Here is a 70,883-nt window from a genome sequence, read left to right as displayed (position 1 = left end):
CAACTACGTGAAAGGACACTGTAGAGAGGTTGGTGCTGGTCTCTTCTCACAGGTAATTAGTGACAGAACGAGAGGGAATGGCTTCAAGCTCCAACAGGGTAGGTTTAGATTGAACATTAGGAAAGAATTTTTCACCGAAAGAGTGATAGGGCATTGGAACAGGCTGCCCAGGGAGGGGGTGGAGTCACCATCCCTGGCTGTGTTTAAGGGCCGTTTAGATGCAGTGCTAAGGGACATGGTGTAGGGGAGGACTTTGTAGAGTAGGGTAGATGATGATCCCAAGGGTCTCTTCCAACCTAGACGATTCTATGATTCTATGATTCTAATTCTGCTTAACAATTATGAACTGGGTTCCAGGCTCATGAAGCCAGCATTTCCCAAGAGCTCCTGTACACCTGAGCTCCCAGGGGAGACCAGCCTGATGCTGCCCATGTCTGCCAAATGCCCAGCTTTCCTGGGCAGGAACCACAGCTGAGAGGAGGCACCTGCTGTTCTCAGCAGGGAGAGGCATGCCAAAAATGATTTTTGTTATCAGAGGTGGAGGGGAGATGAGTCACCCACTCTGCTGACTGAGAAGGGAGCCTGACCGACACCTACCGCTTCCTGACGTGTCTCTCACACTAAATGGGGCTGCAGCCAAGGGAAGCTCCATTTTCACCTGCTGGGGTTGAGGGCAGACTCAGGTGTGGCCTGAGTTTACAGGATTTAGGCCAACATGCTTGGATTACACAAAACCTTTAAAGCTCACTGCAAACTCAGCTGTGTTTTAAAGCCAAGGCCGCCTCAAATAAACCTTTATTAGTCTTGCTTTCCTAGAAAAACGTACCTCCGTATATTTACTTTTTAGGAGAGCAGAGTTCAGCCATTTCAATGGAAATAAAACCTAATGCAGCATTTCACCCATTCTCTCTAATGCTTTTTCTGTGTGGATTATATTAATAATTGTGGAGTATATTAATATTGCCTTTTGGCCCCAAGACGGACTCCCTGTGAGTGACACGGGGAAGTGGCTGCATCTCCAAGACATCTGTCACAAGCTTCTGCACAGAAGCTGGTGCCCATTTCCTGCTGCTTTGGCTCTGCTGGGCCAAAGGAGGAGCCTGGACCTGCAGAAAAGCAGCCTGTCTCCTTCAAGAGCTCTGCTGGTTACTACTGTCCTATTGTGACTGGCCTGAAGCACAGATGACCCCCCCGCTGGGCTGCCAGTACACCTGGCCTCACCACATAAGTGGTCACCTCTCCTAAAACTGCATTTCCTTGACTCGGAGAGGTCTGACAGTTTTTCCTCTCCCAATCTGAGCTGTTGGGCAGCAACACTGTTCACAATGGTGAGGAAGAGGGTGCAAAGACCGCAGTCTGCAGGAGACCTCTGCAGACCCTGAGTCTCCAACACAAGGTGACCCTTTGGGACGTGACTTGTTACTGCAGCCAAAGTCATCTCGGTAGGAAGTGAGTGAAAACCTGGTGGTTTCCAGATCTCTCCTGGAAAACCATGAAGATTTTTTTTCCTCCTTTCTAGCAATCCCCTTGGCTACCTTAGAAATATTCCCTGGGAGGTCATGGTCTCACTCTACTGTGCCAACTCTGAGTTCAGGGGGTATGCTGGGACCTCAGGGATGCCCACCTACCCATGCAGGCTCACATTATTTCATATAACTCACGACAATTTCATTAGAATGACCCAGAGGTGACAGAAATGGGTGAAATGCTGCCGAGTTGGCAGCATCCTCCGAGTAGGAGCATATTGCTTTGTGCCAGTGGTGAAAATGATGGCTGAAGACCAGAGGGTTCAGAAGAATAAAGCACCTGCAACTGAAAATTCATCTGTGTCTGTGCATATTTTGAGGTTGGCTCAGAACGAGGTGAACAATTAACTCTAGCAAATATATAATATTTGCTTCAGATAACTATGGTATGGGTGGTTTGTTGTTTTGATACTCATTTTTAAAAGCTGAAGACACTAGAAAAACAGAAAAAAAAGGGTTGAAATAGGCTACAATTTTTACTATACAGCACTTCTCCTGGCTAATCTAGAGAGAAGAAGCTATCACTCTAACTTTAACAGGTATAAAATCTGGATTTTTGTAAGATCAATTAGCTACTCCCATTCTTAGGGGCTCTTTGTAGTCAGTTATGTAGCTGGCAGGCTACATGTGGTAAATAGAAGAAAAAGAGAACTGAGAGCATTAAAATAAGATTGTTTTCAGGAACGATGATGTCAAAAGAGTGGGTAAGGCCATAAATACTTCTGGAAAAGCCAAAAAGAATATCCCAGTCCTACTCAGGCCCTGATGGTGGCCTGATGGTGGCATGACGGTGGCTCCTGGAGGAGTGGGTGCCACTCACAGAGCCCCTAGCTCAGCAGGTCCAACCAAGCCACATTAGCATGTGTTTTGCAGCAGGATTTTCTTCCTCATACCCCTCACCTCCCGTCCTGTACTGCAGCACTGCTGCCCCGCTCCCTCTGGCCGTGGTGACGGAGCACCGGTAGGTGCCGGCGTCGGAGAGCTGCACGTCCCTCAGCTCCAGGGAAGCATTGCCACCAATCACCTGGTCCACGAACACCGCCGTGCGGCCCTGAAACGACGCGTCTTGCTCTTGCAGGTGGTCTTTCCCACCTTTAAACTCGTGCACCAGCCCGGCTACTCCTGCCTTGGCCCACCGGATCTCTATGCTGCCCATCCAGATGTCAGGCTCAAAAGTGCAGCCTAGAACACCGCGCTGGCCGATGTTCCCCGAAGACGTCAGTGCTGTCACACTGATGGAGCGTTTTCCTGCAAGGAGAAAGCAAGACAGCATGAGAAAAGCGAGGCAGCAAGTGCAGAAAAAGGCCAGACTCGTGGCTTTCACGCAGCAACCCTGAGGCTGAACGGGCACTGGTACATCCCAAGGGTGGCAGCAGCAGCTACCAGGGCAGAAGTCAACTCCCATGGCTTATATACCAAGACAAAGTGCAGGAGTATTTCTTCAGCAGGCAGTGTGCTTCAAAAAGTAGCCCCTCTTATTTATTTGAGAAGAATTCGCATGGTGTTTTCTTTCTTTCTCATATGTATCAGGGATTTTTCTCTTTACAGCTGCCAGAACAGCATGACTTTTGTGTCTTTTCTTAGCCAGAACGCCCTTATGCAATATAAATGCGATTGCAAAGCGTAATGCTGGCAAGGAAATAAGAGGCTGCTCTTCACCCTTACTGGAATCCAAACTGTTTTCTTTTGTTTAAAGTCAGCATTTCCCTTCCCTGGGGACACAGATCACTTCTTAAGTTGAATTCTAACCAGTTAGCTTCTTCTCAGAGCCAGGTCCTCTTTCCCCTGCTGCTCTTCCCTAATTTGTCCTCACTTAGCACGCCCTGAGGAGGCTGCATTTTGGCCAACACCAAGGCAACACATTTTTGTTGTCTCCGAGGGTGCAGGAGAATGTGCCCCATCCTGGCAGATGCTGCCTGACTTCGCAATAAATACCATCGTCTCCTCCCAGCTGGGAGAAGGAGCACAGTATGTGCAGGACTTTCTGTATCTGTAGGTTTAGGGCTCCAAACCCAAGGAAATTTCAGCCAACACAGCAGCACGGGCTGTGCTACGCTTATCTATCCCTTGCCTCAGCCAGCTTTCCATGGAGCAACAAATGGAGTTGAATATTCCAGTTGCTAACATGCCAGATAACTAAAACCCAACCAATCAAACAAAAACCCTCTTAATTTCTGCTGTCAAAGCATAGGCCAGGAAGACATTTCCTGGGGCAGAAAGGAGGTGTCCCACAGCACTGGGGCTCATGCGTGCACAGCCGCTGCTGCAGCTCGGGGCGGTTCCGCTGACAAGTTTTTGCAGAAATTTAGAGCCAACACAGATTTCCTCACTCGGCTCTGAGTGCCAAGTGCTGGTGTCTCCTAGCCCACTCTGACCACACATGTGTGCATGCGTGCGTGTGTGTACATCTCTGCATTATTTAAAACCTACAAGAGTTCACAGTCTCCGAGGAGAGCACAGCTCCTTGTGGTTTAATACCTTGTCGAGAAAGGCCAGGACTGAAGTCACCTGCGCGGTTTTAATTCAGCCATCTGGTACGTAAGGTTTATAAAGTGAGCCTTCCCTAAAAGGTTGTAGGTGGCACTTCCACACAAGATCACACCTCAGCCCATGCACAGGATGGAGACGCGGAGGCAGCAGCAGGGCCAGAAGTTCATGGCCCTGCTGATAACAGGGAGAAATCTGAGCAGTCACATACCTGAGACACCAAACCCGATGATCAGGGCAATCACCACAGCCAGGATGATGATGACTGTAGTCATGCTATTTGGGGAAAAAAGAAAGGACAACATTTACCACACAGCCCACCTCCTTTCACACCCCACGCCTCTGCATGTCTGCAGAGCTTGCCGGCAGGAAGGAGATCAAGGCAGGCAAGCCACAAGCAAGGTGGACCAGTGAAGTCCATGAGCACAGTAGTGATGAGGTAAATGCTTGTCATCAGAGGTGGGAGACCATGGGGTGGGAGGAGACCCAGATTTTGTCTTTGGGAGGAGGCAGTGGGTCCCAGTGGAGGATATTCCTCTGCATCTCCCAGTGCATAAGCGAGCCGGCCAGTCCCTGCTGGCACTTCTGAGGGACCAGTTGCCCAGGGAGGTGAGCAGAGCACTGAGACAGGCCACTAACCCCAGGAGACACCCAGTATGATCCAGGGAGCAGGCAGGAGGGGGCTGGAAACAGGGACAGGTTTGTGAGCTGGTCAGATTTGGGATCCTCATGCACAGATTTTTAAGGGGCCGTTGAATGCGAGACTGAGGAGGAAAGGACTACTTGCCAAGCCACACAGGCAGAACAGCCCCGGCAGGGGAGGTGACAAGGCATCATGGCACGGAGCAGCACAGGTCAAGCCTTGGCAAACACAACCCTTCTCTGGCACAGCCCCAGCTTGGACAGACCCTTAAGTGTGGCCAGATGCAAGCTCCCACCACAGCCAGTGGAGCTGTCACACGTGGCCCTGGGCACATTTTCATGGGGACTGGGGGGTTATGATAGTGACCTCAGCTCCCCACCAGGGCTAGCCATGAAGCAGCTCCTCACAGAATCCCACAGGTACATCCCAGGGCAAGCAGCTCATGCTCATGCCCAAGAGCCTCAGCCCTGCTCAGTATTGTCAGAGAAGCCCAGAGAGCTGCAGGAGGTCCTCACAGAGGACTTGACCCCATTCCCGAGCCTGGGCACTGTAGGGAGCTGCACTGTAGGAGGCATGGGCACCAACAGTGGCCACTCCACACCAGCATTCAGGGGGCTTGTTTTACCCCATCGTACAAAGAAACTCCTGAACTGCTGCTTCCCACCTGGTCCCCAGGCAGGACCCCGCTGTGAGATGTCACAGCCCTCCTGTCCACACAAAACCAGCTCTCCACTTCAGCAGCGTTTGCTGTTGTTCAGCACACGCTCTCCCAACACACTGGGCAGCCTCCCACCCAAGAGCCCATCCGTGTCCCTACAACTGCAAAATCCTCCCACCACCAAAGTGTGCCCGCAGCAGTTACTGGCACTGTCACGCCTCAGTCACCACAGACCCCTGTGATACGGAGCATTAGGGAATTGCACCATGTGAACAAGGCCCTCCTGCAGGGAGCAGCAGGGAAGGGAGAAAGGGAAGATGGGTTGAAAGAGGGGATGGGAGATGTTGCAGAATGCTTGCTTGCCCTCCCATCATCTTCCTTCCATCCTCCTCCAGTGGTAATTTGTCTGAGGAAGCCCTGTCTGCACACGCCAGCATGCTCAGGAGAAGGGATCAGAACTGTGTATTTCACCACGAGTATATAAGAAGTTCATATAAAGGTTCATATGAGGCCATATATATGTTCACATCCATGCCAAGCCCTCCCTGCCTAGATGCCCTCAGAGTTGGGAGGTGTCATGTGTTTGGCTTCCTCCCTGTTCTCACCAGCTTTCACTCACGACCAGGGTGGACAGTGGTTCTCTGCCTGCCCCCTCCTGCTGCCCTGCAGCTGCAGTCACAGCTGATTCTGTCGGGGAGGAAAGTGGCAGATATCCTCCAGCCACAGGCATGGGGCAACCGGGGACCCAACCACCACCTCCCCTGGGGACCTGTGGGATGGGGACTTTGTTCTTGACTCATGTGGATCCTGCAGCATGACACCTCCCAGCAGAGGCTTGTCAAGTCCTATGGGGCTCAACCTATGGGTCTCGCCTAGGCTCACCGTGGGACAACTCCGTGTTTTCCTATTCCAGGGCAGACACTGAGCCTCTTGCAGATGCTGAATAGTATCTGCTTCCTTGAGGAGCTGCACTGATTTCTACAGAGCTGATCCCAGAGCGAGATAGTTGCTACAAACTCGGCCAAGGTTGCCATGATCAAACTCAGCTCTCACGCCTGGGAAGCATGGGCTTAGACCCACAGCACATATGCCTGGAGCCAAGTGTCATCCACAGTCTCACAGTGGCTGTGACTCACCCTCATGCCTCTAGATTAAAATCCTTCTTCCCAAGAGTGGGCAGGGGAGAAATTACTGGGAACCGAGGGATGCTGCCTGCAGATTACAGAGGATTTCATTGATAAATGCCAGAGGGAGGACGGCAGGGGACAAGCAGCCAGGATGCCCTCCTGTGCAGTCCCTGAAAACTTCAGGTGCAACCTTGAAAGGACCATCTGGCCTGAACACCACCTCTGCCCTAGCAGTGTGCCAGCCAAAACCATCCTCAGTTTGCCCACACAGAAACACAAATCAGCACAAACGGGCCAGCACCAACGCTTTTGTCCCCTGCTGGTGCCACCTTCCCCCCTAGCTGCAGAGCCTCCCTAGCTTTGCATCCAGAGAAGTGCTTCCCACCCCTGGTCCAAGGCAACAAGAGGGCTGATGGAAAAAGCCGCTCATTTGTTATAGGGGGGATGGCAATTTTGAGTACACGGCTGCCACTGCCCACTTGAACACCCCTTGCCAAGGACAAGGGGAAATCAAACCCTTTGGAGTTTCCTCCACAGAAACTGTGATATCCAAGGGCCTTAAAAATATCTGCCTGCAACTCCCCATGCACATTGGGTCAACCCAGAGCACAGGCAAACAAGAAGCAGCTGGCAACCCAGCCGCACGCTGATGGTAGCTGTGTTTCGCAACAGCCCAGTCCAGCAGTTCAAGTGAAAAGCAATTTTCTGTGCAGCAGCACCCCTTGTACTTCCAGCGTTGCAGAAGCACGACAACAGACTGACACAGCTGGGGCTGCACAAGTCAGAGCCCTCACACCGCCCACGGTTCCTGGTGACACTTTGGCAGCCTGTGGGATCACAGACTCACAGAATCTTCTAGGTTGGAAGGGACCTTAAAGATCATTTTGTCCAACCGTCAACCTAACTGACAAAAATAGACATCCACACAACAAACAAGGAGCATCATCACTAAACCATACCTCCCAGCACTACATCAACCCGTCTTTTGAACACCTCCAGGGATGGTGCCTCAACCACCTCCCTGGGCAGCCCATTCCAATGGCTGATAACCCTTTCAGTGAAAAAATTTTTCCTAATATCCAGCTTGAACCTCCCCTGGTGCAACTTGAGGCCATTTCCTCTTGTCCTGTCGCCTGTGACTTGAGAAAAGAGACCGACCCCCATCTCTCTACACCTTCCTTTCAGGTAGTTGTAGAGAGCAATAAGGTCTCCCCTCAGCCTCCTCTTCTCCAGGCTGAACAACCCCAGCTCCCTCAGCCTCTCCTCATAAGACTTACTCTCCAGACCCCTCACCATCTTTGTTGCCCTTCTCTGGACCCGCTCCAGCACCTCAATGTCTTTTTTGTAGTAGGGGGCCCAAAACTGGACACAGTACTCGAGGTGGGGCCTCACCAGTGCCGAGTACAGGGGGACAATCACCTCTCGGGCCCTACTCGCCACGCTGTTCCTGATACAGGCCAGGATGCCGCTCCGTGCATCTTATCCTCTTTTCTGTGGTCCTGTTCCTCATCAGCCAAATGGGGCTTTGCCTGCAAGTCTGGGCAGCCTGAATGCTGCTGAGCACAGCCTGGGGACAGAGAGAGGCTCACAGCCCCGCTGTGACAGACGGCAGAGGCTTCATCCTCCTGATCTCTGGCTCCAGGCAGAGTAAGCCTTCTCTCAGTAATGGGCTTAGGGGTGTGAGGATCAAAAAACTTGGAAGATTAAGAGGCTGAAGGTCCCCTGCCTTTCTCCTTATATCAAAGCTTACTGCAGAAATAGCAGGGCAAGGGTAACCCAAAAGGAAGGGTTTTCCATTCCAAAAATAAGTTAATAATTGCAGAGCTCCACTTTTCTCAGCACTTCTGTTTAATTCTTTGAGCTGTTCTGGTTTTAGTTTTGTTTTTGGTGGTTTTTTTTGGTTGGTTGGTTGTTTTTTTTCCTGAAATAACCAGAAATCTCCCACTGCTTCTCTGAAGCTTCCTGGAAAATTCAGCCCTCCCTCTGGGCTATTTTTGCATTTCAAAATTGCCCTGAAGGGGCCAGTGGCCTTGAAGAAGCCTCCTGCTTCCAGTAACCTGCTGCTGTCTGGCTGCATGCAGCACCCGGGGCAAGCAGAGGTGCTGGCAGAGCTGGAGGATGGTTCCCAGAGCAGCAAGGGGTAGGTGTTCATTTTTCCACACCCATCAGTTATTGCATTTCCCTGACAAAAGCCAGCCGGGCTACCTCTTGAGAATAACAGAGCTAGTTATTACATGAATTCCAGATGCATGGGAATACGATGCCCAGTGGATATTTAAACTGTGATTTCACTGTTGTCAGTGAAAAGGTACAGATAATATTACTGTTTAGCACTTCATTGATGCCCCATGTGAGAAAGCTGGAGTACAGCTCATGCAAAAGAGGTCTCTTTTGTTCACATGTGAACTGTCCTTCTCCCCACTGCTGTTCAGCTCAGGTGGGACAGATACTCAAAACAGCCAAAACCTTTTTGACAGAATAAGTGCAAACAGGGATGTCTCACACACCTCACCAGAGCCTCTGCCTCTATCCAGCCTGGAAGAGCTCATGCCTGGGATGAAGAGACACAGCTTGTTGGTGGTTCAAGCAGTCAGGTTTAGATGCAAGCCCAGTCCACGTTCATCACAGGCTGAAGCAAGTTTACCAACTAATTTAGCAATCTGGTATTAACCAGAAATAACCACAAGTTATTTTCAACTAATCAGGAGATAAAGATATGAGATAAATATTTTATTGCCTTCCTCGTGATACTTCTTTTTCTGACTGCAGTTCACCTTGAGTAGGTTAGTAGCTCCAAAGGAAAGCAGCTCATTGAAATGAGAGAAACAAACCAGCTTGTACATCTTCCCAGCTCTTACTTCTGGCCCACACAGCAAGGAAACCTGCCTTAGGACAGCTTCTGCCTTACACCCAGGATCTAGCCATCAATACACTGACCTACAACAGCATTCAAACCTCAGGTGTCATATTCCAGCCATTCAGAGTTTCTAGGACACAAATCTCCATCCTGGCTGCAGTTGATGACCTGCACATGGGTGTCTGACAGCTACTTGGCCTTACTGATTGTATAAAAGAAGCTGTACTGGTGAGTGCAGTATCACAGTCAAGCTGCAAAGAACTGGTCTCTTGAAAGCTCCTGGCAGCAAGGTGATACAGCTGAGGAGTCTGGAAAATGCAGTTCCCTCCCTCCTCTCTCCCAAAGCAGATGTAGATAATACCATACCTCCAAAAAATGACCTGGCCTTGGGATGCCATGGTCACAGCACCTATGAAGACAAGCCAAACACCAAGCGCCTGAAGGTCCCACACTGTTCAGCACAGCCCCTCTCCTTCGCATGATACGTTCTCCCAGGCTGTTCTGCTTAAATAACTGAACTCAGCCAAGGAGTGGTGAACCCAAGCAGTGAACTCTCAGGAATGAGGAAGCAGTGGGCATCTCAGCTCCCTGCACAAGGCCAGTCAAAAGCAGGGAGTCCTGGTTAGTCACTGGGGCAACAGGAGAGACCTCCTACACCACCCATTAAAGAAACACATCTGATCTGAAACAAAAAAACCCACCACAGCTCATGGTTGGGTAGCCAGCTAATCCTTAGGTCAGCGTGTAGCAGCCTCCCATGTAGATCCACAGCTCACCCATCACTAGGTGGGTTGTATTATATCCAGGGCTAGCTTGGGTATCCTTGCTAAAATCTCCAGCCTTCCTGTTGGAACTGACAGGGAAGCCCCATCTGCAGGGACCCTTCTCAGCCCTGTGTGCTGTGCTAAGAGGCTCCTCCAGGCTCAGCAGCGCTGTCAGGGCCACACGGGTTCAGCAGCAGCCTCTTTTCCTACTGCTGTTTTCTTCCTCTGAACTCCTCCAGACCAAAACACTTCTACTCCCCAAGGCCAGCTCCTGCTCCTCTCAGATCTGCCATTATGGTGGACATCAGAGCATGTGAAGAAAGTAGCTGGCACAGACCCTACAAGCCTTTCCCTTTGTGCTTGGTTTCACTCAAGACTGGGGGCAGGATGTGTAGCTCTTGGGCACAAGAGGTTAAGAAGGGCAGAGAGATTGTGAAAGAACAGAAAAGGGAAAGCAGCTTGCACCATGTTCGGTTTCCCGAAGGGGAACCTGTGTACCCTGTTACCTATGTCTGGACTACATTCCAGGGAAGACGGGGAATTTTTGACAGTCCATAGCCATCTCCAGCAAGTTTGGAGGATCAGAGGGAGTGAACAGCTTTCCCAAGCAGAGCTGAGCATGACCAGAGGAACTGGAAACAGTCCAGCACCTAAGAAAAAACAAATTACTTTCTCTGCAACAAACAGAGGTTCAAATCAAGACCAATCAATACCGCTCAGTGATGATCAAACTAGCTGCAAAGGCTGAGTAGGGTTCAGGAGGGCTTACAGTGCCCCGAGGGGCACAGTGGCCTTCTAACTGCATGTGCAAGATTTCAGAAGTGTGTGCTTAGTCTTTTGGACCACAGTTCAACTCCAAAAGAGCCTGTTCACCTCTACGAGGGATGAATATACCCATGTGTGTTGCATGACACATAACAGACTTTTCTAGACAGCAGAGAGAGGGCTGGAATAGGCCGTGGCTCTTTTACAGGCACCAAAGTCAGCAAACTGTATTCCAAGGCACTTAGCACCCAGGACTCACCACTTCCAGCCTCCTCATGCCAAGATGAAGTTACATGTCACAGTCTGTGTTGAACCACCACCTTCCACTGATGAGAGCACAGATCTGAACCTCCACTAAGCCTAGTCACCTGTTACAAAGCAAAGTAAAATTAGAAAGCAAATGGTTTCCTGCAGGGTCAGGGAGCTGAATTGGTTCCCCTTTAAGTCAGAGGAGTGTCACACCCAGCGATGCTTCTGGTGGGGCAGGACTGACTGCACGGCCTGCAGCGAGGACAGAGGAGCCAGGGTGGGACATTGGCCTTTCAAGAGTGACTAGTCATTGGGTTTTCCCAGCTGTTCATGTGCTACTTCAATGCGAGTGCTGGACTGTGAAGCTAATTGCTCTCCAGACAGAGGAGACACCTGAACACCCTGTGCAAGCTCCGTGGCAGAGGTGTGAACAGGACCTACTCCTAACGCTCCAGTCTCGGCTGTTACTGAAAGCATGTCCTTCATCCTCTGGCCTCTGAATGAAACTGAGGAGTGGAAATCTCACACCTGAGAATCACTGCTGCTCTTTGGTTATCGCAATAGTTTAAACTTATGAAGTAAACTTTATACAGTTTTCACTTCCTTTTTGCTTTAGCATGGAATAGACCTTTTCAGTCTGAAAAAAAAAATGAAATCTGGCCTGTTTTGTAGTCTTCCACTCGTTACTAAACCTGTTGTAATTTAGCATAGCATTACTAGAAGCTAAGAATAGCTCCAGGCCACAGTGGCCTGGTGGGAAATGCACATTAAGAAATATCCTGTTGCCCTCAGTGACACTTGATTTACGGCTGCCTTTGGTGCAGTGCACAAACGAGGTGTCCCCTTTCAACAGCAGTTAACTGCAGGTCATAGCTGCAGCACACCTCACCACACAGCCAGGTTACTTCCATGCTGGAACAACAAATCTGTTTCTCAGGCACGAGCAGCCCCAGTAGGACCATGGCAAGTCCCACTCACCAGGGCAACACCACATTAATAACCAAGCAGCTCTCATGCTGGAGCCTACCCCTCTCCATATGTTTATGCAGTAAAAAACAAGAGGTACTCAGAATACTTCCCAAGAAAATTAAGGATCTGTGACCACATGGTCTGCCCAGCTCTTACCACTTTTGAATCTATTACCAAAATCCAACCAAATGTGACAGCAGAATCTGGTCTGTGAAAGCTGGTGAGCACTTGGGGAAGAGACACATCAGCTGTCTTCACTTGAGAGGAAGGTGACAGTAGGCATGAAACATTAGCAGATTTGCTGAGCCCACCAGCCAGTGCCCTACAGCTGGCTCTTGCCTGCATGAGGGAATAGTGAAGGCAGGAAGGACTGAAGGTGGGTCAAAGCCAAAGAAGATGTTCAGTGGTCTGAGGGAGGCACAGGCACAAGAACTAGACTGCAGTCACTCCACTCTTCATGATAAAACTTGTTTCTTTCTTCACAAATAATAATTCTGTCAGAAGAGTTCCCTTGCTTACGGGAAGTTCATGCTTTATTTCAATGTCACTGGAACACTGGAGGAGCTATCAGCGAAGGAAGAGAACCAGAAGAAGATGGGAGTTGTGGCAAGCTGACAAGCAGACAAGTTTGACAGAGCACTCAAGAGAGGTGAAGGCAGCCAGCAGATTGAAAAAGATGAAAGCTATCCTTGGGATTTGACAACAAATATTGGACGTCTTTCCAGCCTTTTGATCCCACACCTGTAACAATGGTGTCAAGAGGTGCTTGAGAAGCACCAAAAATGGGAACACTAGTGGTCTGGAAAGAGGAGAGCTTGTCACTGCCTTATCAGCTCTACCTGTCCTCAGCCTTGCCCACCTTTGAAGGGAAGCTGGAAGCAGCAGCACTCAGAACAAGGCCTCATCTCTCAAAACAGGGCGGTGGTGAGCCACCCTTGGCTGGAAATAAACAAAGTCCTCTACACAGTCTGTGAGACACTGCCAGGATCTGTCTTGACATGGCAGTCTAGATGGTCAGTGCACCTTTGTGAACCACCTCCTGCCATGAGAAGGCCAAGAAGCCCTGTTGAGCAAGCTTCTGCACTGCTCCTGGGATCTTCTGGGGACAAACTAGATGCTCAAACATGGAGCTACAAGTGCAGCTGTGTCACCAGTGTGGTTTGCCTCATCTGAGATGGGGGAGATACCCTAGCATGATAACTGACTCTAGAGGCACCCTACATAGAGTCTTCCTTCCAGGTCTTCCACAGTCTCTTGATCTTGCTGTGTTTTTCACAGCTACACTCTTTTCCTTATCTTGGGAGTAAGCCCTCTTTCTCTTACCTCCCAAAGCCTCTCCTCATGTTCATCCCCATTTTATATTTTTTTTCAAACTTTGGAGACAGGCAATTTTATCAACAAGAGCTTTTCTCCTGGGAAAAATAGCAATATTTACTGGTGTAGCTCTGTCAGCACTGCATGTACGCCTGTCTTGAAAAGACCTTTGTTATCTGAAGGACCACCTGGTCAGAAATAACATCATGTAGCCTAGTAGACTAACTACACCTCCTAATCCACCACCTGCCTAAGGCGGATTACCAACAGAGCTCTGGAAGCCATTCCTAGGAATGGCTGTCGGTATCCAATGTGAGATTCCAGCAGATCAGTAAGATGTATTCATTTGGCAAAGCATTCTGAGTAAGGAACACTGAGGTCAAAATCTACTTGCAAATAATGGGAGGACACTCACACCTATCCCCCACAAAGTGACTAAGGTCATTAAATGTCTTTTCTGCACATGATTCTTCAAGCTACCCTAATGCACAGCCCTCTTTGTCCAAATTCAGAGTGGTAGCCAGGCAATATTTTATAATCCCTGGGACTGACTGAACCTTCAAGTCTAATAAAAAGAAAAAAGTCAATACAAGGGCCTGACCCTGGCAGATTAGTACCCCATGCTGTCCGAAAATTGCTCTTCCTGGTGTCAAACGTAGAGCTTAGCCCAAGCTGACTGCAGTTCCCTGAAGGGTTTATATGTTCGCTGGTGTAATTCTCACAAACAGCTTCTTGGAAAATGTCAGCGACAGGGTGTGTAAGGGATGCCTAATACAAAGAGAAAACACATTCCTCTGTCTGAGAGGACTAAGATGTTTTTAGACAGAAATTATGTGCCTAGAAGGTAGCGCCGTCCTTATGAGTTCCCTCTGCAATAGAGCATGGAATCTCTAAGAAAAACAACGCATACATTGGGGTTGGGGGGCAAGAAATAGACACAGAAAATGAGGCATTTTGTTTTACATTGAATTCTGTGCTGATCACCAACTCTGAACATAGTAAGGACATGAATGAGTTACTTTTTCTTCCATTAAAGGTTAAGTCAAATTATCAGACTCTGAAATTTCAGCGTCAGCAACTTGGAGACTTAAATTGCCTAACTTGGAGATGTAAACTGCCTTAACCTTCTCTGGTTTGTTTGACAGCCCTTTCTGGATGATTAATGGAAAGCCATAAACAGCATTTGCATAAGGATATCTATCTCCTTTGCTGGGAAGAAGTTCCAAAACTGGCTTTGTAAGAGGAACAAACAACAAATGAGAGTCTTCTAGGTTCAAGCAAGCAAACTGACAGCACAGGTTTCTACTATTTACAAGCCAGCTATCATTAGCCAGAAAGAAAGAACCAGTCCTTACTGTTGACACTGGAGCAGCATTCCTCTCCCCAAGTGACCAACAATCAGACCTTTGTCCCCAGCTCCCCAGGCAGTACTGGGAGCCCCTAGCAACACACCTGCCAGCAAGGTTGTCCCCAGGGCAGTAGAGTTCCCAGTCTCAATGACACAAATGTGTTTTGTTCAGGAAGGTACCCAGGGTGTCTGCTGCACCCAGGCAAGTGGCAGGCAGCAAGTGGCAGGTTAGCAGTTGCCCTTCCAAGAAAGTGCCTCTTACTCCTCACCACAGATGTCATTTCCCCAGCTATGGGGTGGCAGCACACGTACAAGAACAGGATATACATCCCTCCTCCCGTATGGAAAATGGGACAAGCTCTCCTTCTAAAAATAAAGCCTTGCCACGACTGCACAAGCCAAATCCAGGAGTTTTGCTGTATTCTGTCTCCTCCTGCTGCTCTTGCCTAGCTGCCCCAGTTCAGGACAGACACCTGCAAACTTACACCTATGGCTCCTACCGATGCTCAAACTGTTCCCAAATCTTCCCTCGGTGAGCTGGGTGCTCTCCTGGCTCCCGGATCACCCCCAGCGGCACTATGTCCCAAACCATCTCCATGGAGAACACACAGACTGGGTGAATGACATTCTAATTCCTGTTCCCGTCAGCGTCATAGTTTTTCCTTGGATTTCCTTCAGATACATTACTAATCCCCATTGCTCCTACTTTGCAGGAAGGGCATAATGAGACTGCAGCTTACTTGGAGAAAATATAAGAGTTGCAAACACAATAGCAGCTCCCAGGAGTGTGACTGTGCTATATACACCACATATGTAACAGGGAGGCAGAAGCCATATTCAGGCTGCCAAGCCTTTCCAAGGCACGAACACAAATGCTTTGGAATGTGCCCCAGTGAGCAGCTTTGGCCTCTTCAAGAAGGACAGCAGAGACTGTCAATCTTGCAGAAGGAGACACATCTTGACCTTCCTGTGAGGTAACTGCTCAGACTGAGTTTCCCCGTAGAGTCTGACCCCAAGGGGCCTCAAGTCCTTGCAAGTGTAGGCACCAGTACGATTCCTAGAGTTTGCTCCTGTTCAGGCACAAAACAACTTTGCGTACACAGCCCCGGGTGGAATATAAGGCACAATTTTATTTTCCCTCATTCCTCCTTCTCAGTTTGCACCCTTCACGATATTGGCAGTGAGGTTCTGCAGTGATAGCGAGGATCCTCATGGTTTGTGCTCATGCAGCAACCAGCAGCAGTGCCCTGGGCTTGCAGGGGCTCACCTGGCTGCTCAGAGGGCAACTGTCCTGAGCAAACTCCTCTGTGAGGTGTCGCTGGGTGGCCCTCCCAAACACTCTGAGCTCTCCTTCACTTGTCCACAGCATGACCAGTGGGGGCAGCCAGGATGACCTTTGTGTCCGTGGCCACAGCCTTGGTACCCACCTGCAAGAGAAGAGGCAACCAAAAGTAGGCCAGAAAATCCCAGTGTGTCAGAGACTTTCAAAGAGTGCTTCAGCCCCAGGATTTCTCAAAGATGTGGAGTCGTGTGCTGATGAGACCACAGCACATTCAACCTCAAAATTACCTCGGCTCCTTAAAGAAAGGAGAACAACAGAAGGGGACCTCCCTATTCCAATTGCTGGGGAAAGCTGAAGATTTCCATCCCCTTGTCTGTTGAATAATGCAAGACACAAGCCTGCAGAACACTGCACCAGCCATTGGTGGCTATGGCCAGAGCTAGATACAGATCAAGCACAGAAAAAGGTAGAGGCTGGTTCTATACTCAAATGTTGAAAACACACAATGACACACGCAGGTCACAGACAGGGAAGCTGGTTGGGATTAAACAAATTAGAGTGTTGAACTCTCACCCTAAATGAAGTGTGAGGCTTTTCCACAGAACAGCATTGGGCACCGTGTGACACAGTTTGGAAGCTCCCAAGCTGCCAAAATGGGAAGAGGAACAGCATAGCCACAGTGCTGCTTAGCCTCACTGAGAAATGTGGGGAAAGCTGAGCACTCACCTGGCATGGTACCCCCACAGGCACAGTGAGCAGCTTTCTGCCCTCCACTTGAGCAGAAGGTGCAGCAGTGAAACACGCCTCGGTGCTCACGGAACTTGTTTTTCACCATCAAAGTGAATGGAGAGCCCTGCAGAGGACAAGCAAGCAGAAAGGCTGCTGCAGCGGATGCTATCAGATGTTGTGGTTGTGTTTTCAAAAACCAGCCAGGTGATCCTGTCAGATCACTAAGCCCAGTCCCAAACTGCTAAGCAGTAGAGGAAATCCTTAGAAAGATTTGAAGCAAACACTTAGAAAAGCAGGTAAAGAAGAAGCAGTGCAAAAGAAACAAGAAATGTTACCTTTACATGCTGCCCTTTCACATAGACGCAGACAGCATACAAGCCTGGCTCCTCAGGGCTGTAGGAAATATGGTAGGTCCCATCACCATTATCACACACTGTTGGCTTGACTGCACTATGAACAGAGAGACGTCCAAAAAGAGGTCAGTGACTGGCAGAAAATTGCTCTACCCTCATTGTCTGCCCTAGATTTGTGGTCGGTTCCTTATCCTCAGCTTTGTTCAGCAGCTGCAGGTCTCAAGCGAGCTTAACAGGACGCATGAGCAATGCTCAAGCATCGAGTAGCTTCCACACACACATGCTACTGGGAGCTGCAATAACCATACAAAGCAAGTCACACAAAGCTAGCTGCACTGCAAGGATCTGTAACTACCCTGAGCACTGAAAGAGCAGAAGATGACAGACAGTGCACTTGCAGGTCAAATCACCCCATCAGATAACAGCCCTCAGAAATGTGGTAAATTCACAGCTTCAGCGAGCAGTTACCTCCAGAAGAAACCATGAATAAGAGAGGACATAAACGGAGCAGGTTTGAATCACTTCAACCACTGTCCCAAAAACATTGATCCCAACTCTTCAATGCTTTGAGGAGTTCTAGGTCCCTGCTGGTGAACTTTCCCTTTCCAAAATGAAGCTCTCTGGGTTTCACAAGGAATCTTGGTAGACATAGTGCCAGGGAGAAAGCATCAGCTAGTTACTGATTCTCTGTTTCAGCAAGGTGGAAAGAGCTTTCCAGAGACAATTATCAGGCAGCTGTGTGTAGAGAAAGGTTTTCTTCCTCATCCCCACTAATTAGTCTCTCATGTCCCAAAACATGACAGTTTATAATCTTCCAGATTTGCAGGCTGTATTCCCCACCCCCCACCATTTCACATCAATACAGCTGCCTACACCATTTCCTGCCATGAATCGTGAGGTGATGCTTCAGCTGCTGTGCCTTAACCCAAAGCCAGACAGCTTTCACCACCAGATGTAGCAACTGCATACACACAAACCCAAGAAATTTGAGTTAACGTGGCCACAGCGACCTCTACCCCACCACACAAAATCCACACAATCCTCATGTGCACACCTTCCTACATTGTATGGGCATCTAAGGAATAAGGTACACTGGAGCAATGTTCTTGAACAAGGATGCTCTATTGATAAACATCTGTGCAGCCAGCACTGTTTCTGTACACCGTGTCAGCACTTCCCTATGGCACGGAGTTTTAGCGTCCTGTTCCTTTTTTCATCAAGTCATCCCACCAATAGTGCATCCTTGAAAGAGTTACACCAGGATCTTGCTCCAGCTGCACTGTATGTACTACAAAACTGGACAGATGTTTTTCTTAAGAACTGACCCCCAGTTGGTTCTGCATTTGTGCCTGACTGCTTTATAGTAACAAGCGTGGCCTGGAAACAAAGTACTTTTTTCTGTTGGGTCGTTTTCATTGTGGAAACACTTCAGAGTCCAAGTGCAATCTTCCTGCTTCTGCTAGAAAACCTCTGAACATGTTAAAGCACTCAACACTTGCAACTACAGGAGAAAGCACAATGAAGTCCTGACACAGATTCTTTCTCCAGAACATACACTAGGCACTTCCATCAGCTGTGAGAGGCTCCTGGGCTTGGTGAATGGTCTGTTGGACTTGGGACAGTCATTCTGGGTTTGTTAAGTTTTACGTTCATTAGGTATTAACAAAAGCAGGAGCCCCGAGTGTCTACTGGCAGGGGTTGGAAGCAACAGTTCACTCTGACAATGCCTAACACCCACCGAGAGTTGAATCCTTTAAGAAGTCCCAAATCACTGAAAGATTCAATAAAAATCTGAGCCAACACTGTTAAGATCCACACAGCCAAATAAAACCAGCAAGAAGCACTGCTATACTGGTGGGAAGACGTGCCTTTTCCCCTACAGATTCTGACCCACATGCTGAAGCACATCCTCCCACCGGCCCAACCAAAGAGGAAGCCAGGATAAGGGAGGCAGAAAGGCAAACCCACTGACTGGGAAGCCCTCGGATAAAATACCCACCAGTCCCTCTTGTCCTTGTGGGTGATGGTGACCTGCACAGTCTCCCCTCCTCGCCCCATCTGCTCCCCCGTGGTGTCACTGCACAGCAGGGTAAAGCCAGTCAGCTGGTTCTGACGGGTACTGTGGAGATCTGCAAGGCAGAGAAACAGGACCAGAAAGGATTCACACCATCACAACTGCCAACTCCCACCCACTTTGCAGTGTTGCAGTCCCCACCAGAGCACAGTCAAGACTTTGCTGCTGGGACGTACAGCTCCTTCCACTCACAGGGAAAAGTAAATATATATGACCAGGGATCAAGAAAGAGTGAACAGCCATAAATGCTGAGCGATGTTGGGCAGGCTTAGCCTGAAGGTCTGTATGGATCAGGGTGGTCTTCCTGCCTGCCCCTGTGAGCCTAGCTGGCATCTTCCCAGAAAGCCTCAAGGTGTACCATGCAACCAGGAGGGAGGAAGACCAGCCCCGCTGTGCAGTGTGGACCCCCAGAGACCTCAGCACATCCAGTTTGGCATGGAAGGGATCGAACAACCCCTGGGTCTGTCTCATCTGCCCTGTGCAGGCCATTACTGACCAGAGCTGCCTGTGCTCTGCAGGCAGGTCTGAACATTATCTGTTTGCTGGCCCTGCTCCAAGTCCTTAGTAAGCAAATATCCATGAAACCATTCATGCGAGTTATTCCCATGGCAATCTCAGCAGAAGCTGTAAGGGGAATGAACCTACTCGCTCAGCCAAAGAGGGGATCTGCCTGGGCCCATGCTGTGGAACACCTGGGGCAACTGGAAGAGCATCACATCCTGCCATTGCATGTGCCATTCCCATCCTCTGACCAAGCTATACTCTTTGGCCTAAGGCTCGCTCTCCTCACACCTCAGCCCCGTGCTGAGGTCAGTGATGTTGCAGAGGGCAGCTCCAGTAGGCTCTGTACATCTGGATGGGGATAGCTCTCTGGCTAGGCCCTGCCCAGCACAGCTGCCATAGGCACTCAGCAAGAAATGCAACCTGTGGCAGGGCTCTACCTCTGCCCCTAGTCAATGCCTGGGCAGCAGGGAGCCAACAGTGGCTTAAGCCGCACACCACGTGGGTGCGGAGAATGGAGAGGTGACTTCAGGGAGCAGTTATTGTACAGCACCCCATTACCTTCCCCAAGCAGGGTACATCTGGCTGGATCAACCACTTTATTGAGAATGGTCCCAAACAGTTCATAGCCACGACACTGCCCTGCCCTCTCCTGGGGAAAGAACTGGATCCTGTCCTCCACGCTGGGATGGGTGTTGTAAGCAACGCTGTTCAGCTTTGCCAGCCGGCTGGCTACCACCCCTTTGGTGATAAGGATCTCCAGGTCTGAGCCACTTGTCAGCAAACGTTCCGTGAAGTCCACTCCTGTTCTCATGTCCAGCAGCAGCTGCTGCAGCTGGGCCTTCCGCAAGTGGAGCAGGTTTTCCTTCTGCACCTTCAAGTCCTCCAGCTGCTTCAGCAGCCGGTCCCGGTGTTCTTCAATCGCTTTCACGTACCCGCTGGCAAACAGACAGATCTCTGCGGCCACAGCCTCCATGCGACCGCGGACAGCACTACCCACCTCATCAATCTGGTTCAGCACACCCTCGAGGGTGCCCATGCGCTGCTGGGTGCTCTTCAGCAGCTCCCGCAGGGCATCCCCATGCCTGTGGATGACGTTGCCAATGAAGTCGTAGGGGTGCTGCCGGTGCCCATCTACAACGCAATCTCGGCACACGGGCTGGTCACACTGCTCACAGAACAGCCTCAGCCTCTCTGCGGGATGGGAAGGGCAGAAGCAAGGCTTCTCGGCCTGGCTGCAATCCTTGCTGTTCTCCAGCTCTGTCACGGCATGAGAGGCCGTCTTCTTCTGCCTCCTAGAAGGGAGCAACCACACGTCACTTCATGCGCGTTGGATATAAAACGTAAACATCCCAGACCCCTGGTGAATGCCAGTCTGTACAGACTGCAAAGTCACAGTGTGCACCGCTCCCTCCTGTCTGCACTGAAGTTCACTCTGCACGAAGGGACTTGTGGTCTCCTGAGGACAATGCTCCATGTAAAAAGAGGACAGAATCTGCAAGCAGCTCATTAGAGGCTGCTCTCAGGCTCCCTGCGTGCTGTCAACACTATTTTCAGACACAAGAATTGTGTAGTCCACCATGTCCACACACAGACCAGGGAACGGGCTGCCAGGATGCTACTGCCAGCAGCCCCTTCACAGAGCCTGACAGAAGTGGGATAGTTGCAATTACCCCCAGAGCCCACTGTGACAAAGGCAGCAGGAGGGCAGGGAGCCCTGCAAAGTGACAGCAGGCAGGAGGTGTCTCAAAACACAATTGCTCACAGTCACCTCTGGAGAGGAATGGGAGGTGCCGAGCTTCTCAGCCATCAGCCCAATGATTTTCAGCAGCTTTAAATTCGCTGAGAAAAATGAGCTCTAATATCGCTAAGGGTAAAATCTAGTTCAGGCCACTTCCAGAAGACAGTCTGTGGTAAAACATTTAATATTCTGAAAGTCAAACTCCATTTCCTCTGGCCAGGTTAGGTCCTTCTCAGAGGAGACCAAGAACAGGACACAAAGAACCTGTTATGATCCAGACAGCCACCATGTCACAGGGCAGCACTAGAATCTTTCCATTTTATGCTATTTTGGACACTGGGAGCTCGTTATTGAGCAGGATGTAAAAGCCTTTTCTACTTCCTTGCCTCCTGCACTAATGACTTCTGGCAGTTGCGATGGGAGCTCCAGGCCATAAGCAAAGATATACTCTGAGGACCAAGCTCTATAGAGTTGCTCTGGCAACGTAAAGCAACCTCATCACAGGACAGGACATGGCCCTTACACTACTCTTTTTGCTTCCCATTAATCTCCCTTAGATCCAGCACATTTTCAAATCCTTCCACCATTATTTGCACAACACCCTTCAGATTCACGCTTCCCTGATTTCCACCTAAGACCTCTATCACTTATTCCAAAGAGCATAACAGTGGCACTCAGATCCATAGAAATTTTCCCTACACACCAGGAAAAAACTTCAAAATGGTTTTCCTTGGCCCTTGTTCTGATCTGCCATCAACTAAATCAGGTGCAAGTCTGCAGACATTAGTGGGGTAAAAAAATTATATCAGTAAATAAGGTAGGAAGCAGGTTCATCAGGGCAAGTTTTCTACTGCTTTATACCTTCCACAGCTATTTCTGTCAGTGCAGTGGGCTGCTACTAAAGGTCTCAGTTTATCACTCTTCAGCAGCTTGTACAGGGTATGAGGCATTAGCTAATCAGAATGGTATGCTGAAAATTACAGCCCCGAGCGGAAAGGTAACTAAGAATCTAAGCGATTTTACCACTGGCACCAGTATCTGCAGGGGGGCAGGGCAGTGAGGAATATGCCTCAGTTTTTTCTGGGGAAAGAATTTGCTAATCAAATGGAAAGAAGCAGCAAATGTGGAAAGAATAGGCTGAGCTGATTAACCCAGGCTAAGAGGCTTCCCTGACTATTGCTGAGTGTTTTTCTGACCCTGTCTGCCACTTCCTTTCTTGAGAAGGCCATTCAGACTTCCTATCACTACTGTCATGGTGCTGCCTGTCCTTTGCCCTGCTCACTGGCCACTGTGGCCAGCTCCTCTTCAGCTCCCACCTCTGCTGCAGTCACCTCTTCCTCCTGCCTTACTGACATGACCCTCTCTCTGAAGTACACAGCTCTCTTCTGCTGTTAAGTCTTCAGTTTTCGTGTATTCCAACATAACTAAACCCTGCAACATCAGGTACACTGCAAAGCAATAGGGCTACTGCTGCAGGCTCCCAGCCTCACAGAAATGCTGAAAGTACACACAAGATAGATGGACACAACAGGCAGGCACATGTGTCAATAATCAGGAAGTAGCAACCATACAGGCAGGCTAGTGTCAGAACTTCCACTTATTCCCACTTCACCTAAAGGTGCCTTTGCACATATGCACAATAAATGTTTCTAGAGATCGACAGAGGCAGATCAGCAGCTTATCTTCCCTGTGTTCCCTTGGGAGACGTGCCTTCTCCAAAGCGGGACAGCACAACGCTCAAGGCTCTTGTCCTGTTAATACTCTGTCTGCATCCATGTCTGCTGGAGTGCTCAAGTGATGCTAAACCAAGGTGCCAACCAGCAAGTGGGCACCACCACAGGCAAAGGGTGGCCTGATTTTGGACTTAATGAGAGAGTTCTTCATCTGAACAGAGCTGCCTGACCTACTGCTAGCAGCTTGCTGGTCCCCACCTGAGCACAGAACATCTGCCAGGGAGGCTAAAAGCCCACTAGGGACTGAAAAAACTAGAAGACATGTGGGTTGACCACTTTGGCTAGCTTTGCGGGAGTCCCTGCCTACTGCACCCACCCACTCATAGAATCACAGAATATTCATGGTTGGAAGGGACCTTTGAGATCATCAAGCCCAACCACAAAATGAACAAACAAACAACAAACACGAACACACACACCACACCCATCCACAGACAGACACAAACCAACAATCTCAGGCACTAGAGCATGCCCTGAAGAGCCATGTCTACACGTTTCTTAAATACCTCCAGGGATGGCAACTCCACCACCTCCCTGGGCAGGCTGTTCCAGTGCCTGACCACTTTCTCAGTAAAGTAATTCTTCCAAATATCTAATCTAAACCTCCCCTGCCACAACTTCAGACCATCTCCTCTGGTACTGTCATTATTCACTTGGGAGAAGAGGCCAACACCTGCCTCTCTACACCCTCCTTTCAGGGACTTGTAGAGGGCAATGAGGTCTCCCCTCAGCCTCCTCTCCTCCAAACTAAACATGCCCAGTTCCCTCAGCCTCTCCTCATAGGACTTGTTCTCCAGACCCCTCACCAGCTTGGTGGCTCTCCTCTGGACACCCTCCAGCAGCTCAATGTAGCGAGGGGCCCAGAACTGAACACAGGACTCGAGGAGAGGCCCCCGAGAGGGGAAGGCCGCCCCCACACACCCCGTGGCGAGGTAGCCCCGTCCAGGCCGGACCCCCTAGCCGCCCCCTCACCTGTGGGCCTGGCAGCAGAAGAGGCAGAGGTCGGCCTCGCAGGTCAGGCACCGCCTCACGGCCGCCCCGTCGGCGCAGAGGTCGCACCCCGCCGCCGCCCCGCCGCGGCTCAGCGCCAGGTAGTCGGGGGTGAGCTGGCCGACGCCGCCGGGCGGTAGGGCCACCTCAGCGTCGCACACCGGACAGAGGACGCTCCGTGAGGCGGCGGCGGTAACGGCGGCCCGGCCCGGTTCCCCCAGCGGTCCCAGCCGGCGCAGGCAACGCGCGCACAGCGAGTGCAGGCAGGGCAACAGCCGCGGCGAGAGGCAGGGCTGAGCGCACACCAGGCAGCGCGGCCCGGACGACATACCGGCGGCCGCAGGACGGGCCCCGCTCGGCGACGAGGCTCCGACGAGCATCCCCCGCCCCGCCCGTTAACGGCCCGCCGCGCGCCGCCCCCTCGCGCCGCCCCCTCACCGGCTGCCCCGTTGCTAGGGGCGACGGGCGGGCCGTTGGAGTGAGGGGGATTGGGTGTCGTACCCGAAGCGGCGCTGCCCGCCCCTGTGTGAGGGGCGACGGGGGCGATGGCGGCCGGGGGACCCCGCAGAAGGGGCTCCTCCTCCGGGACGGGACGGGAAAAGGGGAGCCAAGGCCACGCTTTGTCCCCGTCCTCCCCGCCGAGGCACTGAGGAGCCTCTCCCGCCGCTTGCCCGCCCGTGGCCACCTCCGATCATCTGGGGAATGACCCCCTTCCCCGCCCCGCCGCGGGAAGGTTTGTGTTTGCAGTCCTTCCAGCCTCGAAACTTCACCTCCCGGAGGCCTCTGGCTGGCCTTCACACTCGGCCTTCGCGGACCCTTTGCCGGCGTGCCACGGTTGCCTTCAGGTGTTCATAGTTTTCCTCCTGATCATCAGTGATCTCGCTGAGAGGCCGAGGAGCAGTATACGTGGAATCACAGAATTCTCAGAGCTGGAAGGGACCTCTGGAGATCATCTGGTCCAACTCCCCTGCTAAAGCAGGGTTGCCCAGAGCACATCACTCAGGACTGCATCCAGGCGGATCTTGAAGATCTCCAGAGAAGAGGACTCCACACCCTCCCTGGGCAGCCTGATCCAGGGCTCTGTCCCACTCACCGGAAAGAAGTTCTTCCTCATATTTGAATGGAACTTCCCATGTGCCAGCTTGAGCCCGTTGCCCCTTGTGCTATTGCTGGAAACCACTGAAAAGAGTCCGGCTCTATCATCCTTCAACCCACCGTAAATGTAGACAAGGTCTCTCCTCAGCCTTCTCTTCTCCAGGCTAAAGAGCCCCAGCTCCTTGAGCCTTTCCTCGTAAGGGAGGTTCTCCAATCCCTTAATCATCTTAGTTGCCCTCCGTTGGACTCTCTCCAGTAGTTCCCTGTCTCTCTTGAACTGGGGAGCCCAGAACTGGATGCAGTATTCCAGTTGTGGCCTCACCAGTGCAGAGTAGAGGGGGAGAATGTCCTCCCTCGACCTACTGGCCACACTTCTTATGCAGCCCAGGATTCCATTGGCCCTCTTGGCAACAAGGGCACACATAGAACTTCAACAAAAATCATGCAACACAGCCAGTCTTCTCCACGGCTGCCCATGGAGGTTGGCTGAGGACTTTATTAGTCCACTGTGCCTACAAATTACCCATGTTGTAGGAGGCAGGCCTTGAAAACAGAATATAACTCAAGTCCTACATGAAGCTCCTTGGATGTTGATGGTATCTACATGATTACTGCTATGAATCTGATTTGTGAAGTCCTCAAAAATGAAATTGGATATTTGCTTTTTAAAGAAAGCGCTCTTTTCTGTAAAACCATGTTGACTTAGCACTAATGATACTCATATAATGTGCTGCATTCAGCCCTTAATGACTGAACTTTGTACCAACTTCTCCATCAGTTCGCCTAGGATGATGCTTATCTTACCTGTCCTCTCCTTTTGAATACCAGCGTGACATGAAAACCATTTGAGACTTCTGGATTTTAAGTCCCCTAAATGGCATTAAAAATCATCAAGAAAGGGAGATCTCCAGTCAGGTTTTGTTAAGACTTCCGAGTCTGAACCTACTGATCTGTAAATACTCAATCTGCAGCGGATGTTGGCATCCCTCTGGTGCATAATGGCTCGACAAAGACACCATCTTCTTTGTGCCATGCACTCAAACATTTCTGCGTCTTTTATGTTGTAATATAAGATCCAGGTTTTAGACCACAATCAAGCGTTTAGAACCTTGAAGCCGATCACAAAAGAAGGATGTTCTAGAAGCCTCCTTCAGATTAAGTATCAGCAAGTGAAGTGGTTGCTGCGGAGGTTAGAGAGGATAAAAGTTGCAGTAATTGTGAGACAAGATGACTTGATAACGATATTAGACATTGTGGCAGAGAGGAAAGACTGTTTCTTTTAATCATGCTGGTGGAAGGAATAGCAAATGACACTGTAAGCGTGGGTGTGGGAAGCAAACGGGACAAGAATCGTTAACGTTGCCCTTGCGCAGAAAAGACAAGCTACCTAGAGAACAGCAGCCTCTCCCGTTGCTGCAGAGAGGTGGTGAAATAAGCCACAGCTGGCAATTGCAGAGGAAATCTGAGGTTCCACCCCAGGGTGATCTTATCTGATCTGATCATCTGCACTGAGGCTGATCAGGTTGGAGCACAAGGACAGATCACTGCTGAGTCATACATCCATGACACAGTAGCAACCTCTGGATGACTAGAGGGAGTTGCAGTGAAACGAGCTGGAGAGAATGGTCACAAGAGCCCTGTGAGAGTCAGAGAAAGAAAAGAAAAGCAGAAATGCAAAAACAAAAAAAAGCAAAGGTAACCCAGTAGCCTGTGAAACAGGAGCTGCCTTAGTACAAACTCGTGCTTCGGTTCTGATCACTCGCCCCATAATATTGTTTTCTTGGCTATTGCCAATCAGTGGAGGAAGCCCCAAAGCCATGAAGTCCTAAATCGTGGAAGGCAACTCAATGGACACGTACATTGACATTCTGTGAATACCTTCAAGAAACTAATTGGGTTGCAAAGCACTGGAAGAATTGGATTGGGAGGCCCTCTCCTGTCTCGGATTACTCAGAGTTTGCTTTGTAGCTGGACAAAACATAATGATATAAAAAAGAACAATAGAACATGTTTTAAACACTGCTGGGCAATAAAGTAGCATAGTTACAAGAATGAAGCAATGAAAATGTGTCATTAAAATTACACTAAGCAATAATGTTTTCCTTTTGCCACATTTCACACGAGTTGATGAATGGGTAATTCCTCATTTGACCCAAGATTTACTTGAAACGGAGTCCTCTTCAAACTTATTTTCCCCCTCCTATTGTTAAAGATGTATATCAGAGCCTCTCAGAGTACTTGCTCTGGATGAACTGTTCTCTTTCCCTACCACACTTTCCCTGCCAGCTCCTTCCTCTTTTTCCTGTTTATTTGCTTCTCATTTCCTACCATTAAGCGCTGGATCATCACACAGAGACATGGTAGATTTGATGGTTTCCTCCCCCCTTCCCTTCAAGGGCTCTGGACTAATATTTCTATTGTATTTGCTAATTAGCCCATCCTGGGCAGAGCAGCTTTGTGCTGCTTTCCTGTTTATATTACTCTGAAGAAATATTGGTAAAACTTTTTATATCATGTACCAAAAAATCTTTAAACCATAGATTCCTTCCTAGACTTTTTGTGAGTAGTGTGGGTATAAACCATTCACTACATTTGGAATGGGATGCCTTCCCTGTCCCTACCTGTTAACTTTAGGGAGCTATTTCATAGAATCATAGAATCATAGAATGGTTTGGGTTGGAAGGGACCTCAAAGATCATGTAGTTCCAACCCCTGGGCAGGGACACCTCCCACTAGACCAGGTTGCTCAAAGCCCCATCCAGCCTGGCCTTGAACACTTCCAGGGATGGGGCATCCACAACTTCCTTGGGCAACCTGTTCCAGTGTCTCACCACCCTCATAGTAAAAAATTTCTTTCTGATATCTAATCTGAATCTTTTTTCTTCCAATTTAAAACCATTTCCCCTTGTCCTATCATTACCCTTCCTGCAAAGAGTCCCTCCCTCTGGATATCCTGCTGTAAGAAAGGAACTGAAAAGGTGGTGAAGCCAAAGTCACTAGTGAACAGGACAGCGAGGAGCAGACCTGCAATCCTGGGCTCGCAGAAAAGTCCAAGATGAAAAAGAAGCTCTGAATGTTACTCAGAAAGAAATTCCTAGAGATCTTGTTGACAGAAAACAGAGAACTTGTCAAGTGCCACAGCCTGGGTTAACAGCAGGCAGAGCAAGGTGGAAAACAGCTTATTTGGGGAGTTTACAGAAGAAAAGAGAAGTGGAACAGTTGGCCGCTTTCCAGTTGGCCAGCAACTCCAGTTTTACTGTGGATTTGTCAGCCCTGGGAGCAACTGTGTTTCAGAGACTTCACAGAACATGCAGAGCCACCAGGCTGGTCTTCTTGGAGTACTTGATGCATCATTACTTGTTTCCTTCAAGCTGTTTTGAGTTGTCTATTCCCCAGCCACCCAGCCAACAGCTCTTTCCATTCATAACAACCTCAACCGGAAAATCCAACAAGCTAGGCAGAGTCTCTTCCACATCCAGCTAAACATACGTATAAAAGTATTTGGCTTTTGACTGTCAGGAGGAGCATTTCTGTACTTTTCTTTCAGCTTCTGGTCCAAGAATCTGTTATTTTCAGTCTATTTACTGAGGCGTCGAGGCTGGTGTCTTCCCCAGCCCTCGCTTTCTGCATCCAGCCTAATGCCACGGGGCTCTCGGAGCATGAGCACCTATGCTTACCCCACTTGAGGCCAGCCTGAGCTTGGGCATTTCCCACCTCCTGGGAGTCTGGGCTGCCCACGATGCCAGGGCACACCTGAGAAAGATGCCATGCCAGCTCAGCTGCCTTCATGAGCTGCACGGTGCAGTCGTCAGGAGAGGTGGGACAGGAGAACAGGCATAGCCATGCCTATGGGCGAAGCTGCCTCTCTCTCCTCATGCTGATGTTCATCCAAGCCTGCCCTCAGCACAAGGCGTGAAGCAACTTTAGACCTGGTAAAAGGCTCATGGTTGGCTATGAAGTACAATGCAGATGTCATTAACGTGCTCCCCAGATTTTGTATAGTATCTCAGACACAGTTTTGGTGCGTGCCTAGTTATAAAGAAAATGCCTTCAGTTGGGTTCATGTGTCACTATCTCAGCCCAGACTTCTGAGTTGTGTTGGTATCTTCTTCAACTCCTGCATCAGTCTGGTTACTGGGCAGTGCCCTATAACTTGTGGGGCCACGCAACTGCTGCTTTTTCTTTCTTCTTTGTCAGGTGGCAAAGGTCACTTCCATCAATGATGAAGGAGTAGGATCGCTCTCCAATGCAGCAGAATCAATCTGCAACAAGCAAGTCTGCCTTTGGAAAAGGAGGTGCCCGTTGGCCTTTGCCTCTGCTGGACCCAAAGGGCACACAAGCACATTGCCCCAGGTCAAGGCTCACGTGACAGGATTTCTGCAAGCTGATGGCGTAGGGGAATGGGACAACTGCTGCAGAAAGACAACACTGATCCCCTACATGGGGACAGTGCGTGGGATAGAGAGGGAGGACTTCTGCCCTGGGATCTCTCACAGAGTTTCTACTGCTAAAGGAGAAGCCACTGCCCGAGTGTTCACACACCATTCATGGTGCTGCGCACACACACACTCTCGGGCACGCTTCCTCCTTCAGGCTTGACCCTAGGTTTCCCACAGCAGAGTCTCAGGCGTTGGATTTTATAAAAGAATTAATTTAATTTAAAGGTACAGCAGCAAGGACAGCCCAGGCTGGGTGCCTCCAAAGAGAGGGACCTCAAACAAAGAACTCCCTGGGCAATTCTATGCTTGTGATTTATATACCCACACCTCTTGCACTCTTCACGCACCGTCCACACACCTTTTAATCTAATGGTGAATTTTGGTCTGGGGTCTTCTAACATCTTACTGAATTTTTCTTCTGTGTCCAGCCAGGCAGGCTTTTATCTTGTTGATTTGCAGTGTCAGCCAAGGGTTGGAGCCTCCTTGTCTTCTGGTTTACACTCTTTGTGCACCTGCGCTCACTGGCTAAACATGAAGAACTGAGGAGTCCCAGATTTGGGAAAAGTGCTACCAAAACATTAGTGTGATATCAAACTACTTTCCCATTCTAAAAGACTAAACACAGCACTGTACCAACTGCTAGGAAATTTACTAAGAAAAACAAATCTATCACAAAGGGTTGGAGCCTCCTTGTCTTCTGGTTTACACTCTTTGTGCACCTGCGCTCACTGGCTAAACATGAAGAACTGAGGAGTCCCAGATTTGGGAAAAGTGCTACCAAAACATTAGTGTGATATCAAACTACTTTCCCATTCTAAAAGACTAAACACAGCACTGTACCAACTGCTAGGAAATTTACTAAGAAAAACAAATCTATCACAACCTAAAGGCTTCAGCAAATCTAGCTACTCCTGCTAAGTAAAGCTAAGCAAACAGCATAAATCACACCATATTATAACCCTAAGTAATTTATTCTAATTAAAACTTATTTATTCTAAACAACTAATATGCCCCAACACTACAAGGTGTTTCCGGGGGTACTCACTTGTCAGAGAAACACCTTCACTACCAAACATCTCCCTTCACACATATACTCATACATACTCTCTCTGCTACATTTGTTAGTAGCTGTTTCTCTTCGGGCTGATGTTGAGCTTAAGGGACTAAACTGAACTGAAACTCAAGAGACCTCATTTAACATAAGCCCAAGCCTCTTTGTTTTCATGCCAGCCTCTGAGGTGCATTTCCCTAAGCTGCTGTCACACATCAAACACCAGAAGGAGCGGTGAAGGAAGAAGGCAGGAAAACAGCACACTGAATTTCACTGAATTTTAGAGTTGGAAGGGACCATAGAGATCATCTAGTCCAACTCCCCTGCCAAAGCAGGACCACCCAGAGCTTGTCAGAGCATGTTACTCAGGACTGCATCCAGGCGGGTCTTGAAAATCTCCAAGGAAGGGGACTCCACAACCTCCCTGGGCAGCCTGTTCCAGGGCTCCGTCACCCTCACCGTGAAAAAGTTCTTCCTCATATTCAAGTGGAACCCTTTATGTTCCAACTTGTGCCCATTGCCCCTTGTCCTCTCACTGGCAACTACTGAAAAGAGTCTGGTTCCCTCCTCCCTCAGCCCGCCCTTGAGATACTTGTAGGCATTAATAAGGTCTCCCCTCAGCCTTCTCTTCTCCAGACTAAAGAGTCCCAGCTCTTTCAGCCTCTCCTCATAAGGGTTGGCAGACTCAACCCACGTCGCTCACCGACTGATGGAAGAGGCACAAGCACCACACACCGGTGCTTGGCTTGACCCTCAGATAGCAAATTGGAAGCAGAGAGGGTGCAGAGATCAGCTAACAGACGAAATACAGAAAGAAAGCAGCAAAAGAAGATGGGTGGATCTCTCTTGCCATCCAGATCTACAGCAGGCAGCACAGAATTCGAGATGCTCAAGCAATATCCCTCTCAGTTGGCAGCGGCTCTTTGAAGACAAAAGCAGCTGCAGCTAAAACACTCAGCAACGCTGGCTTTGTGCAGACTTGCCCTTGCTGTGGCTTCTGACCAGACATTCTTGCTTTCCCCTCCTCCCTGCAGCTTTCCAGCCACCTGCTGCCACTTTCAGCTTTCTGCTGCTATATATATTCTTGTTAATCCCTCCTAAATCCTGCCTGCATTTTCTGAAGGGAAGATGAAACTCGATTTTGTTTTTCAAGCCACGTTTTCTAAGGAAGCAAATTTTACATCTGTCATGCCAGTAACCTTTTTACCTCCCCTTCAGCTGTTTTTGAGACAGGGGAAGGGATCTGAAAGACTGTAAGTTTCAGCAGGCAGAAGAAGGTAGATAAAGAAGACACTTAATGCTCACACTGAGAAGACAACGGAGCCATTCTTCTTTCCCTTCTCTACCAAGACCATGAGAGACAGGAATATATTGCAGTAGGATATTGTGTGAGGATGTAGCTATCATAGAATTGTTTTGGTTGGAAGAGACCTTTAAGATCATCAAGTCCAACTGTTAACCTCGCACTGCTAAGTTACCGCTAAACCATGTCCCTCAGCACTGCATCTACAGGTCTTTTTAAATACCTCCAGGGATGGCAACTCAGCCACTTCTCTGGGCAGGCTGTTCCAATGCTTGACAACCCTTTCAGTGAAGACACTTTTCCTAATATCCAATCTAAACCTCCCGTGGTGCAACTTGAGGCCATTTCCTCTTGTCCTATCACTCATTCCTTGAAAGAAGAGTAACATTATTATGGTGGTGTTGGGGGGCAAGTAGAAAAATGGGGCAGCACTCCAGAGAAAAACAGGCAGAATTAGTTGTGCTGCCCACAGAGCAGCTACAGGTCATAGGACTGAGGCATGTGTGCGGGGAGAACAGATCCTGCAGCAGAGGGTGTCTGTGGTGTGAGGGTGCAACATCAGAAGGTGCTTTCTGGTGGGGTCACTGAGACAGCATCCCAACACCAGTGCAGCATCCCCCCCTGCAGCATCCTGCCACAGCCTGTGTCACCTGCCCCATGGCCCCACAGGCTGGGCACAGCATCTGTGGGTGCACAGGGTGAAGGGTGTCAGAACAGGGCTTTCCCTGCAGCACTAGGAACAGAAACCTGAGGTTTGTGGTCAGTATGGGACCTGACAAAGCAATATTTTTATGCACACATGTGTGTATATGTGTGTGTGTGTATATATCGGGAGGTGATTCTACCCCTCTACTCTGCTCTCGTGAGACCCCACCTGGAGTGCTGTGTCCAGCTTTGGAGTCCTCAACACAGGAAGGACATGGAGCTGTTGGAACGGGCCCAGCAAAGGGCCATGAAGATGAGCAGAGGGATGGAGCACTTCTCCTATGAAGACAGGCTGAGGGAGCTGGGGTTGTTCAGCCTGGAGAAGAGAAGGCTCCGGGGAGACCTTATAGCAGCCTTCCAATATCTGAAGGGTGCCTATAGAAGAGCTGGGGAGGGACTCTTTGTCAGGAAGTGTAGTGACAGGACAAGGGGTAATGGTTTTAAATTGGAAGAGAGGAGATTTAGATTAGATATTAAGAAGAAATTCTTTACTGTGAGGGTGGTGAGACACTGGAACAGGTTGCCCAGAGAAGCTGTGGATGCCCCATCCCTGGAGGTGTTCAAAACCAGGCTGGATGGGGCTTTGAGCAACCTGGTCTAGTGGGAGGTGTCCCTGCCCATGGCAGGGGGGTTGGAACTCAATGATCTCTAAGGTCCCTTCCAACTCTAACCATTCCATGATTCTGTGACAATGCAATATTTTTATGCATACGTGTGTATATATATAATATATATAAAAAAATATAAAATCTGACTGCCTGTAGGCAACTGCAACAAGTTTGCAGGAGCACTAGCTCCCTGCAGGAGCAGATGTCAGTCTAATGAGAGTCAGCATTTTCTTTCAGACAGGTACAGGCCAGCCACAGCTGTGTGTAGCAGCCCAGCCGGCTTATCACATTTGTTTCCAGGCAGGAAAGCTTGAGCTGGCATGCACACGTCTGCTTTTGGCATAGCTCTCCTGCTTCCTTACCTGCCTGACTTGCCCCAGGCTCCTCTTCCCTCATTCACCTATCTCCTTTCCTGTGCCTAACGCGCTGCACTCCATCCTGTTCAGTTTGTTGGCCAGAAAGCAGAACTGCTGAGGGCAGGGGCAACCCAAACTCTTTTTTCCTCACTCTGTTGCTATTGAGACCTCCTGCTGAAAGAAAAAAAAAAGAGGAAGAAAGATGAGTATTAAGGTTTTAACTCAAGTGTCCCTGCTAGAATTTCAACTGCTTTGGATCATCTCTCCACTCTGAGGTGGTTCTTCCTAAGCACTTTGCTCCCTATTCCTACCTCAGAAAGTCACCCAGGAGCAGTGCAGGGGATTACAGAGGAGCCATCGACAGGCACTCGCAAAGACAAGGGTATTTTGCTTTTGAAAAGAGGTGCCTTCTCAGTTGCATCCAGCAGTTCTGGAGAAGATGGAGCCAGACCGGAGGTTGTGACTAATTGTTCTTCATGGTGAAGTAACTGTACTCCTCAGCCTGGAGGGAGCAGAGCAAGCCCTGGCACCTGCAGCTCTTCAGTTCAGCTCCACCCCACCCAGAGCTGGAGGTCCCCTTCTCTGCAGATGCTACCAAGAGTTAGAAGCACCTGGGCTGTAATCGGGAGCCAGGCATTTTTTCAGCGTGCTGCCTTTTCCTGCCTGCCCCACGCCTCCGTGCTCCTCACCCGGAGAACTGGTGGGTTTGAAGAGAAGAGTGAGAATTGCCTGTGTTTTCTGTGCTCAGAAGAAACCCTCCTGAGGCAACACACTTACTTAGATGTCTAAGAACTGAAATACAAGGAATATTAATATATATTAATACTTCTATCTGTCCATTATAAGCATGGGAAAGAGAAACTTCAGAAACTTCTAGTTTCCTCTTCTGGATTATACGAAGAAACACTACCCCACACATCCCCCAGATTAGTACCCCTGCTTTCAAGGTCCACAGAAGGGAAGACAAAAGAACAGGAGCCTTATGAATCCTGCCATGGCACAGGACCATGTACAGGACAGCTGTCAGGATGGGGTGTGCTCACCTAAACAGCAGAAACATAAATATAATGAGGATTTCCTTGATAAAAACTTGTGCTTCTACAGAGCAGAGGTGACCCAGGACTCCTCAGTCCTTCATCCATGCAGATGGACATCTTTCACAGCACTGGGGCACTGTATCCCTGAGACCAGCCCATGGGTCAAACAGTGTTGTGCCAGGACCAGGAAACAGGGAACTTCCCACAGGCTTGCTCCGTGCCTCAGTTTCCCTAGCTAAAAAAAATTGGATAAGAAAGCCCTTGTGGATCGCTCAGGTTCTTTAGATAACAAACACTATGTAAAATGCTAACATGCATCACAAAGGGACATCTTTAATATGTGAAAAATGACTCTCATGCTTCTTCCCAGAGAGACTGTCCTGGCAGGTGACTGCAATTCCAAACCAGAAAAGCTGGGACTGTGGGAGCTGTGTGCCTCCCAGCCACCCTGTGCACCCTTGGTTTCTCTAAGGTGCCGGGATTTGTTTCCCTCTTTGTACCAAAAAAATCTGTATCCAGATTTGTTCCGCTTATCTCATCCCACATTTAGGGTTTTACAGACCCAGAAAGGCCCCCCAGAATGGGCAGTCACACTTGGGTCTGCGCTTTCACCTTCCTCATGTAAAGAGATGCTGAGAACCCCATGTTCACACAGCATCAAATGGACCCTGGATGGATTTCTGCACAGGTCCCATCCACGGAGAGATACTCTTTTTTGGTCATTGAAGGTTTATATAGTTTTCTTTCAAGAAAGAAAAAAAAAAAAAAAGAAATCTATTAATCATTTCTACAGAAGTTTGTGTAGGAACTTCTTGTTGCACTTTTATCTAAAGGAAGGCAAGGCCACACAGGTGGTGGAATCACCAGTACCGAGGGGGAGCTGCCCGCAGGCTCCTCTGTTAGAACAGGGCAAGGGGTACGTGCAGCATGACACAGCCCCAAGGCCATGCCACACGTGCAGCACAGGCTTGGCTTTGCTCAGGTCAACTGTCACATGAATACATTATGACAAATCTTTTTCCATCCAGTAGATGATTAGGTTTTTTTTTTAAACTTCCATCTATCTATCTGATGCTGTCTCTGGAGGCACAGCTTTATCTCTGTGGCAGCCTCAAAGTGCAAGCCTGAACGCTTGAAGAGAAAAATCTTGTTTGTAGAACATTGGGTTCAATAAAGGTTGTGCAGGGACTAGGTTTAGAGACACACAGGAGTTGTGCTGCTGCACAAGATGAAATTCCTCATGTAGCCTTGACAATTTACAATATTTCCATTCAAAGGCACAAAAGAAGTTGAGCCTGGAGAAATGCGTGGATAAACCTCTGAAACAGAAGCTTCTTAGTCCTCAGTATGAGCACGTGCAGGTATTACAATGGAATAGACACTGCAAAGCAACACAGGATTGTCACAGCTGATGTGACTACCCAGACACTCTATTTCAGCTCTCAGGAGGCGCATCTCTAAAACCGAGTGCCTGAAGTTTCCCTTATTACGTAAAACTCCTTATGTCTTTCTTTCTTAGAGAAAGAAATCACAGATAAAAAAATATCCACTTTGGCAGAAACAAGGCACTCGGATACCATGGGGTTTAATTAGTCTCTAATTTAAAATAAATTTAAATTTACTGCACTATACAAAAATTTCAGCCTTAGAAAAAGTAGTGAAAAAAGCTAACGTAAACGAAGGAGCAAATTTTTATTAAGGCATGAAGCTGATTAAGCGTCTCACAGTAGTAAAATATTCCTATATTCTGGACCTACAGAGCTCTTCACCTTCCTCTCCCTTTTGGTATAAGTGTGGCTCTAAATGCATCCTTAACTTAGACCTTATTTTGTCATAGTAGCCTTCCCCTCTCCGTGCTGTCATCACAGAGGTTCTTCAAGCTGTAAAAGACCTCTTTTTTTTCCACAGTTAAATAGGATAAAGCATCTCAGCACCAGTCCCTGTCACCTCAGACCTGTAGGGCCACATGGCTATCATCTCAACACCCCCCTAGACAACATGAATCAACATGATTCAACAGTTGGCAATTCTGAATAGCCAAAGGTTTTAGAGGGAAATACTCTCATCTGAGATATTCCTGTTTAAAAAGACCTTCATGTGTTCTCCCAAATCCTAACGTAAAACAAAAATTAAAGTTCAGACCTAGAGAATTTTCAGTTTTGCTCTAGAAACTGGAACAAGTGGGTGGAAGCTTAGAAACAGAAAGCAAGATCTGTTTCTGAACTTCATCTCCCTGCTCCTCACCCTCAGCTATTTATCAAAACCAAAATAAAACCCAAAGGCAACACACTGTACAGTCTCCTCACGTAACTTTCATAGTAATGGCTATGAAAGAGGAAACAATTCAAAACCCAAGAAAAACCCCGAGTTTTCCCATTTCCAAAAAGAAAATGAAACCACTATTTGCAATGAAGTTTTAGTTTAGAATTTTGTAATCAAAATATGTGTAGGAAACTTTCCCATGCTTTCTAAGGGAAACGTTTTCAAGGGGAAACTAATTCCTATGTGGTATGCCTGGTAAAAAAGGAGGACGAGAGAAAACAAAGTCTACGGGTCTCTTTTGTACCTGCTCTTTACCAAATGTCCTTCTGCTGACATTTTGGACCAAAGGGAACATGAAAGGCCCAGAGACAAAAGAAGCAAAGCAGCGAAATGCTCATCATGCAAAATCAGAAAGTCATTGGCAATAAAACACGCTGCACTGACACAGCACTGGGACTAGACCACACCAGCCTTTTTATGATTTAACAAAATTGAAAAATAAAGATCAAATTAAGCCATAAAACTTCCTCTTTCATTGGATATGAGAAATCAGGTGTGTTACCGCTGGTGACAGCTGCACTTTGTTGCTTGGTCTAGAACAGGCAAAAAAAAAACCAACCCAAAAACCCCAAGCAGTAACATTTTCTCAGTAACTGCCTTCAGCTTAATACTTCAGCCTACTCCAGCAAACACACTTCTGCTCCATCTCAGCTGCAGCTCGTTTTTAGCCACGAAGCCACTCTGTGACCCCTGCCTGAGCCACAGAAGGCTGCCCACCCCCCGTCACAGGATGTGGAGGAGTTGGTGACTGGAGACACCCAGTAACATGTTCCTGCCTTCCCAGATGAGCACAGAGCACTTCACCCTACCCTCATGGGTGCAAGGTGGCACCTGGGCTAGTTAGCCATGCTGAGAGGCAAGTTACTAGTTTGAATGCACTGCTCTCTTAATGTGGCTTTCAGAAGCCAGGCTGGAGCTCTGCGTGGTCCTACTGCTTCAGATGGCCACAAGCTGGGTGCTCCGCACCACAGACTCAGTTTTATGGGGCAACATGTCCCTCACGAGTCCTGACTCCAAAGCAGGACCTGCAGTCCTCCTGAACCCAAGTTCTGTGATCTCAAAGAGACTCAGATTTCACTGACAATGCAAAATTAGCACTATTTCTCACCTCACCAAATGTTTTTGGACTGGAATACATCTAGATGATCCAAACTGATCTCAAAGAGACTCAGATTTCACTGACAACGCAAAGCAAAATTAGCAGTATTTCTCACCTCACCAAACGTTTTTGGACTGGAATACAGCTAGATGATCCAACTTCCAAACAAATAGTTATCTGACAGAGCAGCGTCCAAGTTAAAGAAACCAGATGATGACTCAAAAGATTAATTCCAATCCTGTATTCCAAAAAGAAATCTCAGACTAAATGGTTATGGAGTGTTTGTAGCAACCATGAGCTTGAAGGAAGGCAGAAGCAACAGTACTAATGTGTGGGCGCTACGGTTATGTAGCCCCTCCTAACCATGGCATTCCTGCCTCTGCATGACTTAGGGGCCTTCTTCCAAGCAATTTTAACTGTTATTTCACAAAATACAGGACTATTTTGCTTCCCAGAATTAATGCCAGAAAAATAACTTGCAGAAATGTCAATGAAGGTCAACAGGTCCTCTTTTAAATCCCACATTTTTTAGATTTTCTGCATCTGTTTAAAAGAAAACCTATCCTTGAAAGAAAGATTAATTCCAATCCTGTATTCCAAAAAAGAAAACTCATATTAAATGGTTATGGAGCATTTGTAGCAACCATGAGCTTGAAGGAAGGCAGAAGCAACAGTACTAATGTGTGGGTGCTTACAGTTATGTAGCCCCTCCTAACCATGGCATTCCTGCCTCTGCATGACTTAGGGGCCTTCTTCCAAGCAATTTTAACTGTTCTTTCACAAAATACAGGACTATTTTGCTTCCCAGAATTAATGCCAGAAAAATAACTTGCAGAAATGTCAATGAAGGTCAACAGGTCCTCTTTTAAATCCCACATTTTTTAGATTTTCTGCATCTGTTTAAAAGAAAACCTATCCTTGAAAGGAAAAGGACAAAAAGAAAAGGACAAAAAGAAAAGGACAAAAAGAAAAGGACAAAAAGAAAAGGACAAAAAGAAAAGGACAAAAAGTCTCTTTTCTTCATTCTCCTAGAACTGAATTGATTGAAAGGACATAGGCTGGCCTCTTTTAATGCCCCAGCCCATCAGTATATTTAGGGGCAAAATTAACAGTTAAAAAAAAAGTTCAACAGTTGGCAATTCTGAATAGCCAAAGGTTTTAGAGGGAAATACTCTCATCTGAGATATTCCTGTTTAAAAAGACCTTCATGTGTTCTCCCAAAGCCTAACATAAAACAAAAATTAAAGTTCAGACCTAGAGAATTTTCAGTTTTGCTCTAGAAACTGGAACAAGTGGGTGGAAGCTTAGAAACAGAAAGCAAGATCTGTTTCTGAACTTCATCTCCCTGCTCCTCACCCTCAGCTATTTATCAAAACCAAAATAAAACCCAAAGGCAACACACTGTACAGTCTCCTCACGTAACTTTCATAGTAATGGCTATGAAAGAGGAAACAATTCAAAACCCAAGAAAAACCCCGAGTTTTCCCATTTCCAAAAAGAAAATGAAACCACTATTTGCAATGAAGTTTTAGTTTAGAATTTTGTAATCAAAATATGTGTAGGAAACTTTCCCATGCTTTCTAAGGGAAACGTTTTCAAGGGGAAACTAATTCCTATGTGGTATGCCTGGTAAAAAAGGAGGACGAGAGAAAACAAAGTCTACGGGTCTCTTTTGTACCTGCTCTTTACCAAATGTCCTTCTGCTGACATTTTGGACCAAAGGGAACATGAAAGGCCCAGAGACAAAAGAAGCAAAGCAGCGAAATGCTCATCATGCAAAATCAGAAAGTCATTGGCAATAAAACACGCTGCACTGACACAGCACTGGGACTAGACCACACCAGCCTTTTTATGATTTAACAAAATTGAAAAATAAAGATCAAATTAAGCCATAAAACTTCCTCTTTCATTGGATATGAGAAATCAGGTGTGTTACCGCTGGTGACAGCTGCACTTTGTTGCTTGGTCTAGAACAGGCAAAAAAAAAACCAACCCAAAAACCCCAAGCAGTAACATTTTCTCAGTAACTGCCTTCAGCTTAATACTTCAGCCTACTCCAGCAAACACACTTCTGCTCCATCTCAGCTGCAGCTCGTTTTTAGCCACGAAGCCACTGTGTGACCCCTGCCTGAGCCACAGAAGGCTGCCCACCCCCCGTCACAGGACATGGAGGAGTTGGTGACTGGAGACACCCAGTAACATGTTCCTGCCTTCCCAGATGAGCACAGAGCACCTCACCCTACCCTCATCGGTGCAAGGTGGCACCTGGGCTAGTTAGCCGTGCCGAGAGGCAAGTTACTAGTTTGAATGCACTGCTCTCTTAACGTGGCTTTTAGAAGCCAGACTGGAGCTCTGCGTGGTCCTACTGCTTCAGATGGCCACAAGCTGGGTGCTCCGCACCACAGACTCTGTTTTATGGGGCAACGTGTCCCTCACGAGTCCTGACTCCAAAGCAGGACCTGCAGTCCTCCTGAACCCGAGTTCTGTGATCTCAAAGAGACTCAGATTTCACTGACAACGCAAAGCAAAATTAGCAGTATTTCTCACCTCACCAAACGTTTTTGGACTGGAATACAGCTAGATGATCCAACTTCCAAACAAATAGTTATCTGACAGAGCAGCGTCCAAGTTAAAGAAACCAGATGATGACTCAAAAGATTAATTCCAATCCTGTATTCCAAAAAGAAATCTCAGACTAAATGGTTATGGAGTGTTTGTAGCAACCATGAGCTTGAAGGAAGGCAGAAGCAACAGTACTAATGTGTGGGCGCTACGGTTATGTAGCCCCTCCTAACCATGGCATTCCTGCCTCTGCATGACTTAGGGGCCTTCTTCCAAGCAATTTTAACTGTTATTTCACAAAATACAGGACTATTTTGCTTCCCAGAATTAATGCCAGAAAAATAACTTGCAGAAATGTCAATGAAGGTCAACAGGTCCTCTTTTAAATCCCACATTTTTTAGATTTTCTGCATCTGTTTAAAAGAAAACCTATCCTTGAAAGGAAAAGGACAAAAAGAAAAGGACAAAAAGAAAAGGACAAAAAGAAAAGGACAAAAAGAAAAGGACAAAAAGAAAAGGACAAAAAGTCTCTTTTCTTCATTCTCCTAGAACTGAATTGATTGAAAGGACATAGGCCGGCCTCTTTTAATGCCCCAGCCCATCAGTATATTTAGGGGCAAAATTATCAGTTAAAAAAAAAAAATTAAAACAACTTTACTCAAAATCTGTTTTTGAGACTTCCACATATTTTCTTCCCCAGGCTTGTGGATTGTTTTCTATTTTTTATTTCCATTATAAAGGCTTTTGTCCAGGTTTACTACAATGTAAGGAACAGATATATAAGCATTTCCTCAGAGTCCTAGATTTTGCTGTTAATCATTAATAATAACATGATGGCTAGTTTAAAAAGTCAAATAAAAACAATATAAAAACATGATCATTAGACTATTATATATACGCATAACAAACCAGCTTAATACAGCTGTACTCATATCACAGTTCTCGATTGTATCAAAGAGAGCATACTTTCCTACACAACAAATAGATTCTGATTTCAATTTCAAAGAGACACTTTATATTTGGTATAAAAATATTCAATGGAATTTTTAAAAAGCAATCCTCGAGTCCAGATGCAATCCCCAGTATGTTGACTGCACAGAAAACACAACTTTTGGGAGCAACTGTAAGCCACAGAAGGAAAAAATTATTTCTGATGCAAATTCTTATCCGGCAGGCACAGACTGGCTTCCTGATCTCCAGTTTGCTTTGGAACATAGGTACATTTCCCTCTCGCAGTTTTTCTTGATTTTTTTTTTTCATTCTCTTATCTTGTGCAAATACATGCCCCAAAAAGTTTCGCATGCATTTTCTAAAACCTCCTGTCTTCAGCATATCTACCACAGATATCAGATGCTCCTTTCTATTGCTACAGCAGCTTCGGTTTACAATCTTGTGAAAGATTTATTCAGTGAAATGGGATGATGTCACAGCAGCGTATCCAGTTGAGAATCTCATTCCCTGGACTTCCTATAGTGCTTTGTATGGCACAAAGCATATGGACCTTTTTGTACTAATGGCACTGACATGAAAGCACTTTAGAGTTATACTATACATCTGGAGAGGGTGACTATTGTGATTTAATTCTAGTTCATTAAAAAAAAAAATTTACATCTGGAGAGGGTGACTATTGTGATTTAATTGTAGTTCATTAAAAAAAAAATAATTAAAAAAAAAAAAAGGACTTGAGTGCAGCTTCCTTTACATAATGTGCATTGACAGTGCAAACCAGCCTTCTTCTTTTTGCTTTTCCACCTGCAAAAGAAGAAACCAGTTGAAATTCATACATCATAAATTTCCCACAGACTTGCTTATTAGCACTGGCTTCTGTAGGATTGCTATGGATCAATTCACTGATATGTAGCAATTGTCTCCTACAGGCACCACGGAGGTAGTCACACCACCTACTTTAGACACCTAGTTTAAGCCACATCTACTTTAAGTTTTCTGAATTTCCCCTCTGGGTATGTATACTTTGCTGTCAGGATAGGGAGTCTTGGACCCTAATTTCGTTTCTCTATCACTCCTAAATTAGGTTATTTTGTTCATCAGGAAAGACAATATTAATATTTCATAGTTGCTTTCAAGCACACAAACAGATCTACAACTGGTTTACCAGACTGTACCACTGCCTGCAGTTCCCCATGAAAGCATTTCGCTGTAGTCTGTTCCTCTCTTTGCACACCAGGAATCAGAGATCCAGGTTGGTGATTTTTCTTTGCATTTGGATTTACTTATCCTTCAGCAACTGACTTAGGTAAGAGCTCACTTGCCTCTTAGACATGGCTCTAACAGTACATCATAACCATTACTTGAAATTCCCTGAAGCCACCAGTGAAAGACTGCCAGAGGTTCCCAGTTCTAACACATGAAGATGCCAGAGCTGAAAATGTAGTTACAGATGATTCACTTGCAAATAGCAGCTCCGTGGCAGCAAACAACTAATGTCACTAGCACTCAGGCCCTCCACTTAGGAATTGTGCAGAATCCAGACTGCCATGAGTTGATTACTATTAGGCTCAGTAGATTTAAGCTAGGACAGAGCTCTCTCCCCTTTTTAATCTGTGTTGCTTTTTCCTTCAACGTCATCGCTAGTCAGACTTTCCAGCTGAAGATTTTTTCAGTCTTACCTTTGGCCTTTGGCTGACAGGAGTTAATTTCACACTTTCTGACGTGGTACTTAGGGGTGAACAAGGTTTGCTAGAGTCACCTGCAGACCTGCAGACATTCAAAATGAGATTGAAAAAGTGAAAAGAGGAAGTGACTAATGGAATCATATCTCAGATCCTGAGTTAGGACCCCTCATCAATAGTCTTCAACAACCCATGTCATCTGTCTTATGTCACACTGCAGGTATTTTAAATACAAACAACGGAAATAGTGAAAAAGCTATTAGACCTTTGTTCCATTTCCCACAGAGTTCAGTGTGATAAAGTCAGGGAAAGTCACAATGTGGCAGATCTGTCTTATGTATTTTAAATACAAACAATGGAAATAGTGAAAAAGCTGTTGGACCTTTGTTCCATTTCCCACAGAGTTCAGTGTGATAAAGTCAGGGAAAGTCCGTGAAGCCAAAGAACAATGTGGCATTTTTTCTATTGTGTTCAAGTTTTGCTGGATGGTTAATCAAGACACTAGAAAAATGAAATAGTAAAGGGTTAACATTTACCTTCTTATACTGGTCATACTGGCAGGGGAAACACTGTCGTCTTTGGAGCTGTCCATACCATCTGCCACAGGAATAGACACTTCAATTGTCTTCCTTGCATTTTCTAGGCAATAAATAATAACTTGATTCTGATGAGAATACAGCACCATCGCACAACATTCATTTCATTCTTCTGTTTTTTGAGAGGCATGACATAACTCTTCACAGTGGCACAGAAAATACAGAGCAGATATAAAACATCAGGCTAAACATCAACCCCGTGCCCACTCTCTGAAAATGACAGATAACGAAAGCAGATACTCAGAGCAATTATGGACAACGTGCACAGATATAGAATGATTCTTCCATAGATAAACCTTCTGGTTTTTGGCAGTCAGAGAGTTTGAGACTTCTGATTTCTCTACTTTGTTCCTTTAAGATTTTACCTTTCATGCTGAATTTATGTTACAGCAGCCACAAAAGTGTTATGATCCCCACGCATGAGTCATTGCATACGCACCTGCACGCATACGCACACACATATGCAGTCTCTCCTCCCTGTCCTTCCTCTCCCCCTCAAGTCCTTCCCTTTATACACCCTCTGTGGTTTAGGAAGGGGGGCAAAGGGTGGGTATGGACAGAGCATATGTATGTGCTCACAGGCAGTTCTGCTTGTAACCGCAGGAACTCCATGAAAAGATAAGGCAACCCTCACCTGCTGCAGAGTATTTTTGTTTATAGATACACATAGCAGCTCATGAAAAGATAAGGCAACCCTCACCTGCTGTAGAGTATTTTTGTTTATAGATACACATGGCAGCTAATCTATGAATCTTGAATCAGCAAGAATATTCCCTTCGCTAATTTATCTTCAGATGACTGGAAGCTTCAGTTACTTCCTTCTCTTAGCACTGGCAGTAACTCAGTGAGGTAGTCTGATGGCAAGAGCACCCAAAAGACCAAAAACTAAAGTGTAGTTAAGAACTGGACAACCACTCTGCTGTGATTTCTAGAAGCCTGATGTAAACACTCAGTCCTTTTATTAAAAGATTCTCCAGCAGAAAGGCTAGCTCTGCCCACCAGTGACTATGTAGCAGAACTGTTCTGCAGACAAGGACAAAGCAAAGAAGAGCTTTACCAAGAAGCATGATATTTGCAGCAGACTAATTATTAAGAAACTAACTTCAGGAGAAGTTTAGCTGATACATTTTCAGCTCTCTGAAGTAAGGAGTGTTTGCACCACACAGTCATTAACAACAACTGTACTGCTGACTACAACCGCTGATCCAATCAGATAAGGACAGAGAACTCCCAAAAGAGGAAAAACATTGTCTTACTAGTTTTTGTTTCTCCTGAAGCTGGGTACTTACCAGTATGAGTTAGGGATGGGGGTAGAACAGGAGATACCATCGGAGGGACCATTTTGGCAGCAACTGACTTCTGCTGCTCTATGAGCTGCAACAGTTTATCACGTGCTTCTGTGCTCTGACGGTTCAGCTCTGCTATTCTTTCCTCCAAGCTCTTTGAGGCTACAAGATGAGTCTACTCGGAAAATTGGATAATTACTTACAATTAAAAACTCACAATTTGCACCTTCAGGGAGAGCACGCAATATATTTCAAGTCCTTCTACGCATCTAGTTTTCAATCTGAAATTAAACGTAATTATATAACAACTACGGTGAAAAATCTCATTTTGTCCCCTTCACTGTCCTGCAATTGACTAAACACAACAATATTTTAAGTTGATCTTCCTAGAAACAGGAAAAAACAGCTATTTTTGTATAATTTAAAAAAAGAAAAAAGAAACCCCCCAACCTTCCAGCAATTAACCATAATTAGGAAAATATTTAATCAGTCAGTCACGTATACAGGATAGTGGGGAAGCAAAAGCAGATTTCTAGCAGAAGAATCCTGGAACTCATCTTCAAACCAGGTTTTCATCCACTTCGACTCCTCCCCGTCCAGTAATTGTTTCCACAAAAACAACACTTAAAAAGTTTACATCATCTTGTGCAACTAAATGACTAAACGTTACATAACATAATACAAAGCAACACCACTTTCAGCCTACGCTTACATGAGGCAATTTAAAATCTTTAGGACCCTTAATTCAACAGTAATTCAGGCACTGCGATGGAACAAAACCAAAGCCAGTAGCAAGGCAGGGGTTAGGAATTTCTGTGATGTGAACTCCACTCACTGGGGTGCCTCTGAATAGCTACTTACTTGCAGATAAAAGGTTTTCTATGTCAACTAAAGCATTCAAGTTCTCTCTTTCTCAAAGATTTTGGGATTTTCACCACACAGCAGCACAAGACAGATCCAACCAGTGCAAACACTGTAATCAAGTATTTGCAAGAGATGTACTTGCACCGACTTTAATCTCATTAACTTTTGGGTCACAGGCATGGATTTAAATACGTATTTTACAAGCTTGACAAGAATCTGTGGGTTAGTGCAGTGCTTTTGCTGTTAATATTACTAAAGCTACAAAATTCTCACCTGTCCTTGTGAAGAGTCTGGACTAGAATTTGCATTTGGTATTGAACCTGGCTGATGCAGGCAGTCCCTTGTGTCTTCAGAGAAGCCTCTGAATTTGCTCAGTTGAGCTTTAATGAGAGAGTTCTGCCGTGTGAGCTCAGCTATCTGTCCCAGCAGATCACCGTTTTGAAATAACTCTTCAGTTGTGCTGGTTTTCCTAGTGTCACCTGGGCAAGACAGACTAATTTTCTTGTGGGAACTTTCCAAGTCTTTGTCTTCAGGAGGACTTGGTTGCCTTCGAGAGATGAGACAGTTTTCCTCAGTTGAGCTTTGTGTTCTCAGGGAAGAAGGTGAGCTCCTCTCCTTGCACAGTTCTATTTCAGTGTTTTCAGGAGACTGAGAAATGGCTGTAGACCCTACAAACAAGAAAGAAAGGACAGTAAGGAAAGAGACATGTGATCCTCATCAAGGAAACTAACAATGAGTATACTGCATGAGGCTAATAATAATCAAGCAGGAACTGGAACTAAAACATCTAGCCTTAATGGTGTTGTTACTGATCAAAATCACTCTATGGAAAATTCTGCTGCAAGAACTCACCAGGTTCAATATTTCCTGTTGCAAAGAGTCTTATATTTATGTGGCTTTAATTAGAGCTTGAGAGAGAACTCAGAGAGAAGATAAATTGTTTTGAAATTTCTTAGTTGGTAGATCAAACACTACTTCTTAGTCCTCCATTCTCCAAAACCCAGATACTTTACCCAATAAACTGCAAGTTTGTGGTTTAGTTCTGGTATTTATACTGGGTTGGTAACAAAACTTTTAGAATAATAAAACAAAATAATAGAAGACTTTTGGCATAAGAAACTAGCTATTTACTCAAGTTCCTAAGAAAGGGGAAGCAGTCTGGCCAACAAAAGTAGTTAGGTATTTTTTGTGGTCATGATTAGCAAACTGATAACACACCACACACTGCTATGTGTTAAGTCCAAATTGGACTTTGTGATCAAACTCAGATTTTCCATCCTTTATATACCAAATAGCCCATTCCTCACAAGCTTCAGCTTTTGCCTCTTGAGCAGAGGATTACATTTAAAAATCTACACGTAAATCCGTTCTATGAATATTTTGTCATAAAGAAAAGTTCATGAAGTTTAACATCTGTTGAACCATTTATCTTCCTTAACATCTTAAAAGCGTAACAATATATTTGTCACACAGCTAAATTATAGTGAAGTCTAGGAACACAGTTTTATATTTTTGTTTCAAATGACAGACCACATCCAACAGTTCTCAATGGAACTGAAGCCAGATGATGTTCTTTGTGAAAAGCTACCTGTAGTTGGATTCCTCCTGATTTATTACAGGTGACGACCAAAAGCTTGAACTACATATAAACTTTCAATTGCCCTGCCAACTCCTTAAATCAAAAGGACTCTGGGGTTACTTTTCTGACTTGGAAAAGACTTACAAAGCAACACAGCCGAAAGGGCTTGGGGGGGAAAGGAGGAGGGAAGGCACAAAACCCCACTACTGTGCCCTACTTCCTGCCAGCAGCCATCAAGCTAACGATAGATGTAATTATCTCTCAACAACAGAGGGTTACAGGGGCCTAGCACATTCAGGAAGATGTGACTACAATGACAGTTAGAGGAGGAAACAACTAATTTTGAGAGTCACAAAGGGTCCTCTCTTCTGCTCACTTCATTAAGTTTAAACAAGAAACACCTTCCCTAATCAGTCCTAATGAACCTTCTTCCTCCCAACAACTAGAATGGAGCTACTGACCTACAGAGCTCCTGAAACCTATGGATACTGACAGAAGACTGAGTTAATCTGGTTATACATCACCACATAACTTCACCCAAAACTTCTTCAGCCACTTCCTGTGTATTAAATTAAACCCGATTGAAACCTGCTCCCATAGCTTTTAGAAAAACCTCTGCTGGTAAGATTGGTTCAAAGCAAGAGTACACAGCCTCCAAACATCCTGGTTTGTCTGCAGCATGGGCTGCAGGGGCATTGAATTTCCAGTCTTCAGTGGTCCCACCATTAAAGATGATGGAGGCTAGATTACATCATCAGCAGATGAAGATCTGAGATGATGTGCTGTATGTCATTGTCTAGACAAAGAGCTACAGCAGATCATACAGAAGCGACAATCAAAACCAGCACAAAACAAAAATGTCGGTCTGGATTGCCACTGGCAGGACTGCAGAAAGTAGATGGAGAACTGCAGGGGACAGAAAGTCTAAAGGAAATCCAGCAGCAGGCATAGCAAGAAAAGAAATGCAAATCTGGGTGCAGAAGTAGGATATTCCAGCTGTAGGGTCAACGTGTGTAAGCAGAAAACGCACCTCCAAAGGTAGTGCAAGACTGAAACTGTAACACACTACACAGACTCTCTAGTCTACTACAGCCAGAGAGATCTCACCGTTCTGGGGGGGAGACAATTCCTTACTGCTCTTCTGCCGGGGGGGTGACAACAGCACAGCTGGCTGGAAGACGTGAGCTGGCAAGCTTCTGCCAGGTCCCGCACTACCTGAAGCACCCGACCTCTGGAGATACTTGAAAGGAAGTTCTTCCTGTGGGAATTTCAGCATACTTTCCCTGTTGCCTGCATCAGCCCGAGGCTCCAAATAGCTCAAATCATTTTTTTCTAAAGGAAGAGACAAAGCAGAGATAGAATTTCCAAATAGCTCAAATCATTTTTTTCTAAAGAAAGAGACAATGCAGAGATAGAATTAAAAAAAAAAAAAAAAAGGAAAAAAAAAGTTTTCTGCAATACAGAAAATTCTCAATACCAACTCTTATGTTCAAGTATCTGAAAAGACAGACTAGAATATATTCCCCACTCACTGCTGACTTCCTTCTGATCCCCAGGAACAGAACTCTTCCAGTGAAGCATAACAGAAATTTTCACTGGCCTTAAGAGCAAGAAGAGCTGTTATACACAGCCTCACATTTTCAGAATACCAGTAAGAAATCTGTCTGTAGCACATGCACAAGACTTACAGACATAAGACTTGTGAGGAATAGGTATTTCAGTGAGCTGCATTTGGTAGTATTCTCTTGTGAAACGCAGACATACACACTTGTCCTAATGAATTTATATTATAATTTGATGGCAACAATGGTCGAGTGGAAAACAATTCAAAGCTTTTTTGAGCTCTCTGATGATCTTTTTTATGGCTTAACTCAAATCAGACATCTCTTCAGTAAAATAAAAAAAAAAAGCTATTCTTCTGTATTCAACTACAACTAGCTTGTGTCTGTACTGTCATCTATATTGAACTACAAAATGAATAGCAAGAAATCAAAGTTGTAGCTAGCTGCAAGACCACATTATTTCAATATGCTTACATCTACTGCTCCATCTGTGCTATCTTTGAATTGTCTCCTCACAGTTTTGCTCAGGACATTTGTTCCCAAGAGAAGTTAGGGGAAAATTAAGCAGAACATACCTGATCTCAAAATGCATGAGACAAAAACCACCCTTTAAAGGCAAAGAGCCAGAAGAGGCTGTTCGTACACAATACCACTTGTGGTTCATACTACTGAGGTTCTCAGATTGAACTTCAAAACCTGCCAGCCACTATTCAATGACTGTGGTATGAAATGAGTAACATCTTCCTGCCCTGTGTCACTGTACGGAACTCTGTTTCCAAAGTATCCTCCTCACATGCCATTTGCCACTGTCATATGGCCCCTCAGCCACTCTTGTCTCTCCAGAGAAGTCCTGTGTTAACTTACACATGGTTTCTGTGCTAAAACTAACGATTCCAAAGGTTTGACATCAGGGTACAAGAGGTCTACTTCAGAATGGGGAGCAGGAAGAAATATTTTTGTAACTTTAGGACGCTTTCACCTCAGGAGGATGCCTCTTCTTGAGAAGAGAGACCAATAAGGAAAAAAGATTTGGAAATTCTAGTTTTGCAGAAATCTATAGGAAGGTTGGGGTGAGTTTTTTTGTTGTTTGTTTGGGTTTTGGTTTGTTGTTTTTTTTGAGGAGTGCTTTTCTGGTTGTTTAGGTTTTATAATTTTGAGGTGGGATTTTTTGTTTGCTTTGATAAAGCCTGGGTAAATCACAAAAAAAGGGATCTGGTATGTGACTTCTTCACGAGATCCCCACAAAAACGCCCACAAAACCAACATTTAACTAGGGAATACGCGTCGTTCCAAGGAATCTTGGGGATTCAAAAGGAGTTACTGACTCTGACAGCAAAAACAATGCATTTAAGCAACCAATCAGGGAAGACAGTTGTAAGAAAGCTCCATGGTGAAAGAATGTAAAAAGTACAAAGTGAATCCTGTTTGGTTAGTTTGGCCATCAGTGCTACCGGCTTAACTTAGCCTCCTTCTGTGTTATATATCACTCAAGTGGTCATTCACCTCTGATATGAAGTCCCAAGTATCAAGAAACACTTCTGCTTGGTGAGTCAGCAGCCCTCAGCAGCTGCTGTCTCTGGTCAGCAGCGACCTCCAGTGTCTTATGGAAGAAGCAATCATCTCATACTGCCAGGATGCCTCAGCAACAGAGAGGTGGGAACCTGATTCAGTTCAGGAAGGAGGTTTGTTTGGGGTTTTTTTAGGACCCTCAGAATAAACATGACTTTGTAAGTCATCTTAATGGTTAAAGGCTACTCCCTCCAGTCTCCCCCTCTTTTTTTTTTTTGGTATAATACATTATGTATCATAGAATCATAGAATCATAGAATTGCCCAGGTCGGAAGGGACCTCCAAAGGTCATCTAGTCCGACCTCCCCGCAGTCAGCAGGGACACCCCCAACTAGACCAGGTTGCCCAGGGCCTCGTCGAGCCTCTCCTTGAGTATCTCCAGGGAAGGGGCCTCAACCACCTCCCTGGGCAACCTGTTCCAGTGCTCCACTACCCTCACAGTGAAGAACCCTCTCCTAATCTCCAGTCTAAATCTGTTCCCCTCCAGCTTGAAGCCATTGCCCCTCGTCCTGTCACTACAGGCCTTTCTAAACAGGCTCTCCCCAGCCTTCCTGTAGGCTCCCTTCAGGTACTGGAAGGCTGGTATTAGGGCTCCCCGGAGCCTCCTCTTCTCCAGGCTGAACAACCCCAGCTCCCTCAGCCCGTCCTCGGAGCAGAGGTGCTCCATCCCCCTGATCATCCTTGTGGCCCTCCTTTGGACCCTCTCCATCAGGTCCATGTCCTTCTTATATTGAGGGCTCCAGACCTGCACACAATACTCCAGGTATTAGAGCTCAAGCCCAGGACTTGGCTAAAAGGTTAGCCTTGAAGTCCTCATCCAGACAGAAGGATGCCAGTGGGGGTGGAATACAACCTATAATATGTTAAAAAATAATCTGCAGCAATGTGCTCATAGCAGAACTCAGGACATCCGAATTTCCAGAAGCAAGATTCATGCTCATGTAAGAGGTATTTATTCAAATAGACATCTATTAAATACCAGATTTTCCACTACAGGGAAAAACTAGACACAACTCCCATTTCATTCTTCACACGCGCATGCACACACCTTGGCCATTCACTGCACCACTGCTTGCAATTCCAAAATGGTTTGGACTTTGTTCTCTTCTAGGTTCTACCAAAGGGAGGTCTTTGAATGCTCGTGTGAGAGAGGTCAGCTGTTCATCTGTTACTGTCATGTATTGCTGGAGCTTATTCTAAAGGATGAAGGAAAAAGAAAAGAGAGAGATACAAAAACATGTATTCTAGCAACAGGAATTAGATTATATACCACAGGCAGCTCTGAGAAGAAATATGGCCTCTTAATACTACTGCATGAATTTGTCGGATTCCAGTGAGGTATTAAATATTGGTGTCTTGATGTTTCTTATTTATTTTCTCTCCCGCCTCAAAGAAATTCTTTGTTTTCCCCTTTTCCTAACTCATCACCCCACATCCCCTCATTCCCAAATGTAACGATTGAACAAATCTACTTCCACTGCAAACTGAAAAAAAGAAAAATGTAGTATTATATCTAGCCTGCTCTGTTGATCCAGTACTGTTAACAATATACAAGAGTGGAGGCAGTGCTTAAACCTTTAGATTGATAAAGTAAAACTCAGTGTAATAGAACTAGAATTTTCTCAGGCTTGACAATTAAAAATCATACAGGAAGATAAAATGTTGATTTTCCAAACATTCCTTCCCCTCCATGCCTGCTATCGTTATTCTCAGACTCCTCATTCAGTTTTATCATTTTCTTTCTGTTTATTGTTAAAATCTCCTGAACATATGACAATGCATCTCAGCACGCATTTGCAACACAACTCAGTATTCTAACAAGTCATTCTGAGAGGGATGGGGGCTCGGTACCTGTATAGCAGTGTTTTCTTCCCTCACTAGCAGTATTTCTGCAGTCAAAGCATCAATCAGTTCTCTGTGTTCATTCAACATCTCCTCATGCTGCTGTCTTATCACCTCTTTCTCACGCAGTTGCATTTCACTCTAAAGAGGGACAAAAAGTTAAAAACCTATTATAATCAATACAGATTTATCCACATTTGGAAACAGGAATGGGTCCGTATCACATCATACTGTAACAGCTCTTCCCTCTTTTGCTGAATTGACTTCATTACTTTCATGACAAAATCCAATCTTCAAGGCTTGCAAACTCTCAGAGAGCTTACTGTTCCCACTTTGTTACTCTAGAACGCTGTGGGGAATCCTATACATCCTTGTCCTTCTGCCTTTACAACTTCACAGGCTGTAATTACACAAGTGTTGGCCCTCCACATGGGTACCGCTTTGTAAGTCACTGAATCTTCCTGCAGTAATCAAATGATTACTCTGTGATCAGGTGTGCTGATCCTTGTCAGTATCCTGTGCTACTTGTGCCTATTCTTTATTCCGTAGATCATTAAGAAGACCAAAACAAAAATTTGACCAAACAAAGGAGTTGCTTTCTAATATTTTCCCTCAGAGAGAAAAACAGTTCTAGAGGGTTTATTTTTTTTACAGATGACAAAATGGTTTATTTGTTAAGTAATCTACTTGAGCATGAGACAAAAGACCTCACTGTAGAACCTGTTGCTCTCAAAAGATATTATCAAGCTATTATTTTAAGACAGACCACTGCAGTAGGCAGATTTTCTGTACAAGACACAAAAGAGTCCCTTCCACCTTTAACAGGTAAATGGAACACACAATTGCCACTTTTTGGACCATTGTAGCTAAAAGAGTGGAGGCTACAAAGTCACATAAATACATCAGAATGAGCAAATGGAGCCCTACCCCAGACGGTTGCCTGCATTTACTCAAAGGAATCCCTGAATAAGAGAACTAAGTCCCATCTCCAAAACACAAGAGATCCTGAAAAGCAACTGGCACGCTCTTTTCTGTTACACAGACAAAATTAGAGCGTGAGCTCCCCATAATGTACCGTAGATTATTTTCTGTTAGCATTGAGACCAGAAGGGAAAAACCACCAAGGAAGAAGTGCTAAAAGACAACAGCTCTGCAGCCACATGAGGTGAATGAATAAATAAATAACTTTGAAAATAAAAACCAGATACTGTCACTAGACAAAAAGACAGGAAGATATACCTCCTTTAAGTATATCAGAGACAGGCCATCCATTTTCTGGTTCTCTTCCAATAACAAAACAGCTTTTCTGTATTGATCCAAGTGAAGCAGACTGGCCCAGAAAATGGAAAAAATGTAGACAGTCCTATTTTTTTAGAAACTAAAGACAGCACGAAATAAGAACTTTAACCCTGGTAGCTGTGATGAAGCCTATTGATCCCTTAGATCATCTGGATGAGCTATTGTATCCACTCACCCTACATAGTGTTAACCTAGTCTTGAAAGAAAAGCTTCCAAGCAGCTATGCATGGGGAGAGCATCAGGGTTACCAGCTGTATACTGCTACCATCAGGTAGGATCTGAGTCTGGTATACCCTGGTATACCCTGAAAGAAGTATCTTCATTCTAGCCCATTGCCAGGTGTACCTCTAATATCGTAAGATTTGTTTTAACACTGCATCAGAATATGCAGAATCAGAGCCAGAGAACATAGCAACACAGATTAACGTAGCATGCATATACTCTTACTTTTTGTCCTGTGAGTCTGGCAAAGAAATAGCCTTCTTAGTAGAATGGGGAAAAAAAAATAAATAATGCTAGCGTTTGGCAGATGACATTAAAATTCATTTAGGAATCACATCAGACTCATCTGCTTCCCTGTAAGAATTTTGTACAGTCTGGCAAACATTTCAGAAGCTTCTCTTTCCCCTTTCTCTACCCTCATTTATATTCACTAGCTGCTTCTTGTAGGAGTTAGTTTTTTAATCACTTGTATTAATATAACTTTTATGAAAGATCCAGTAATTTAAGTTTCTCTTCCTACTTTTTATGTGTAACTTTGAGAATTAAGCAACACCCTTGATCGTAATTCTTCTGCATTCAGCTTTTCTGCAGCAAAGCTGGAAAATATTATTTTCTTCCCAGAAGAGGAAGGAAATCTTTCTACAATCTTCAAAAACTCTTGAAGACTGGTTATTTATGTGAAGTCAGAGGCTTTTTAAATACCTGCTGCAAAGTCACTTTCTTGAAACGCTTTGGCAGCTATAATTCAGGCATTGGAACTTTGCTAACTCTCCTGGCTAGGCAAGACAGATGGTGCACAGGAGCACTTGATTTATTCCTAGCATCACAGGGACCAGGTTTTAGAAATACTCAGACAAGCTGTGCTTCTTCCCAGTGAAATCTCAAATTCAAATTGTAACCAAAGCTCCATCATAAAGGGAAAAATCAGTGAAGATTATGGATGCACACCATCTATCTCAAGCAAATCTGAATATGACTAACCACATTTTGTAGCTTGAGCAACTTCTGCAGATTTCTACTCTTGAATTTAGGTGGTAAATCTAAAAAAAAGTTGCAGACAGCTCTTCAAGCAACAATGAACTCCTGGAAGGAAGGCAGGAACACATCTATTAAAGTAGAAACAACATCATAGAGGTGCTCAGTAAAAATTGAGAATACAAGTAAGAGTCAGCATACATCTTTGAAAATAAGTAGCATCCTTAAAGACTCAGACTCCTTGGCCTTCTGTCTGAAAGGATAAAAGCTCTTAGGATACATTGAATGTTACATTCATAAAGAGAAAAGTAGCAACGGAGAAAGAAAAAAAAAAGACAAAGAAAATCTGGACTAGTTTTGGAGGAAGCCTGAGGGTCAAGAACAACTCATTTCTGTGGAACACAAATTAAAGACAACATAAATAGGGTTATAAGTGCAATTATGTTTATAATATGAATTTGATACTATTAAATGATGTTTTCCTAATAAATGGAAAACATTCTATTGGAAGGCCAGAAGATCCTTCCACATAACTGCAAAAGAACCAAATTTAATACCCTGCTTTGGTATTGCAACTTTTAACAGAGAACAAGCATTCTTAACTTCTTTTAAAATGTAAGATCTCCTCAGCCGAAGTTCATTTTCTGATGGTACTGGCTTTTCGCTCTTGAACTGATTATTTAACATTTGCTTCTGAGTCAGGTCTTAATAAAAGTAAATTCTTCCATATAGTTAAATACAGAGGAATAAACTGTTATACAACAAGTCAGAAAAAAATAATTCTAATTCTAAAATAATGTGGTTTGCTTTTTTTTTTTTCCCCTCCCAATTATTACACACACTGAAAAGGAACCAAAATAGGACAGCTCCACACTCATTAGGAATCTATTGCCTTTGCTATGAAATAGAGCACTGGGATTTAGCTAACATATTCTGCTGCATCTATTAAGAGTGCAGGAACTGCCATAATCTGGTTAAAAATTTCACAAAGGCCCAATGAATTTATGAGCCACTGCTGCACCTTGAGTAGCTCTGGGTCAGATGAAATTAAAACTACTCTTTTACTGTTTTAAAAAGGAGTTCTACACGGCTTACAGGTAATCTTCTTTATGAAATACCATTGATCCCCAGCTGCGCACTGCTATACTGAGCACCTTAGGTCATTCTTGCTTAATGTGAAGTTTCTGCTACGGATAGAAAAGAGAGCTAAGGAACCTCTCTAAGGAAACTGGGGATTTGGGTCCACTGTTCTAGTGACAACAGCATTGCCTTTGGGAGGAAAAGGAAAAAAATCAATTCGTAAACAAGGCTGTAGTTAACACCCTGTTACAACTCTGAACTTATATAAATAACAAATCACAACGATTTTAATTGGTATTTCCTGCTAATAGTCACTGAGAGACTTTCATTGCAGTCAACTCCTCCCTTTTCATAGGGACACCTGTTTCTAGCAAACTAAAACTTTTACCTCCTGATTGCACACAATCCAAATAATAAGCAATGATAATGAGACTTCAAAGTAAACTGACCGGGAGCCATGAAAGACCAAAGTTTACATCTGTGAAGTAATTTTATATCCTTTTTCATTCACTCTACGGAAGCAATTCAAAGTCTTCTCACCTCTTTGAGGTAGCGCATCAAACGACATAGAGCGTTCACCAGTGACAAGGTAAACCCAGTGAGGCCTTCACTTCTCTCACTTTTTTGAACCTCACGACCCGTACATCGCTCATATTCCTCCAGTTCATGCTCCACTTCATGTATCATGCGGTTGAGAACATCTAGGCTGGATGCGTTGGCCCTCTGAAGGTCAATGGGGATTGCATTAGCTGGAGAATCATCTCTCCTCTGTCTTGCAGAGTTCTGTGCAGTTTGTTTTCTTTTCACTGAGGGAGGGGAAAAAAAAAAGTCATTGGAATTTCAACTTGTATAGAAAGCTTTGACCTTCCAACGAAATTACATTCTGTATTGAAATAAATCAAAGGAGAGGCCCTCTCTCACCCTGAGCTAAAATGGACCATCAAAGAACATCCCCAGTCATGCCAGTTATTTTCAGATCATTAAGAAACACATTTTCTGCCACCACATTAGTACTTCTCAAGTATGATTGTTTGGTGCTTTTATCTCAGATACCTGTTTATACTTTTCTCCTTCTCAGTAAATAGCATGGAAAGAGTTTGCCAGTGAACAGCCAGACAAAAATATTGGCTGCTTTTGGATCTCATACTTAGTGAGCAACTCTTTTACAACAATCTTTTCATGCTACAGCTTGTATCTGATGTCAGTCCCCACATACAAATGTGTGTAGAATACAGGGACTGAAATGCACCAAGGGACTGCAGCATAGAATAGAAAACTACATCAGAAATAGGAAAGCCCAGGAGAGAACTCCATGACTAGCAAAATAACACGTAGCATCAAAGGGCCATATTTATGGTTCCCAGACTCCTACAGATTTTGCTTCGCCAATGAACATGCAAAATAAGGAGAATACACTACACAAGGGGCTGTGGAATGTCCATCCTTAGAGATACTCAAGACACAGCTGGACAAGGTCCCTGCCTAATCAAATGTTGGAATTAGCCCTGCAATGACTTCCGAAGATCCCTTTTAACCTACATTTTCTGATGATATTAAGGACCCTGGTGAAAGGGAGGAATGTTATTTTTAAAAGTACTAAACTTTTTGCTGCAATTTGTTTTTGTTTCCTTGAGTTCGGGTTCAGCACTTGTCTCACAGTGTAAGTGGAGTCTAGAGTCTCTTCTTTGTCTTCAGTCTGAAGCCTTGAATGGAGTCTCTTGACGACACTGGTAGCATTGAGGGCTGATTTAAACACAAAACAAAACAAAAAGTACACATGTGAAATATTTTGGGTACGTTCTTAATAGCAATATGTTATAAAGCAATTTTATTAGAAGAGCTGTTTTTTTAGTCTGGAAATGCATCTGAGCCAAATTAGCACGTCTGTGTCTCACCCCTACCCAGAAAATGAATTCCAGACAGGATCCTCTGAACAGCTTAAAAACCCTTAAGAAGCTGTGATTTGGCAAATCCAACCTGATTGATCCAATGATGGAGAAACAGTTGTTGGAGTCAAAGGCACATTTGCTTCCTGTGATAAGGTAGTTTTTCTCATATCCTTTTCAACCCACAAGGGAGAATTCGCCAGGGAATTTTCTTCTCTCAATAATCGAAGTAGTCTACATTCAAAACAAGCACAACAGTGAATTGTAATACCATAATAACATGATTCCAGATTATCTTTACAGTCTAGAAAAAGCTTTTTAAAATATCTCTAACTTCTCAGGTAAGTTCCCTGCTCACATCCATTACCACTCCGAACATTACAACAAGGAGTTTCCCTAGAATTCTGAGGTCAGGAAAGGAGGAGGGGGAGAAGAAACAGAAACTTCATAACTTAACTATCCCCATGCAACACTCTTTAACTCCATCACCTTGAATGGATATATTTGTATTGACCTGTCAGAATTGATGTTGGTTTTGAAATTCAGAGGGTCATAGTGTCCATCTTCTGATTGATAGATTGGTAATGCTTCCTCTTCCACTTCATTAAGACCCTTTTTGAGAGACAACAAAGAAAATAAAAGGGACTTCAGAGCCATTTCAATTTGTCTTTAGGAAAAATTTATATTTTCTGACATTGTTTCAAGAAGAAAACCAAAAATATGTTTCAGTCTCTACCTCCAAAACAAAATTTTTAAAAAAAAGAAAGAAAACCACACATCTCTGTGGGAAGAGTTTTGGGGGTCTTTATTACCTAAGAAATACTAACAACTGTCTCTGAAAGTAACACACAAAGTGATTCATTCAACATCCAATACCCTATTTGCATGATTTATATTAAATAAAAAAGACCACACACACTGGAGGGTAAAAAAGGCTTTAAAGACTGTACCAAAAAAAATACAGAGATATAGCAGGGATAAGATGCAAAAAGCAACCTAAATGACAGCATTTCTAAAATTTCAGCCATTTGACATTATACATTAAAGAACTTGTAGTAAAATCTGCAAAACTGCATTTATATTCTATGTGTAAAGTGCAACCAGAACAAAATACAACCTTACATATACAATCCTATGTACCACATCCGAAGCAAAACTTAAGCAATCAGATTTGGAATTAGGATTCCTCAAACTACCAGATTTCTGCGATTCTGGGTAGGTTTCACCCGATAGCCTTTATCTATGATTTTCATATGCATATAAGGAAAAGAAAATCTCACAGATGCTGAGCAGACTACTATCAGTATGCATTTCTTTTAAAAATGTCTCTCCTGTAGCATGCGCCAAGCGATAAAGGTGCTACAGTTAACTTTTCATATTAAAAAAAAAACAAAACAAAATAAATACCACATTGAAATACATGAGAGAGCAGTACTACAACGCAAATTGCAGATATTTGCGCTCAAACCACAGTGAGCATTCCTGGTACCACTCACGTTATGAAAAGACAGAACACAAAGGCAAAATCTAAACGAAATTTTAAACAAATTTAAACAATTTTTAAATAATATAAATAATTGTAAAAGAATATGAAATATTAAAAGTTAAACTTGTAGGACTAACCAAGGCTGTGGAGTTAACTAGGGTGCGTTTATGTACGTGTTACCAGAAACAAATTGGAGCCCAACTGGTTATATCCCCATTTATGCAGACACAATTAGAAAATCAGAGGTGTACTACGACACCTAGCAATTAGTTAAGTGACACAATAATTGGTTTTTAGTCTGTAATTACTTCATTCTCTTGCTGAAAATTCCAGAATTTAAAAGGGAGAGTATGCTAATATAAGAGAGCTTCCCTATGAGACATGTTTGCTTCTCATATTCAAAAGTTCAAAAAAAACCCAAACACAAACATGATTCCCAGAGTCTCACAAAACAAACTCACCTCCATTTCATGCTATTTTCTACATATGTTATCAACATGGTATACAATACACAAAGGACAGGTTTAGGTCTGCTTGGAACTCTACCTTTGAATATTCTTATTTCGTGCAGACAAAATAAGCCACAGGACATGCATGGGACAGAACATACGTTACCTGGGAATTCATGACAGATTCACTAAGGATGGAAAGCTGAGCGGGAGGATCACATTTTTGTACAATGGGCCCTTGAGCTGATTCTAGGTCACAGTTAGGAGCCATTGTTACATTAGGGAAACCTAGAGGAATCAGACAAAACAGGGAAGAACACAGAGGACTTGGTGTGCAAAATGACTTTGTAGCAAAACCCAACAAGTTCTTGTACTTTGCACAAAAAGGGTGACAGGGGTGTATCTCCCTTTAAACAACTCCCACAGGAAAACCATAGAGTTATCTTAACACATTCGGACACGTGCCAGGCTCTTGTCCTTTTCATCTGTGTAAATACACTGGTGCAGAAGAAGCATGTAGGATGAAACAGTCCTTATAAGCAAAAGAGAACAGCAACCTATGGAGAAAAGAACCTTAGCCTAAGATTTCACATGCAAAGCCAATCCTGTCCTTCAGTAGGGTAAAGACCCACAAACCAGGATAAGAAAAGCAAAAGCCTTGTTCATGAATTGCTGATAAATCAACAATATTCAAAAGCAAGCAGTCAACCCATACAGCAATAAGAATCAGAACTACTAAAGTGGCTTGAACTGGTGCTCTGTGTAGGCCAGGAGCCTATGGAAATGGTGAGCACGAGGTGTTTCACAGTAGGTGATCCAAAATTCCCCGGTGGACTGGTACAGTAGAATAACCGCCATGGCTCGCTTTCCCCGTCAAGGGAGGTGTTACCCTCATCTATGTTTCATCTGATGTGAACAGGCTGAATCATACCACGTTAGATGAAAACAGTTAAGAAGAACACTTTGGAAAGCAAAACTATTTATGAAGAGCAAGGACATAACCTTAAAGGTACTACCACATACAAAGAAGCCGGTCTACCTGTTCGCGTGCGAGGAGCACCCCCAAACGAGTCTTTTGCCACAGCCATAACCTGACCAGATCGTTCCAATACATCTTGCAAATGGTACTGATCAGACAGAATCTGAAAGTATAGCATATAAGGAAATATTTCATACTTGGCAGACCAATTTTTCCTTTGGTTTTTTTTTTTGTATTCTTCTAAACAGCAAGAGAACAGCCGACAAGACAATTGTTGCAAAGTTGGTACTGTGCAATTAGATCCTAATTGAGATAGAATGAAGTATTGTTTTCTGATCTAAGTGACCAGAATTGACCTTGTTTTTCTGAACAGTTAAACAGGTATTACTTCTGGGCCCTCCATCAGCACTGACTCTTTCTCTGTAGAGTCAGTCCTCTCACTCCCTTCTTCTCCTCCCAGCCTGACACAAAGAAAAAGCTGGGTGTTTACGACACACTCATCAAAACAATGCCAGATCTGGCAATTAAAAAAAGTAAATCCATATGCATCCTCAAATCATTAGATCTCAAAGCTGTTGAGTCAAAGAACACTTACTTACATCTGACAGACACCCACAAGTTGCACTATTTGATTAGATCCAAACCAATTCAGACAGACCTATTCCATTCAGCCTTGACTATTGAAAATCCTGCCTAGAAACTAATCCACCTACTGCCATAAGGTTGCAACAGGCAAACACAGCTGACTACATCTGGCATCAGAAGATGTTTTGGGAATTTCCACACATTTCTCACAAGGCACAGCTTCTGTATTCAAGATCTCCCTCAGTATTTGAAGTCCATCACTGGCACAACAGCTGTCTCCTAAGGATGGAGGTGTTGGAGTACAAAGCAAGAGGCATTCAGCCACTGCGAGCCGAATGGAGTTGACGGGGGACATGGCTTCATGGCCAGAAGGCAATTCGAAACTCCTCACAGACTCATGGTTTCATTCACAAAGCTAGAAGCAGTGAACTAAAATTATATCCCATAACTTGGGAAGAAGGTAGTTATATCTTAAACACCTGAGAAGAAAACAGATATTTAACTGACCTCCACACCATCACAGTTAATCAAATTTCACCAGAGAGACTGCAAGTACTTTAGAAGATCCCACAGAAAAGACAGGCTCATGTATGCCCTCCCACTCAAAATTTAAGAACTGAGTGACAATTTTTGCTCACCCAGGAATCACAAGAGGAACTGGTTTGCAGCAGTTTCAGTTATATGCCGTTACCTCCACATATCCTCTTTCAGTGTTCATTGATAAGTTTGCTGGTTTATACTCAGCCTCATTCAAAAAAATCTAGGCAGAGGCATTTCAGCTGTTTCTCCCAACACCCTCTATTTTCCTATGCTTTGTTATGCCAAGAAGTTCCTCCATATACCTAGTTTCCATGTCTTTCTAGTTTTTTGAGCCAGAATTACACTGCAGTATATTATACTTCTCCTCATATAACCAATTTAGCAAATCAGTGAATATTCATCTTTCAATCATCTCACATATTTACTTTTCCAAATCACCATTCAGCTTTCACACCCAATACTATCGAGTCTTTCCATTTAGCCATCTGATGTCAAAACAAGCAGGAGGCTTTTAGACAAAGTTATGTCAGATCTGCAGAAAAAAAAAGGGGGGAAAAAAAATAAGATGGAAAAAAAATTTACTCGTCCCAAACCATAATTCCTTTCCCTGCAGCAATTAAAACTAAAGTGATGTGTTTAATCATACAAAAAATATCCTGATTAATTTGTTTTCACCCTCTCTTTCAGCATCAGCAGGTTCCTCCTGCTGAACATGTTATGAACATTTTTAGAACATTGCTCCCAAGGTGGAGTAGCTCACATTTGGTTGTGAACAGCAGAAAACAAAGTGGTATCAGCTTCTAATGCCCGTAGGCCCATTTACATGCCCTTGACGAATTCACTGAATGCTGTACTTCGTCCCAGTTTAGTATCACCTATGAATTTCATTAAAATTCATCCTCCCTCCTGTTTCAAATTATTATTAAAGATAATTAGACTGGATTAATGCTAAAATCTCCCCACTATGATAATCTATTCATCACCCACACTTTGGTACAATACGCTAAAGTTATTTTTAAAGTAAGTTGTTATGGCACCAATCAGAGTGATACCTACACATTCACAATCCACAGTTACAGAGATGAACTTGTACTTTTTTTCATTCAGATTTTTAAGCAGACAAGCCCCCAAAATATTAAAATTTTGCTTATCCATTTTATAACTTTTGCTTTCTTTCTCTTCAACCTACAAAAACACACTAGTAGCAGCAGCATCCTAGTTTTTGTCTCTGAGTCTTTTGCAGCTGATAAAGATTCAAGGTGCTCAGGAAGCTACACTCACAGCACTAAAGGAAAACAGATTAGCAAGATAACAGTCAAGGAGACAATCCACAGTGGTTGTGCTCTACTGGGAGACACAGGCTGAACAGTCCCCCCAGATACTCTGAACAATAAGACCTAGCAATTAACACGATTTAAGGTAGGGACAGGTGAAAATAGTGACTCTCCTCCATCTATTTCATTTTTCTCTACACACAAGAAGACACCAGTGTTTCAAACGGCAACAGCCAGATGGGTTCCATCTTCTCCTGGCATCATCTCCTTTTGTCTTCCTGTCTGGAAGCATCTTTTCTGTGATTCATAAGTAGACAAGGAGTATGTTGAATAAAGTCCTCTCTTAAATATGAAGGAGAAAGCCACTCAGGAGGAATCGAAATTTGTGCATTATCATTAGAAATGGCAACAAATACAGAACACCATTTCCTAACCATGAGTTTCACAGCTGCAAAATAGGAAAGTCACACAACAGGCAGTCCAGCCACATCTTAGAGTGAGTAGTCTGATCTACCTTTGTGATACATATTTTGGAAGTCTTATTGAAACTAGTCTGCTCTTACATTAGGGAAATTTTTTAAAGTCCACAGCTTTTTTTAATACTATACTAAAATGCACTTGGCAGAAAAGTACGAAAGTAACAATGGTTGAAATCATGCTTGCTTAGCACAATATCCTTAACACAAAAATTCTACTCTGACTGCAGAGAAACAGGTGTCAAATAGGAAACTACAAGGTGATCTTCAATTCCAGGTACATTCATTAGTTTCTGACTATGCTTGAATGTTCTCAGAGATCACAAAAAGACTTTTGAAAATTCACAAAAAATGAAAGAGAGAAGAGGTCTGTGATGGTTAATCCACTGCACATTTACATTACTAAATTGTGTTCATTTTAGCTGCTAGGTGTACATTGTTTATCATTCTTTACCAACAAGAACAATTCTCAGTTTGTTCAAAGGCTGATGAGGTCTGAAAGCTAATGACTTATGTTTTGAGACTAGTTTTCATAACATATGGCAAGGAGTCCCCTGCCATGTGAAATAAAAGGCTGTCTACCACTGAAATCCCTTTTCACAGTGACAGCTCCTGTCTGTGTTATCTAAGATTAGGGTTTGCTGCTACAGCTCAACATTCAAAAGCAAATTAAACAATGTATTTTCAGACAGAGTGCTTCAGAATGCCTAGAGAACAAGCTGTTCAATCCCGAGATGACAAGCTCTTCTGCTAGCAGCTGTAGCTCCTCAACCTTTGCTGTGTCAGTTTTCCTTCCAGACAAGTTCTTCCTTACCAACTTCTTGTCTCACCCTTTCTGCCCCTATGACTCCACATTTTCTCTGTTTAAATAAGCAATGGCAGATAAGGATGTCCCTCCCAGAAAGACAGATGTTCATGTTTCCATCAAGGAAAAATACCAGACAGAGGGAGGAGAAGGCAAGATAGCAATAAGAACACACATCTTTTTCACAACACACAGTTCAACTCTGCAAACAGTTCCTGTTCAGGCACAAAGAGGCCTGCAGAATTACAGAGGGCATAGCCAGGCAACAAGGATCAAACGCACAGCTGTATAGATCTGCTTATATAGAACAGCCTATTCCAATCATTGCATGCATGCAACACAGAGGAAGGAGAGTGTACACATATATGAGGTCAAACTATCCAAAAAGAGGAGCAAATGTTGACCTATGTGCAAGAGCAGTTTTCTACTTCTGCTGCAAACAATCTCCAGCAGGCCGAACGTGCAGATTTAGCTCTCACCTCACGCATCAGAGTCAATTTCCTTTTCTCCAAGGAATCATCAGCGAGTTGTTTTTGCTTCTTCCATTTTCTTTTCAGTGCTTTCTCTTGCAGTTCCAGATGCGCCACGGCTTTGTTTTTTGACTTGTGTATTTCATGGCGACGCAGCTATGTAAACAAGAAAGGAACGTTTCAAAATAAAGGAACAATCTAACACAAAATTTGCAGGGTAATGCTAACAAGCTCTTCTTGATTTTATCATTCATGGGCTGAATACTATTTATGTTAACTTCCTGGTAGTATCAACAACATCCTCACAAACATCCAGAAGTGTAGAATGCCATCAAGACCAGCCAAAGTTAAAGCAGCTCCAAAGGTGAATGAGGAAAGTCTTACAGTTTTCATCTGCCCTACACCACTGACTCAGTAAGAGTTTTCTCAGCTGTAAAGGGAGGAAAAACCCAAACACTACCACCTATAATACGCATAAAAAGGCATAATGCATTCTCCTCATTTAACACAATAAACAGAGATATTCCCTCACTTCTTCTAACAATTAATTATATATAAATACATTCAGTTTAAATACAAATTAAATGTGTGAGGTGCTTGCTAAAGTGCATGGAAGCTATCAAGCCAACTATTTATAGAATCAAGTCTCTCTCTGCTATTTGGCCCATCTGACCTGACTAATCTGTCAAAATTTATAAGCAATAATAGCTCATACTGCTTATTCCATCCTGGTAATCAGTGCTACCACGGAAAATGAAATGGAATTCACGTATTTTGTAATGAACAGGTTATTCATTATAAAGAAATTATGTTAAATTGTTTAGATGAAAATAAAGTATCCTCAGAATTAGAGAGATTCCTGAAATAAAGCATGTCTTTCAGTCCTTCCAGCGGAGATGAGACTTTACTCCACTGAGTTTTTATGTATTTATGTGTTTATGATGGTATACACTTTACTGAAATAAAAACTATGGCTACTGCTTCCTAATGGAAACAGAAAACTAAAAAACATCAAGTGCCAGAGCCTAACACTAAAGAGCCAGTATTTTCAGAAGCTTCAAAACGGAGATTAAACATTGGCAGAAAACATCCCTGTAAGTATGTAAAACACAAATGATAACCAGCTAAATCTTCTTGCTACAAAGAAGGAACATTAAGGAATATTAAACTTACTACATCCTCGGGAGTTGCACGGTGGACTGTCAAATCATGGACGGTACTCTGCAAACAGGGATCAGAAAACACATCAAAAGCCAGAATTGAGGACAAACTGGATTTTTTCCAAATTTCATTAAAAAAATCCCCACTAAATGACAATTTATTAGGCATGAAACTATATGATGGTACGTTTTTATGGCATCGTAAAGCATTCCACCCTCAGCGAGGTAGGCAATCAGCAAAAATACCCCTATTGAGACTGTGGCTGCTCTTCAGCTCCCAGAGTGGGCTGCCAGCGGGGAGGCCTAGTCCCAGGCAGCACCAAGGAAGCAAGAGGGGTCACATCCACACCAATTCCCCCACAGCACCCCCTCCCCACCCAAATCCACACACAAATTGGGTATCACAGAATCACGGAATTGTCGGAGTTGGAAGGGGCCTCTAGAGATCATCTGGTCCAACTCCCCTGCCAAAGCAGGGTTGCCCAGAGCACATCACTCAGGTCTACATCCAGGCAGGTCCTAAAGATCTCCAGAGAAGGGGACTCCACAACCTCTCTGGGCAGCCTGTTCCAGTGCTCTGTCACCCTCACCGGAAAGAAGTTTTTCTCTCATATTTGAATGGAACTCCCTATGTTCCAGCTAGTGCCCGTTGCCCCTTGTCCTATCGCTATCTATCTCCGAAAGTGAGCCCCCCACCACCACGGAGGACGGTGACCTCGAGAAGCTCCCCTCAGCCGGCACGCCCGCAGCCCTTCCCCGGCCGGTAACAGGGCCACCTGCGGTGTCACAAGGAGAAGCAGCCCCGCCGCTGGGGCCCGCAAAATCAGTTTTCCTTCCAGACAAGTTCTTCCTTACCAACTTCTTGTCTCACCCTTTCTGCCCCTATGACTCCACATTTTCTCTGTTTAAATAAGCAATGGCAGATAAGGATGTCCCTCCCAGAAAGACAGATGTTCATGTTTCCATCAAGGAAAAATACCAGACAGAGGGAGGAGAAGGCAAGATAGCAATAAGAACACACATCTTTTTCACAACACACAGTTCAACTCTGCAAACAGTTCCTGTTCAGGCACAAAGAGGCCTGCAGAATTACAGAGGGCATAGCCAGGCAACAAGGATCAAACGCACAGCTGTATAGATCTGCTTATATAGAACAGCCTATTCCAATCATTGCATGCACGCAACACAGAGGAAGGAGAGTGTACACATATATGAGGTCAAACTATCCAAAAAGAGGAGCAAATGTTGACCTATGTGCAAGAGCAGTTTTCTACTTCTGCTGCAAACAATCTCCAGCAGGCCGAACGTGCAGATTTAGCTCTCACCTCACGCATCAGAGTCAATTTCCTTTTCTCCAAGGAATCATCAGCGAGTTGTTTTTGCTTCTTCCATTTTCTTTTCAGTGCTTTCTCTTGCAGTTCCAGATGCGCCACGGCTTTGTTTTTTGACTTGTGTATTTCATGGCGACGCAGCTATGTAAACAAGAAAGGAACGTTTCAAAATAAAGGAACAATCTAACACAAAATTTGCAGGGTAATGCTAACAAGCTCTTCTTGATTTTATCATTCATGGGCTGAATACTATTTATGTTAACTTCCTGGTAGTATCAACAACATCCTCACAAACATCCAGAAGTGTAGAATGCCATCAAGACCAGCCAAAGTTAAAGCAGCTCCAAAGGTGAATGAGGAAAGTCTTACAGTTTTCATCTGCCCTACACCACTGACTCAGTAAGAGTTTTCTCAGCTGTAAAGGGAGGAAAAACCCAAACACTACCACCTATAATACGCATAAAAAGGCATAATGCATTCTCCTCATTTAACACAATAAACAGAGATATTCCCTCACTTCTTCTAACAATTAATTATATATAAATACATTCAGTTTAAATACAAATTAAATGTGTGAGGTGCTTGCTAAAGTGCATGGAAGCTATCAAGCCAACTATTTATAGAATCAAGTCTCTCTCTGCTATTTGGCCCATCTGACCTGACTAATCTGTCAAAATTTATAAGCAATAATAGCTCATACTGCTTATTCCATCCTGGTAATCAGTGCTACCACGGAAAATGAAATGGAATTCACGTATTTTGTAATGAACAGGTTATTCATTATAAAGAAATTATGTTAAATTGTTTAGATGAAAATAAAGTATCCTCAGAATTAGAGAGATTCCTGAAATAAAGCATGTCTTTCAGTCCTTCCAGCGGAGATGAGACTTTACTCCACTGAGTTTTTATGTATTTATGTGTTTATGATGGTATACACTTTACTGAAATAAAAACTATGGCTACTGCTTCCTAATGGAAACAGAAAACTAAAAAACATCAAGTGCCAGAGCCTAACACTAAAGAGCCAGTATTTTCAGAAGCTTCAAAACGGAGATTAAACATTGGCAGAAAACATCCCTGTAAGTATGTAAAACACAAATGATAACCAGCTAAATCTTCTTGCTACAAAGAAGGAACATTAAGGAATATTAAACTTACTACATCCTCGGGAGTTGCACGGTGGACTGTCAAATCATGGACGGTACTCTGCAAACAGGGATCAGAAAACACATCAAAAGCCAGAATTGAGGACAAACTGGATTTTTTCCAAATTTCATTAAAAAAATCCCCACTAAATGACAATTTATTAGGCATGAAACTATATGATGGTACGTTTTTATGGCATCGTAAAGCATTCCACCCTCAGCGAGGTAGGCAATCAGCAAAAATACCCCTATTGAGACTGTGGCTGCTCTTCAGCTCCCAGAGTGGGCTGCCAGCGGGGAGGCCTAGTCCCAGGCAGCACCAAGGAAGCAAGAGGGGTCACATCCACACCAATTCCCCCACAGCACCCCCTCCCCACCCAAATCCACACACAAATTGGGTATCACAGAATCACGGAATTGTCGGAGTTGGAAGGGGCCTCTAGAGATCATCTGGTCCAACTCCCCTGCCAAAGCAGGGTTGCCCAGAGCACATCACTCAGGTCTACATCCAGGCAGGTCCTAAAGATCTCCAGAGAAGGGGACTCCACAACCTCTCTGGGCAGCCTGTTCCAGTGCTCTGTCACCCTCACCGGAAAGAAGTTTTTCTCTCATATTTGAATGGAACTCCCTATGTTCCAGCTAGTGCCCGTTGCCCCTTGTCCTATCGCTATCTATCTCCGAAAGTGAGCCCCCCACCACCACGGAGGACGGTGACCTCGAGAAGCTCCCCTCAGCCGGCACGCCCGCAGCCCTTCCCCGGCCGGTAACAGGGCCACCTGCGGTGTCACAAGGAGAAGCAGCCCCGCCGCTGGGGCCCGCAAAATGCGGGAAGACCCGCCGAGGCCGCAGCAAGGCCCAGGGCCCGGCCTAGCTCGGCGCTCGGGGGCGGGGGGTGTGGGGGGTGTGTAGAAGCACTCACGTCCCAGTCCCGCTTAACCACCGCCGACCTCCTGGGGCCCTTCCTGCCGGCGCCGCGGGGCCGCGGCCCGCGCAGCAGCGACATGACCGGCCGGGAAGAGGGGAACGGCGGAAACAGTACCGCGGGCCCCGCGCGCCTCCGCCCGCCCGCCCGCCGTTGCCATGGAGACGGAGGCAACGTCGGTTTTTTTTCCCCTGTCCCCGCCCTACAGCGGTTAACGGCCCGCCCCGGCCCGCGCGCGCGGCCCTTGAGGCACCTCACGAGCTGCCGCGACTCTGAGGGGGAACTCTCAGAGTCTCCTCCGCCCCGTTAACCCCTCGTTCGGCCGCCCCGTGCCCGCCGCCGGAGCCTCCAGGCGGGTAGGTGTTGCCAGAGCCTGAGGCTCCCTCCTCCTCCTGGGTTTTTCTGTGAGGAGATGGCCTCTCTGTCACCGCCCGCCCCCGGGCGACACCTCAAGGGGGCAGAGAGCCTTCCCGAGGTAGGACAGTGCCTTGGCCAGCTCCGGCTTTGTGAGGAAGGGGGTCTGTGTGCTCCACAGGGAAAATCCACATGAGGAATGTCACTCTTCCACCTCTCACCTTAATTTTTCCACTCACTCATGTCATTAATAGCCCTCCTCGCTGCAAATACCCTCCCAAGCCATTTCTCAATGTCCCTCTGAGGGAAGCCTTGGAAATTTCCCCATGCGAAAATGTGTTTCAGAGCCTATTATGGGTGATTAAGAGCAGAATGCCACACAAGCTATTAAATTACGGTGACATCAAATTAAAGAGTGGCCCTTGACTGTGTTTTAACACGGATCTCATTACCTGTGCCACCAAGGAAGGGTGTACCTCCCTACCCACAAGGAATTTCCACCTTCCACAAAGCAACTGGCTGTTCTTAAATGAGTCATTTAGCTTACACACAAGTCCAATATATTTCCTACAGACGTGCCCCACTAATATGCCACAGATCCTCCACTTCCCCATCACATATGTGGAGACAAGATGTAAATTGCATTGAAGGGTTAGAGTTAACATTTTATATTACAGTGTGAGCTTAATATTTTGTCTGTTGGAGGTGGGAAGTGAAGACACAGGGTTTATCAGCCTTTCATTCAAAACTCCTTCCTCGCTTAAGGAGAAAAATTCCCTTTCACCAAGATTTTCTGGTGTTTAAGGTCCTCATCAGTCTAATTCTGGCCT

General features: G+C 45.2%; 3 protein-coding genes across 10 annotated transcripts in view; all 3 read right to left on the bottom strand.

The window, feature by feature from the left end:
• The window catches only part of VTCN1 (V-set domain containing T cell activation inhibitor 1), a 22,903-nt gene extending 13,104 nt beyond the window's left edge, over positions 1-9,799 (bottom strand). The window contains exons 1-3 of one of the 2 annotated variants that reach the window (XM_014957224.1): positions 9,665-9,799; positions 4,225-4,289; positions 2,427-2,774 (exon numbers count right to left, since the gene is read on the bottom strand). In XM_014957224.1, the coding sequence (XP_014812710.1) occupies positions 2,427-2,774; positions 4,225-4,289; positions 9,665-9,696 (445 nt within the window). In that variant the 5' untranslated portion in view covers positions 9,697-9,799. The remainder of the gene's footprint in view (positions 1-2,426; positions 2,775-4,224; positions 4,290-9,664) is intronic. The other variant, XM_014957223.1, reaches the window with a different exon arrangement.
• A 6,036-nt stretch (positions 9,800-15,835) lies between these two features.
• TRIM45 (tripartite motif containing 45) lies at positions 15,836-24,482 on the bottom strand. Of its 2 annotated transcripts, XM_014957220.1 has the most exons (6): positions 24,093-24,482; positions 20,208-20,941; positions 19,071-19,200; positions 17,054-17,168; positions 16,716-16,842; positions 15,836-16,134 (listed from the first exon to the last, which is right to left on the bottom strand). In XM_014957220.1, exons 1-6 carry the CDS (start codon positions 24,437-24,439, stop codon positions 15,983-15,985), a joined length of 1,605 nt encoding a protein of 534 aa, XP_014812706.1. In that variant the 5' UTR covers positions 24,440-24,482; the 3' UTR covers positions 15,836-15,982. The 2 variants fall into 2 exon arrangements, with proteins under 2 accessions (XP_014812706.1, XP_014812707.1); XM_014957221.1 differs by lacking the exon at positions 16,716-16,842 and having other exon boundaries at positions 16,018-16,134.
• Positions 24,483-41,396: 16,914 nt separating this feature from the next.
• SPICE1 (spindle and centriole associated protein 1) lies at positions 41,397-69,835 on the bottom strand. 6 transcript variants are annotated; one of them, XR_001413690.1, is made up of 18 exons: positions 69,697-69,835; positions 68,791-68,838; positions 67,627-67,773; positions 61,052-61,154; positions 60,179-60,300; positions 58,592-58,689; positions 58,169-58,311; positions 57,794-57,934; positions 56,732-56,997; positions 52,625-52,756; positions 51,822-51,969; positions 48,750-48,974; positions 46,337-46,731; positions 45,203-45,374; positions 43,854-43,956; positions 43,315-43,402; positions 42,299-42,439; positions 41,397-42,241 (listed from the first exon to the last, which is right to left on the bottom strand). XR_001413690.1 is itself a non-coding variant. In XM_014957285.1 (18 exons), exons 1-17 carry the CDS (start codon positions 69,778-69,780, stop codon positions 42,386-42,388), a joined length of 2,469 nt encoding a protein of 822 aa, XP_014812771.1. In that variant the 5' UTR covers positions 69,781-69,835; the 3' UTR covers positions 41,397-42,293; positions 42,356-42,385. The 6 variants fall into 6 exon arrangements, 1 of the variants encoding a protein (XP_014812771.1); XM_014957285.1 differs by having other exon boundaries at positions 41,397-42,293; positions 42,356-42,439; XR_001413691.1 differs by lacking the exon at positions 48,750-48,974.
• Between the last annotated feature and the right edge of the window lie 1,048 nt (positions 69,836-70,883).

This window comes from Calidris pugnax, unplaced genomic scaffold (genome assembly GCF_001431845.1).
Source record: "Calidris pugnax isolate Ruff unplaced genomic scaffold, ASM143184v1 scaffold225, whole genome shotgun sequence".
In the NCBI taxonomy this organism is placed as follows: Eukaryota; Metazoa; Chordata; class Aves; order Charadriiformes; family Scolopacidae; genus Calidris; species Calidris pugnax.
The sequence above is the reverse complement of the archived record's forward strand: the minus strand, read 5'-3'. Positions and strand labels throughout refer to the sequence as shown.

Bases quoted from the DNA above. Each gene is read 5' to 3' on its own strand.
- TRIM45 (XM_014957220.1), bottom strand. From the start codon at position 24,439: ATGTCGTCCGGGCCGCGCTGCCTGGTGTGCGCTCAGCCCTGCCTCTCG. The intron at 20,942-24,092 runs GTGAGGGGGCGG...GCTCCCTTCTAG, and splicing joins TTCTGCTGCCAGGCCCACAG to GAGGCAGAAGAAGACGGCCT. The intron at 16,135-16,715 runs GTGAGTGCTCAG...CTTCTCTTGCAG, and splicing joins CTGTGGGGGTACCATGCCAG to GTGGGTACCAAGGCTGTGGC.
- SPICE1 (XM_014957285.1), bottom strand. From the start codon at position 69,780: ATGTCGCTGCTGCGCGGGCCGCGGCCCCGCGGCGCCGGCAGGAAGGGC. The intron at 61,155-67,626 runs GTGAGAGCTAAA...CTATACTTTCAG, and splicing joins AATTGACTCTGATGCGTGAG to ATTCTGTCTGATCAGTACCA. The intron at 58,312-58,591 runs GTCAATACAAAT...TTTTGAATGTAG, and splicing joins ACCAACATCAATTCTGACAG to ACTACTTCGATTATTGAGAG.